Genomic DNA, 71,079 nt, shown 5'->3' with positions numbered 1-71,079 from the left:
GCTGCCCTGGGAGTCTGTTGTGGGCTGGGGACCTGATCTAACCTGCATCCCAGGTCACTCCAGGATGAGGCTGAGTGAGAACAGACTGCAAAGCCAACTGAGACTGAGACCTCTTTCCACTGCCTCACCTGCCTGATCAGAGGCCCTGCCTACCGCCGACCCTGAATGGTGTATCTGCTTCTAAGATAAGAGGCTGGAGTGTAAAGGACCCTCCGCCAGCCCCTCCATGCTGTGGATGGAGAGAAGAAATGCCCAGGCCACCAGGCCCCACTTCCTTCCAGTCTATAGCCTGTGAGCAGTGGGCCCCAGGACCCCGTGGGCCAGGTCATCACTGTGCGGACATATCTCCACCCCCCTTCTCCTCCACAAACTCCCATGAGGCCCTGCTTACTTCTCACAGCTCCACCCCACTGCACCCCTCAACCTTTTCACTTCCCTTCTGCAGCCTCGCATGAGCAGCGAAAACCCACAGTCTCATCAGGGGTGCCACCCTGAGGAGTAGGAGGAAGGAGTCAAGTGCCAGTCATTTCTGGAAAGGCAGTTTGGGCTTCATCTAAGAATGGACTGGGTAACCGTGCAATTCACCCTTCATCTAGGAAAGAACTGGGTAACCTTGAAACTCATCCTTCATCTAGGAAAGAACTGGGTAACCTTGAAACTCACCCTTCACTTAGGAAAGGACTGGGTAACCGTGCAACTCACCCTTCATCTAGGAAAGGACTGGGTCCTTGAAACTCACCCTTCATCTAGGAAAGGACTGGCTAACCTTGAAACTCGCCCTTCATCTAGGAAAGGACTGGCTAACCTTGAAACTCGCCCTTCATCTAGGAAAGGACTGGCTAACCTTGAAACTCGCCCTTCATCTAGGAAATAACTGGGTAACCTTGAAACTCGCCCTTCATCTAGGAAAGGACTGGGTAAACTTGAAACTCACCCTTCATCTAGGAAAGGACTGGGTAACCTTGCAACTCACCCTTCATCTAGGAAAGAACTGGGTAACCTTGAAACTCACCCTTCATTTAGGAAAGGACTGGGTAACCGTGCAACTCACCCTTCATCTAGGAAAGGACTGGCTAACCTTGAAACTCGCCCTTCATCTAGGAAAGGACTGGGTAACCTTGAAACTCATCCTTCATCTAGGAAAGGACTGGGTAACCTTGAAACTCATGCTTCATCTAGGAAAGGACTGGGTAACCTTGAAACTCGCCCTTCATCTAGGAAAGGACTGGGTAACAGGGCTACCCACCCTCCATGGAGCAGTTGCTCCCCGGGCACTGGGGCCAAGGTGCCCCTAAGGGAGTGTCTATGTTAACGGACCTGGAAATACAGAGCTTGAAGTCTCTCATGTCCATCCATATCATGTCTCCCTCATTCAAGGGGGCTCCCTGACACCCTTCCTCATTTTCAGGTCTCAGAACCTATGTATTTATTTCTGCATAATAAAGTGTTCCAAAACATGGCAGCATAAAGTGATAAGCATCTCTTACTTTGCTGCCTCTGTGGGGCAGGGATTCGGACACAGCTGGGTGGGTGCCTCTGGCTCCAGGGTCCTCCTCAGGCTGCAGTGGAACTGTTGGCTGGAGTCCTCCTCCATCTCCCCACCTGTGGGTCTCTCCATGGCGCAGCTCACAGCGTGGCAGCAGCTCCATTAGAATGAGCAAGTAACAGCACTAACAAGGGCAAGTGGGACAGAAGCTGGGGTCGTTAAATGTACCTTCGAAGTGACATCCCATCCCCGTGGCCAAACTGTCTTGTTAGAGGCAAGTCCCAGGTCCAGACACGTTAGGGAAGAAGGTAGGGGATGGACACCAGGAGGGGATCATCAGGGACCTTTGTCATATGGTCAACCCCTCAGACAAATGGCTCCTCCAGGTGGTAAACCCTGGCACGGGCATCGTTCCAGAGGTGTCACCACAGGGGTCCTGCATCTGGGGAGGCAGACAGAACCGGCAAATGCTTTCCCCTTGGTCCACAGTATGACTCAGTCAAGGCAGCCCCCCTGATGCCCTCCCATCTTCAGGGTTGGCACTGTTTCCAGGCCCACTGGCTACGGGGCTGTCTGAGATGTGACTTTGGGGAATTGGAGTGGAAAGATTTCCAGGGCTCCCATCCCTCACAATGGCAAGGCAGGCATGGAGATTTTCAATTTTCTTTTTAATCAAGGTGGCATCCACTGGAGAATACCTGCCCAGTTATTCTGCAGAGCACTTGCCAAGGCCAAGGTCCTGGGGAGACTTCGTTAGACCTGTGAAACCCTCCAGGGCCCACAGAGTAGCTGCTCCCTGATCAGGACTACTCAACACAGTGTCTCGGCCACCACAGCCACTTCTCCCCTCCGGCTCCCCTGTCCTCCTTCTTCGCTCTCCCTTCCCTCACACACCCTACCCTCTTACCCACCCAAGGACCCTCCATTCTAGCCCTGCCCCACCCTTCCTGACTGGGCAGTTGGCCCTCTACTTCCCAGCAGCTTCCTCCAGGTTTGGAAATTGTCTTTGCTCTGCCACCTCTGAAGGCCAAGGACACATGCTCGGGGCTCTCGTTGGTTGCACCCGGGCAGAACTTGACTTAGAATGGCCCAGGATGCAGTGAGAGAGAGGATGTGCCTGGTTTGCTCAGGGCAGAGAGGTGAACAAGAGCTGCATGGTACAGCCCCGGTGATGGGCTGGTACAAGAAGGTGGAGGGAGTGCGTGGGGAAGGTTGGCTGGGCAGGATTAGGCAGCAGAGGTGGGGTGGGCAGCCCCGGGAGAGGCTGTGGGCAGAAGTACTCACTGGAGGCACCATATGGTGGCTCATCTGGCCCATCTGGTCCAAATGCAGCCAGAGCACCGACTCTATAGTCACCCACAAAGACTTCGGTGTGGCCCTCGGGAACACTGTTTCTCTGAGGAGTTAGGAGGAGAAGAAAATCACGTTTTCCAGTGTTGGCTGAGAACCTCCCATGCTGCCATCCTGCAGAAGCCGGAGGACCTGCTGTGTCTGTGATTAAAGAGCTCAGGGCTCTCCTGGGAGGTGGCAGTAGGGACACATGGCCAGGCTTGATTACTTTCCAGGATGGCTTGGAGGCCCAGACCTTGTCCTTAGCTGGAGAGGGAGAAGTGCACCAGCACCCACAGGGCCACTGAGCAGCTGCTGCCCTCTGATTCCCTCCTGGGTCCTCAGGTTGCTTAGCATTGCTGCCCAGTAGAAGCCCAGAGTCCTGTGGGGAGGCCAGTCACAGATGATTTCCACCCAACCTCTAGCCACAGCACATGTGGGAAGCCACTGGAAATCATGCATGGTGAGAAGCACACGGTGTTCCCAGGGCAGCCCCAGATTGGAAAAGAAAACTAGAAATCTCAGCTCCACAGTGCACAGCACCCGCTCCCTCAGGGCCTCCCATGCGAGGCTATGACTTGAATCCCACTGGGCTTCAGGTCCTGCTTAGACCTGGCCCTTCCTTCTCCCGGGAGATTCCCCACCCGGCCCCAGCCAGGCCCTTCCCTCTGTGAAGTCTGTTTTCTGGAAGGAGTTGCAACTCACTGCCACCTCAGTGAGATCTGGGCCTGCAGTTTAGATGGGAGATAGGATCACGGCAGAGCTTGGGGCACTGACTGAGCCCTTGAAGTGCCCAGACACTCAGCAGTGCTGTGGCAGAGAAGCTCCAGCTGTTGATGTGTGGGGTCTTCCCAGGTGACCTGGCACTTCACAGACTGAGTCCCCTAAGCCTGTGGAGAGACCCCAGCCCAGGTCAGATGGCCAGGGAGGAATCTGATTATTCTCACATGACAGGCATGGAAACTGAGGGTCAGGGAGAAGAGCTGGCCTTCCACAGTCACAGTGATGACAGGGAGAGGAGAAGGGATGTGAGCACCAATGTTCTCAGACCCAGACCAGGCTGCTTTCTGCCGCGGCATCCCTCTTGATGTCCTTCCCTTCCAGCAGGAATTCAACCTGTACCTCCAGGGTGGGCATTGGGGTCTACCCACAAGTCACATTATCACGCCACACTTCTGCCCACTCTCAGTGAGCACAGTAGGGGAGACAGCAAAGATGAAAAAACCATAAGAGGGACAGATGCTTTCAGGGTACAGGGTTGGGGGCCCTTGAGGGAGAACACATGGGCCCTCCAGAGGCGTAGGGGATGCTAGGAGAGGCTGGCATTGGGGCCAGATGTGGAAGAAGTGCACTTTCGAACAGCAAGAATATGCAATGTGCTGGGGCCAAGCAGGCCATCTCCCCCGGGGTCAGGTCATGGGGGCACACCTGAAGGCTGGGTAATGACAGAAGATAAAGGTGGGCTGAACAGGCGCCCGGGATTGGCCCCTGAATGCTGTACTGGGTTGAATGTCCCTCAAATTCATTCTGGATCCTGTCACCGTAACGTCTTTTGGAAACAGGGTCTGATATGGTTTGGCTTTGTGTCCCCACCCAAATCTCAGTGTTGGAGGAAGGGCCCGGTGGGAGGTGATTAGAGCACGGGGGTGGATTTCTCCCTTGTTGTTCTCTTGATAGTGAGTGAGTTCTCATGAGATCTGGTTGTTTACGTATGTGGCTCTTTCCCCTTTGCTCTCTTCCTCCTGCTCCAGCCATGTAAGACGTGCCTGCTTCCCCTTCACTTTCTACCATGATTACAAGTTTCCTGAGACCTCCGTCAGCCATGCTTCATGTACCGTCTGCAGAATTGTGAGTCAGTTGAACCTCTTTCCTTTACAAATTACTGAGTTTCAGGTATTTCTTCATAGCAGTGTGAGAACAAACTAATACATGGTCATGGTCATTGCAGATATAATTAGTTAACCTGAGGTCATACTGAATTAGGGTGGCCCATTAGAGTTGTGTCCTTGGACACAGACATACAGAGGGAAGAGAGCCATGTGAAGACGGAGGCAGAGATTGGAGTGATGCTGCCACAAACCAAGGAACACTGAAAACTGCTGGAAATCACCAGAAGTTGGAAGAATCAAGGAAAGATTCTCCCCCAGAGCCGCTGGTGGTAGCATGTTAACGTTCCATTAATATCAGAAAGAAGAGGAGCAGGTGTGCAGTGGCTGCATGGTCCTCGGGGACCTTCCAGAGGAGAGTTTCAGGAGGGAAGCGGGAGGACATGGCCAGGTTGAAGGTGATCAAGGAGGGTGGATGGAGGGAAATCAAGGCAGCAAGACAGACTTCTCTGAAGTGTGAAGGAATGAAGACATATGCAAATAATTTAAAACACAGCAGAGTTAGGGAAGTTTCATTTTGTGTATTAGTTATCTATGGCTGTGTAACAAATTACTCCAAAATGTAGCGCTTAAAACTCTGTTTTTTGAGACAGGGTCTTGCACTGTTGCCAAGGCTGCAGTGCAGTGGCCTGATCTCAGCTCATTACAACCTCAGCAACCAGGGCTCAAGCCATCCTCTCACCTCAGCCTCCTGAGTAGCTGGGACCACAAGCGAACACCATCACACCTGGCTAGTTTTTGTATTTTTTGTAGAGGCGGGGTTTTGCCATGTTACCTAGGCTGGTCTCGAACTCCTGGGCTCAAGCAATCCACCCGCCTTGGTCACCCAAAGTGCTGGGATTATAGGCATGAGCCACTGTGCCAGACCCAACACATGCCTATAAGCTTACAGTTCCTGTGAGTCTGGAATCTGAATACAGCTTAGCTTGGTGTCTCTTGGTGTCTGTCAAGGCTGTAATCCAGGCATTGGCTGCTGCTGCAGTCATCACAGGGCTGGTATGGGGGCATCTGCTTCTGAGCTCACATCCATGTCTGCTGCTAGGATCTGGGTTCTTATGGGCTACGGCCAGAGGCACTTGTTCCTTTCCATGTGGACCTCTCCATAGGGCTGCTCACATTGTGGTTACTGGCTACCCTCAGAGGGAGTGAGGGAGAAAGAGGGAGAGGAGAAGGAGGAGAGAATAAGAGAGCACTTGGAGGGCCAGAAAGACAGAACCTGTCTTCTTGTAACCTAATCCAGGAAGTGACCTATTCTGCTCTTTAGAAGTGAGTCACTAGGTCCGGCTTACACCCCAGGGGTGTGGATTACACGAGGGTCTGGGATACCACAGGGCAGGGGCTTAAGACCCCATCTCAGTGGTGGGCTGAGGAGGCACTGGGGAGTTGGGTAGGTGGGGGAGGGAGGAGAAGCACAGGCCTGGACGGGAGGGGGTGCCTTTAGGGAGGAGGACACGTTCAGTTTCTTGGACAGGAATTAAAAAATGAGAACGTGCACATGGAAAAGAGAATCGATGTAAATCTGTCTGCAATCTTATTTTTTCACTCAATACTTTATGGATCCTGTTTTTATGTGGTCCTCACTGGTGGAAACAGCTTTTCATAAATCTCTGTCTGGGCTTCCCAACAGACTGTCAGCAGTTCCATCCTAGGGCTGGCACGGGTGGGGCCGAAACAAATCTTCCCTTAGACTGGAGTGCAGCAGGAGCCCGCCCAGGGCATGGGGCTGGGGAAGACCTCTCTCATCCTGCACTGGCTTCTCCTGGGCTGCAGGGGGCGTCAGAGAAAGTCAGGCGGCGTGGGGCTCCTGTGTCCATCTGTGCTTCCGTTTCCGGTGTGTGCGGCTGTTTCCAGGGCACTCCCGCCCTTGTGCTGGTCCAAGGCTCCTGGCCAGAAGGACCTCTTGCCTTGGAGCCCTAATGCGGGGTCTGGGCCTGCATCACCCAGCCAGGGGCCCTGGGGCCATGAGCCTTGGGAAGATGTCTGGGCCTCGAGACCCACCTAGATCTGGGAGTTGTTTTGTGGCCTGGTCCAAGCCTGACTCCAAGTCTAAACCTGATCTAAACATTCGCCAAGAGCTTGTGAGATGGAACATCCCAGTATTTACCCAGCCTTCTTCTAGAGCTCCATCCCGTGGCCCCATCATCATTACAGCCTCCTAACAAAGGAGGAAACACTTCCAGGGGGTCCCGCCTCCCCTCACGGCTGCCGAGTTGGCCTCGCGATTTGAAGAACGCAGTGCATTTTATTCTAAGGTTGGGTCTTGTTACCCAGGGAAGCTGCTGGACATACAGAGTTATTTTAAAGGAGCAGAAATAGAACAGAAGAAACAGTCTTCCTGCACATTTCTTGCTATTCATAATATTCCCCTCTGAGAAGCTTTGATGGTGGAAAGGTTGAAGGTGCTGGCTGGTTTGAAATACTGGACCTCCCTGGAGGGACTCTCTGACCCCGTGAGTTGATTAATCTTATTCTGGAACATCCATGGCACTGACTGCACTCCCCTCGGTGGATGTGGCCATGCAGGCTCCCGTACCCAGTTTTCTCTCAGAACATGGTTTATTTGCCCAGAGTTGCTTCTCTGTCTCCTTGAGGCTTCTGCAATGAAAATGGACATCTCCCTGGCCACTCACTCAAGTCCTACTGCAGTGGCTGAAAACACTTTCAAGGAACCAGCCAACAGCCCCAAGAGAGGAACCACTTGCAGCCATCAGCAGGAATTAGGAAGCTCACACCTGGACAAGACATGCGCTCCCCAGCGGTTGCAGAGAGACAAGATCTGTTGGGCTATTTCTGTCACAGCTAACTCACTACTCACACAGAGAGACGTGAAACCATGACCTTCCGGAAGACTCTGCCTAGTCCTCTATGGAGGCTCGGGCACTGTGAACACATCTGTTACGTATTTCCATCTGACAGCTGGTGAGAAAATGAGATATTTGTTTTATTCCAACATATAGAATCTTCCCTGGGAGGATTAGGGGTCTTCTAATCCCTGCTGATGGCTGCCAGTGGCTCCTCTCTGGGGATTGTTAGCTGGTGCCCTCATCTGTGCCCTCATCTGCTCCTGCAGGCTTCTTAATTATAAGGCCAGGTGGTCACATTGTCAGTATCTAGACCATGAGCTCCTGGGGCCCCTCTTCATGCTGCCTGCAGAGAGGGTCCCAGACACTGAGAGACACCGGGGAAGCGTTGTGAGTATAGGATGCATTGGAAGCTGAAGAAGCTGCTCTCTAAAGGGGAGAGAAGAGCTGGAGACCTTCCACATGTCTGGTTTGCTCTTCCCCCAATAAGGGGACATGAGATAAGAAGGCAGGACAGACCAAGGATGAGAATCAATGAGCCAGGAGATCATGGAAGAGCATCCATGAGGCCCAGCAGAAGCTTTATAATGGGAATGCCTCATTTCCCCTGAAGGCGCCCAGACCAGCATACTGAGCCCAGCATCTCGGCAACTCTAAAGCAGAGAGATTGCCGTTCAGAGACCTTACAATGTGGAGATACTGGAAAGGTGGAGAATAAAGAGGGGCCCAGAATAGAGATTGTTCCAGGAAGCACATAATACGGACAGAAAACATGAGCTTTCCTGGTGGGACGTTAAAGTGGGGAGAGGTCAGGGAGATGGCATGCTCACACACTGTTGGCAGAAACATGAAGTGAAACAAGTTTTCTGGAAGATACGCTCTGTAACAAAGTGGAAGGGCTTCTAGAAATGCACCTGAGTGAAATAGATGCCAGGCAAATATGTATGAGGATGGTCACTGCAGCATTATTCAGAATACTGATGTAAGTGAAAATGTCTAATGGGCATTTCAGTGCTCCCTTCCCATAAATAAATAAATAAATAAATACCCACAAACAAACAGAAAACCAGTAAGGACATAGAATACTTGAATCCCCTTATCGAAAAACCTGACAACTAACATTTGGAGACCCCTCCACTCAACAACAGCAGAACACATATTCTTTTCAAGTGCACATTTTAACCAATATAGGCCATATTCTGAACCGTAAGAAAATGGCTTGAATTTGAAAGCATTTAAAGAATACAGAGCATGTTCCTTAGCAAAAATGGAATTAAAATATAATTCAATAACAGGAAGATATCTGGAAATTCACAAGTATTTGGAAACTAAATAACACACCTTTTAGTACCCCATGATTCAAAGAAGAAATCAAAGGAAAACAACAAAAAAGTTTGAACTAAGTGAAAGTGAAAACACATTATGTCAAATTGTGTAGGTGCTGCTAATGTAGTATTTATATAGCACTAAATGCCTGTATTAGAAAAGAAGAAAGGTTTCAGATCAATGACCTAATCTTCCACTTTAAAAAACTAGAAAAGCAGAGTGAACTAACCCAGCGTAAAGAGAAGAAAAAGACTCACAATTAGAGTGGAAATCAATGAAATAGAAAACAGAAAAAAATAGAGAAAAATCGATGAAACCAAAAGCTAGTTCTTAGCGTAGATCAATAAAAATGATAAATCTCTGCCCAGACTTCTCAGGAAAAAAGAGAGAAGACACAAATTACCAATATCAGGAATGAGGAGATGACATCATGACAGATTCTACAGATACCAAAAGGATAATAAGGGAATTTGATGAAAAGCTTTATGCTAATAAATCTGACACCTTAGATAAAATGAACAAATTCCCGAAATTACAAAAGCTCACTTAAACAGAAATACCTTTATAACCATATATCTGTTAAACAAATTTTATTTATAGTTAAAAGCCTCCCCACCAACAGAACTCCAGGTCCAGATGTCTTCACCAAAGAATTCAACCAAATATGAAAGGAGGAAATCAAGCCTTTCCACACCCAACTCCCCAGAATACTGAAAAGGAGAGAGCATTTCCCCCCTCATCCTGTGAAACCAACATTACCCTGTGACTAAAATCTGACAAAGACAGGTGCAGTGGCTCACACCTGTAATCCCAGCACTTTGGGAGGCCAAGGCGGGCTGATCACTTGAGCCCAGGAATTCAAGACCAGCCTGGACAACGTGGCAAAATCTTGTCTCTACAAAAAAACACAGAAAAGTTATCCTGGCGTGGTGGCGCACACTTGTAGTCCCAGCTACTTGGAAGGCAGAGGTGGAAGGGTCACCTGGGCCTGGGAAGTTGAGGCTGCAGTGAACCAGAGATGGCACAGCTGCACTCCAGCCTGGGCGACAGAGTAACATCCTGTCTCAAAAAAACAAAAACAAAAAACCAAGAAAACTACAAACTGCTATCTTTCTACTATAGGTCACTACAAAAGTTACAATTCTTAGCCAAATTTTAGTCAACCAGACTCAATAATATATAAAATAATATATAAAATATAATATATAAAATAATATATTAAAAGGACTCAATAATATATAAAAAGGTAATATAAAAATATTACCAAGTATGGTTTACCCCAGACTTGCTAGTTTGGTTTAACATTGGAAAATTAATATTAAACTAAAAAAGTGAAAAAAACAAACCATATGACTACCTTGATAGATGCTGAAAATGCATTTGACAAAATCCAATATTCATCTCTGATTAAAAAAAAAAAACCTCTGAGCAAGTTAATAATGAAATAGAATGCTCACAACCTGTAAAGCACATCTATGAAAAACCATAGCTAACACCACACTTAAACAGGGAATAACAATATTTTCTCCCTAAAATCAGAAATAGGATACCTGCTCTCATCCTGTCTATTCAACATTACACTGGAGGTTCTTGTCTGTCTAATAAGTCAAGAAAGAGAAATTAAAGGGATCTAGATTGGAAAAGAAATTAAACTGTCTTTCTTTGTAGACAACCTGATCATCTCTGTAGAAAATCCAATGGAGGCTAAGAAAAAGTCACTATAACAAGTAATTAAGCCATCAAAGTGGCAGGATAGAAAATCGACATATCAAAATCAACTGGATTTCTATATCCTGGAAACAAATAATTGGAACTTGAAATTTTAAAATTTCATTTTCAATAGTATCAAAATATGAAATGTTTAGGGACAAATCTGACAATGTGTAAAATCTGTACTCTGAAACCACAAAACATTGCTGAGAGATATTTAAAAACTAAAAAATGGAGTGAGACCCCATGTTTATGGGCCAGAAGACTCAGTGTTGTCAAGATGCTGATCCTTCTCATTTAGATCTGTATTGTTGGTGCAATCTTAATCAGAGGTCCCATCGGGATCATTTGAAGAAGTTGACAAGCTGAATCATTTGGACGCATAAAGGGACGAGAATGGCCAAAACAACGTAGAAAAAGAAGAATGAAATCAGAAGACCAACACTACCTGGCTTCGAGACTTATTATAAAGCCATCGTAACCAAGACTGTGATATTACTGTAAACACAGACGATCAAAACAAGACTGTGATATTACAGAATAGTGTAAAAAATAAACCCACATATATATGATCAACTGACTTATGACAAAGATGCAGAGGTCATTTGGCACATAGGGTTAATCAGTTTATCAGAATTTAGTTATTCAGTTTTGAAAGAAAAGCTTAAAATGATGTTGGAATTAATGCTTCTTGGCCATCCCTAAAGATGTACCTTGACACAGGGGGATATTATACAACTGTTAAGAAAGGATGAAATGGGTTTATTTATATTGACCTTCCTGTCAGCATGAATGAGGCTCAAGGTTGTCTTTATTTCAACATCTGCTGGACTCCATGCATGGGTTCCCATGGCCCCATCCTAGGGAGGCCTCATGAAGGCAGGGCATCCTGCCGAAAGCTCGAGGTGTCTGCATCTGCAGCAGCCCCAGTCTGTCCCGGGGCCCTGAGCAGACAGGAGGCAGAACACCAGCAGTGCCTCCCCGTGTGTGAGCCTGAAGCAGAGCCCACCCTTTATCCCACTGTCTCTTCCTTTAAAGCTCCTAAAGTGTTAGGTCAGAAACGGAGGTGGCAAGTGAAGCGTGGGAAGAGACCCATTTATTATTATATTAGTTTCTATTAGTGTTTTAATTTTAATCAGAAAAGTTTAATATATCAGAAATTTTTCTGGCTCACTTGTGATGCATTTTTAGTAAAACTGTACTCTTTCTCTCCAAACCTGAACATTAGTAAGAGGGAAAACAAATCTAAAGGAAAAAATTTACTCAATCAGGTTAAAAATCCACTTTCCTAAATTTATTTCAACTCCAAGTTTAGCTGAGGCCCAAACAACCCCTAAAATGCTATCTCTACACATATGAAGATATCCAAGGTATACTAAGTAAATTAGACAGGTTAGAGAGCAAATACAGAAAGCAGGTTTCAGGTACATAAAATAAATTCTACAAGCACAAAAGAACATGTTGATAATTGTAATAGTGATTAACTAGATGAGAGTGGAAATTGTGAAGGACTTTCTTTTTTATGGTATGCACCTCTGTAAAGTTTGAATATTTAACTTCAAACATGTATTACATTTATAATCGCTGAATAGTAACAGTATTTCCATCTTGGGGGAAAACCCCACACACCAAGTTGGGGAAGGAAATATTTGCAGTTATTCTGGGCCTTCTGAATATTCCAGGTAGGCAACTGATATGGTTTGGCTGTGTCCCCACCCAAATGTCATCCCAAATCTCATCTTGATTATAGCTCCTGTAATTCCCATGTGTGGTGGGGGGACCTGGTGGGACATACTTGAATCATGGGGGCAGTTTCCCCCACACTGTCCTCATGGAAGTGAATAAGTCTCAAGAGACCTGATTTTTTTTTTTTTTTTTTTTTTTTTGAGACGGAGTCTCGCTCTGTCGCCCGGGCTGGAGTGCAGTGGCCGGATCTCAGCTCACTGCAAGCTCCACCTCCCGGGTTTACGCCATTCTCCTGCCTCAGCCTCCCGAATAGCTGGGACTACAGGCGCCCGCCACCTCGCCCGGCTAGTTTTTTGTATTTTTTTTTTTTAGTAGAGACGGGGTTTCACGGTGTTAGCCAGGATGGTCTCGATCTCCTGACCTCGTGATCCGCCCGCCTCGGCCTCCCAGAGTGCTGGGATTACAGGCTTGAGCCACCACGCCCGGCCGAGACCTGATGTTTTTATAACAGGTTTCCTCTTTCACTTGTCTCTCATTCTCTCTTGCCTGCCATCATGTAAGACATGCCTTTCACCTTCTGCCATGATTGTGAGGCCTCCCCAGCCACGTGGAACTGTGAGTTCAGTAAACTTCTTTTTCCTTATAAATTACCCAATCTTGGATATGTCTTTATCAGCAGCATGAAAACGGACGAATACAGCAACTTATTTGAATAAACTAAGAACTAGAAGATTACTTTGTTGTTGTTTCTCAGACCTCTGTTATTTTAAGAATGCTTGAAAACTAAGTGCTGAAATCATCTCAGTCCCCCCGAACATCTCATTTGGCAGGTATTCTCTCCCTCTTGGCAAGCACTAGTTTACATGGTGCTAGCCAGGACAGGACAAACACGTGTGCCAAAGATGAGTTCAGAATCAGGAAGAATGCCTGTTCTTCCACGGGGCACCCAGGGGAGAAGTGTGAAAATTCCAGAGCTCTCCTCCCAGCATGGCCTCGTACCACAGAATGCTTTGGTTAACAGAAGTTGTCCTTGCAGGTGAGGCCAGCCCAGGGGGAGCCAGGAGTCCAAGGCAGCTGACCGTGGTATGATGGGAATTTCTGGAAGCCCCATTCACCTAAACACTTCCACAGCAGGGATGCTTGAAATTCTGTGACAGAAGCCTCACTTGGGCAAATGAGAAGGGTCTATGCCAGAAGGGCTAGGACGTGCAGCTGCCACAGCCTGCTCAGTTTATTCTCCCTAAGGTTTGGACCACCTGGAAACTTTGAAGCCATGTGCACTGCCACAGTGTGATTACCCAAGGAGGTGACCAGGCCAGGACACTGGTGAGAACTGCCCAGTGGGTGTCAGGACACTGCACAGGCCTGACTGGAGGTGGGGCAGGGGTGGGGACCACTCTTTGGAGGTTCTATAAGCTGAGGAAAGTCAAGGGGTCAGCCCAATCCCATTTTCCACCTACCTACATATCAATATTCAAAGAAAAAACGCAACTTCAGAAACAATGATTGTCTCCCACTGTATAGAACATGACATCAAAATTCCTCTACCTTGAGCTTTCAGTTCTGCTCGCCACTGCCCTCCAGACCCCTCTCTCTCCACCTCCCAGCCACCTTTCACATGGCTGGTGTCAAATCCTGCCTGTCCTTCCTGGTTAAAAATGCCCCTTTATTTTAATCACCGCATGTCACACAGCCTAAAGTGACCCCCAGTGAGTGACACCTTGTGTAATCTGCTCCTCTTGAGACTTGCTTCTAGGTCACACAATATGACATGGGTGATGGGCGTCACTCTGCAATTGTGTTATGTAAGACTCCAGAGTCTTAGCAGAGTAGAGTGAGAGATTCTCCAGTGGCTTTAAAAGAGCAGATGCCATGAAGTCTGCAAGGCAAAGGAAGTGAATCCTGCCGACAACCTGCAGGAGTTGGAAGCATGTCCTTCCTGAGTTGAGCCTGCAGATGAGAACACAGCCCAGGTGACCCCGGATTGCATCCTGTGAGACCCTCAGCAGAGGACCTTGCTAAGCCATGCTTTGAATGTTTACTTAGTGGTGGTATTATACGTGCCATGTTTGTGGTCATTTGTTTACAGCATGGGAAGCTGACCCCTCTTGTCTCCCACGGGGGCTCTTAAGGGCACAGCCCAACTCAATTAAGTCCAGGGTGCAGCAGAGCCAGGGACTCAGTCCCCAGTAGTCTCCCACAGCGCTGGAACCTCAGCCAAAGCTTGGTCAGCTGATGCGTCCTACAGAACAGACTCTCCTACAAGAGGACATCACAGGAAGGGATGGAAGAAATATATTTAAGATGCAAGGAGATTGGTAGGTAAAGACTGAAATGGTCAATGCCTGTGTTAGGGGAGCAGCGCTTATCATCCTATCATGAAAGTTTGTTCTCTGAAATAGACATCTATTCCATGGCAGCCTGGCTCCTAGAAAACACACAGAGGTCTCCACAAATTCAACCTTGGATCAAGGAGCCAGTCTGTTCTCTGCACAGGAAAGAGGGCCCTGGCAGCCACCCTTTGCTAAGTCCAAGAGGGCTTATTATTTCCTGCACAATCCAATTAATAGCATAGTTTTCTTTTAATAATCCAATTGAGGCACCAGTATTTGAAATAATGTGGCATGATTCAAGGAACTACCAGCAAAAACCAAGCCAGCAACGAGAAAGTAATTTGATCATAGTGGTGTCTTTAATCTTTTAACCAAAGCTAAGTTAAAATATATTAACCACTGATTCATTTTTTCGTGATTGTCTTGTATAAACAAGCTTCTGCACCAGCCCTGAAAATCAAATTCTCAATGGACTCAATCATGTTGACTTAATAAAGTGGTAAAATAAATCTCAACTTAATAAACAACCTTGTAATCACATCTTTAACCACTGGCCACTTGAGACTAAAGGAAACAAAGCACTGCCTCCCCGAAGATCTCTCTAATCTCCCTGCATTTCTGTGACAGCAGGAGAGAGAAGACAGACACGCGGGCCCCTGGCTGACACGCCCACCGGCAGAGCTTGTCCAAAAGGCAGAACGTCCCCATGCCTGCCCACTTGGGGCCTGACGGATCCTTTCAGAAACTGGAGCCTGCTTGCCAGGACGATGGAGTCTGGAACTCTGCACTGAGGAAGGGGAGTGAAGGGACAGATGGCGGTGGCTGTGTTGAGCTTCCTGGCCTCTCCTCCAGCCAACAGGCCTAAATTCCACATCCCACCCGCTAGGGACACCTTTAACTGATCACCTGTCCCCACACCTCCGAAAGTGAAAAGGACTGTCAGTAAACGTGCTGCAGGCCTGCAGGTGCTGCCTCACACAGCGGGATCACACCCACCCTTCCCTGCCGGCCAAGGGATCCCTGTCCCCGTGGGGCCTCCCACCTTTGTTCCTGTGTCCCCTGACCCCTGTTCCCTGACTCCTGGGCTCCTGACCCTGGACCACTTTTGTTCCTGTGTCCCCTGACCCCTGTTCCCTGACTCCTGGGCTCCTGACCCTGGACCACTTTTGTTCCTGTGTCCTCTGACCCCTGTTCCCTGATCCCTGGGCTCCTGACCCTGGACCAGGACCCAAGCACCGAGTCAGCTGAGTGTCTGCACTAGTGAGGGTGCGGGGGGTGGTACTGTGGGTATGCACAGGCTCAAAGACTGCAGATTTTTTCTTTCTTTCTTTAAACTTGACTCCATCTTTGACCCACAACTCACTTCTTCCTCTGTCCAGGGAACCCTAGGTAATTTGTCTGTTCATGAAACCAGAGCGGAGTGAGCCACCCTGCTCTGTGCCCTGTGCCCAGCCCTGTGCTGGGGAGGTCCTGCAGGCCGGAGTGGGCTGTGCTCACACTGGGGGCTGTAGCCGAGACTGTGCCTGGCTCCCACTGCATGGAAAAGCAGAGCCTTTGTTTTGTTCTTTGCTTAAAAAGAGGGCCAGGCACATTGTGGGTGATGGATGAACCTTTCAGAGTCACCCAATAAATGAATCAACAGATGCAGGAAAATGGTCAGCTCACCTTGAGGGACATGTGGGATGAGGGCGTGTGTGTATGTGTGTGTGTGTGTGCATGTGTATGCATGTATGTGTGTGTATGTGTGTGTGTGTGCATGTGTATGCATGTATGTGTATGTGTGTGTGCACGTGTATGCATGTATGTGTGTGCATATGTGTGCGTGTATATATGTGTATATGTGTGTATGCATGTATATGTGTGCATGTGTATGCATGCATGCGTGTGCATGTGTAAGTGTATGTGTGTGCATGTGTGTGCATGTATATGTGTGTGCATGTGTAAGTATATCTGTGTGCATGTTTGTGCATGTATATGTATACATGTGTATGTGTGTATGTGTGTGCATCTGTATGCATGCATGTGTGTGCATTGTGTGTTCATGTGCATGTGTGTATATGTGTGCAGCATATGCATGTACGTGTGTTTATGTGTGCATGTGTGTATACGTATGTGTGTATGTGTGTGCATTTGTGTGCATGTATGTGTGTGCATTTGTGTGCATGTATGTGTGTGCGTGTGTATGTGTGCTTGTTTACATGTGTGTTGTATGTATGCCTGCATGCATACATGCACGTGTGTGCTAATGTGCACATGTGCACAAATGTGTAGGTGTGCAAATGTGTATATGTGTGTGTGGTTGTGTATGTGTGTATGCATGTGTGTGTGTGCATGCAGGCACATGAATGTGTATGTGTGTAGGTATGTGCATGTGTGCCTGTACAAATCTCTGCTTGCATGTGTGTGACTGTGCACATGTATATACGTATGTATGCACCCCAGGCAAGGCCTGTGGGGGGCAGGCCAATTCCCTGCAGAAGAGCTCTCCAGCCATGGCCACCGAGGACTTCTCTTTTCCTTGCCCTGTGTGAGCCCCTTCTCTGAAAGAGTCCATCATCTGAGAACACACCAGCTAGTGATGACCGAAGTGTTCTCCCTTTACTTCTCAAAGGCCTGCCCAAGTGCTCATCCCATCAGCATGGCTGCCAGGAGTTCATCTTTTCCCTCCAAAGATTAAGAAATGGCCCCTTGGGTTGGCCTGCATGGCCATAGCTCATGCATGTAGCATTTCTCGAACATTTGGCCGCATGGGCGTTACTGACCAGAGGAGCATAGAGAGAGCCTGTGGTGCAGAAGGCAGTAGCGTTTCTTTCCTTATCTGTGAACACTGGGTTCCTACCCCAGTTACCCTGGGGATATGGGATGGGAGGAGGTGAGAGAGAGAGGTGCTGGCTTTCACTAAGGCACAGGAAACTCTGTCCTCACAACAGTAACAAGATGAAGAGTTAAAGCCGTCCATCCTGCAGAGTACTGGCTCGGGAATGTGCCTGGCGGTTTTCTGTTGCTTCCTTGCTAACCTTGTCATTTTCTGTGACCTGCACTTGCTTTCCCCACCCCCAAGGGGAGGCAAAAATGATGTGTCTGAGAAGTAAACGGTCATTACCCAGATGTCCCATTTAGAATGCGACAGAAGGCTGGCGACCCCTGCGTGGCACAGCCCTATGCTGGGGCTCTGGGGATGCGGGTGAGAGACAAGTCTGGCTCCCTCACTGAGACGCCCTCCCACAACTGTGCCAGCCCCTACCCCACCCACTGGGGGGCACACCCTCAAGGAAGGGATGACAAGGGAGGGGGAAGTGAGGAATGCCTGGCAGAGGAAGGATTTCTCTGGGCCTGGAACGATGGATGTGGTGTGAATGGACAGGAGGGTGGAGAGGGTGATTCTTGGGAGAGAAGCAGCCGATTCTGGAGCTGAGGCAGGCACCAGCCCAGCACAGGAGGGGAGCAGGGAGGGGAGGAGGTGGCTGGAGAAGGAGGCGGCTGGGTCTCATCATGGTGAGGCCCTGGAGTGTGGGAGGAGGTCCATCGGTCCAGCAGGAGCCTGGGGACATTGAGAGACGGGCAGCACCATTCACAGACACCTCCATGTGAGTCCAGAGTGGTTCCGGAAGCCAGGGCTGGCACAGAGCAGGTGCTCGGGGAGTATTGGCTGGGAGGCCCTTCTGGGAAGGAGCCGCAGGCAGAGGACTCCGGGTGCTGCTGCCCGCCTCCCTCCACCTGCCCTGAGACACTGCCTGTCCCCGCTAAGTCGTGAGTTCATCTTGGTATTTCCAATTCAAATGGTTGATGTCATGTATGTCCTTCTATGCCAGCATCTCTTTCATCCTTTGTGGAAAGTCTTGGTTCCTAACAACGTTAACATAATTTTAAAATTGCATTGTCCCACAACATACATATAATAATGCCAAAATAGTAATGCCAATATTATCACTAACGTTACTAATAGTTACCCACGCTCTTTGTCCTCCTCCCCATGCCCTCCAGACCAGCAGGCTGAGTAAGGTGCCTGCAGGGCCATGCTCGCCCCAGAGGCTCCAGGGAGAATCCTTTCTGCTCCTCCAGGGTCAGGAGGTGGCCAGTCCTTGGCTTGTGGCCGCATCGCCCCGACCCTGGCCTCTGCAGCGTGTGGCCTCCTGTGTGTACGCTCTCCCTCTGGCTCTCTGCTACGGGAACACCCATGATGGCATCCAGAGCCCACCCAGGTAATCCAGAGTCACCTCCCGTCTCAAAATCCTTAATGCAATCACATCTGCAAAGTCCCCTTTGCCGTCGAAAGTGGCATTCACAGAGTCCAAAGATTAGGACGTGGATCTCGGGGCTGTGATCACAGGAGGCAAATCCCATGAGGCAAGGGAGATAAAGCACCGGGCCTTCAGACGTGGAGCCTGTTACTCTGCATCTCCCAAGGCAGGGTGGATGCTGTTTTCTGGGCTGACTTGTGTCCCCAAAATTCACATGCTGAAGTTCTAATCCCCAGTGCTTCACCTAGTGACCTTGTTTGGAGATGGGATCTTTACACAGGTAATGAGGTTAAGATGAGGTCATTGGGGTGAACCCTAATCCAAATGTCCCCTTTTTGGACACGAGAAAAGCACTGAGGGAAGATGATGTGAAGAGACATAGGGAGAAGACAGCCGTCTATAAGCCAAGGAGAGGGACCTGGGACAGGTCCTTCCCACAGCCGCAGAAGGAGCCAGCCCTGCCCACACCTTGATCCCAGACTTGTAGCCTCCAGAACTGTGAGGGAGTCATTCTGTTGTCTAAGCCCCCCAGCCTGCAGGCCTTTGCAGTGGCAGCCTGGGACATGAATTCAGATGCATTCCTTGGCAGCAGTAAGGTGGTTTTCAGGGGGCAAGGGTGAAGGGACCCCTCCCTCTGATGGGCACATAGGCAGCAGAGACAGCTGGCACTCAAGTTCCCACAAGGCCCATGGGTCGCAGCTCCCGTGTCCTCGTGGTGCCTGAGGGTCCAGCCTCCTAAGAAGCCTGGCAGTGGTGCCTGGGTCACGACCTTCCTCTCTCATGCAGGGATGACGTCACACCATGGGGGCCAGAGGCCCATGTCAAGGTGGCAAGGCCAAGGACGCCCCAGAGCAATGCTTCACCACACCTGCCAGGCCCATGCCAATGTTGCCTGCTGCTCCTGCATCCTGTCACCCTGGGTCCACTCAGGCCACCATCCCTGCTGCAATCCATCCACTCACTCCACCCTGCCCCCTGGTCTCTGGGGTGAGCCGGGTGCTAGGTCAAACATGGAGACACAGTGAGGGACAAGCCAGACCCAGTCCTGCTCCAGAAGCAGACACTCTAGTTGGGGGTCAGATGGTGGACAAATGTGAACATAGGGAACTAGAGACAAGCTGTGAGCTGACAGCATAGGACCACGAGGCTGCACAGGACCACGAGCTGGTACAGGGCCACAAGGCCACGCAGGACCATGAGGCCACACAGGACCACAAGGTGGTACAGGGCCATGAGGCCACACAGGACCACAAGGTGGTACAGGGCCATGAGGCCACGCAGGACCACGAGGTTGCACAGGACCACGAGGCCACACAGGACCACAAGGTGGTACAGGGCCATGAAGCCACAAAGGACCACAAGGTGGTAGAGGGCCATGAGGCCACACAGGACCACAAGGCTGCGCAGGACCACGAGGCAGTGCAGCAGGTGGCCAGAGCCTGAGTGGGAGGCAGGGCTCCTTGGTGAACACTGCACTTTCGCAGCTGTCCATGGTCTCTGCACAGTGGAAGGGTCAGTGGTCTCACCTGACTTGAACTGAACAGGAGCTGGCCCACGTTCCTGAAAAACAGCAGAAGCAACCGTTACCATGGTGCCCGATGAAATTTATTTCTAAAGTGGCCAATGAAGGGTGAGTTTCAGTGCCCAGTGGTGTGACCTTCAACTACTGTGGCCTTCAGATTTATGGAAAAGGGAAGAAAAAAACAAAACAAAACAAAATCCAGTGACAAAAAGCAAGCAGAGGCTGGGCATGGTGGCTCACGCCTATAATCCCAGCACTTTGGGAGGCCAAGGGAAGTGGATCACCTGAGGTCAGGAGTTCGAGACCAGCCTGTCCAATATGACGAAATCCCATCTGTACTAAAAAATACAAAAATCAACTGGGTGCGATGGTGCATGCCTGTAACCCCAGCTGCTGGGGAGGCTGAGGCAGGAGAATCGCTTGAACCTGGGAGGCAGAGGTTGCAGTGAGTCAAGACTGCACCACTGCACTCCATCCTGGGCAATAGAATGAGACTCTATCTAAAAATACTACTACTAATAATAAATATAAATAAAAGTAAAACACCAAGCAGAGCCAGCAGATCTGATGAAATTACCCCTAGGTTTCTGATGCTTCCGCTGAGATATCGGGCAGGCAGGCATCAGGCAGGGGCAGGCAGAGGAGTGTCTGGCAGAGGGAACTGCTGGACAAAGCCTGGGGACCCTGATGCTGAGGGACCGAGGGAAGACGAGGAAGGCCCTAGAGGCTGGCAGGGCTGAGGTTTGGGGTTTCATCCCGGGCCATCAGAAGCCCCATAAGAAGCCCCGCAGGGATTTGGGAAGGGCAGGAGTGTCTAAGTGTCACTCAGCAGCTGATGGGTAAATTGATCTGGGGTGTTCCCAGGGTGGGCATGGGATGGGGTGGCAGCAGGAGGGCCATGAGCCGACCAGGTTGGGGAATATCCCAGAGGTAGAAGTGCGGGGCTCGGCTGAATGCCTCTTCAAGAAGCCTCAGAGATTCTCTGATGGGCTATGCCTCATGTGGCTGATCAGCGACCTCACATCACTCTAGGAACTTTGCTTCTCTTGTGTCTGGAAGCCCCAGACCTATTCAGGCCAAGATGTGTCAGGATGTGGTACTGTGGGGGGTGCCGTGTGTGACACATGCCCCACATTCAGGTGTCCTGAACTTTGCCATGTTGCTGCAGGTTTCTCTTCTACAAACACAGGGATTCTATTTTTCCCATTTCTCATTTTTTGAAAAGGTGGGGAAAAGCGTGTGGTGAGTTTCTAATTGTGCAACTGGCCTGAGGCAGAAGACGACTGCCTTTCGCTAATGCACTGATAAGAACTGCACCCTCCCTCCACTGCAGACCCTTTTCCGGAGTCACTTCCGGCTCCCTGTGTGCACGGCCTGCCCTCCTTACACGCACACTTCTGGTACCGTGAGCTGCGGAACACCTTCATTGGTGATGTGACCTCAGGCCCGCTCCTTCATGTCACCGTCCCCAGCCAACCGGCAGGGTAGGCGGGACCTGGGACAGCTTACAGTGGCTTGGCTCTGCCCAGAGGTGGTTGCAAACCTCATAAAGATGTTTCACCAAACCCTCAGTAAAGAGCCCCACACAGCCAGCCCACCACACAGCCATGCCAGGGCAGGCAGAGCAAAGACAATGGGCTTAACTGGCTGCCTGAAAACATCAAGGTTTGGTTTTATTTGATTTGTTTTGCAAAAATCTATCAAACCACGTGACTGTGAACACACTGCTGGGCTTTCCAGATCACGGGGACAGCTTTGCACAAGTCCTGCAGCTTAGGCATGGTGAAAAGGTAAGTCTGCCTTTCCACAGCAGGTTCACTGGGAGGGATCAACTGTATGAAAGTCAAATCATGAATGTCAGGTATATTTCAAGATGTTTCCAGCATCGTCGCTTAGAGCTGCTAGGTCCTGGAAGTAACCTGGGCACGCATCACAGAGATTCACCCAATGCATGTGGGTGTGTGCACACAATTGAGCGGGGCCCCACGGGGATGCGACGGTGTCTGGAGACCGTTTGGGTTGTCTAGACTGGAGATTGCTCCTGAACATCGTGGGCGGAGATGGGAGATGCTGCCGAACGCCCCGCAGGGCACAGGACGGCCCCACCACAGAGACTTGTTTCACCCCAAGTGTCTACAGTGCTGAGGCCGAGAAACCCTGTACTAAGGTTTATCAGCTGTCAGAAATGTCAGAAGACAAAATGACAACGCATCTGCTTATAGATCGAATTGGCTTTTGTTCACTGTTCATGAATCGGGGCAGCCTTGCTTCTATAAAACAGAATGAGAGCTCCCACGGGGCAATGGCAGAACAGCAGGTTTTGTAAGGTGGGAACAAAGAATCAGAGCAAGAGGCAGACGGCGACGGCTTTTTGTGTAACGGGTAGAGCAGAGGAGACGTACGTATCACGCTGACTCAGGTAGACCGGACTCTCCCGTTTTCAGGAAGTACTGGTCTGCTTGGGACCTGTCTGCTTCTTTAAAGTTTCGGTTTCATTATGTGGCATTGAGCATGAGTGCCTTCATTTTGGTTTGATCCAGTCTGTTGGGGCCTCACACGGGAGCTCTGTCCACAATGATGACCAAACCCATCCCAATTTTTTTCCTAAGAAAGAGTGGATGAGTCTAATAGATATTGACCTGGCAGATGTCCAGAATGTATCCTTGAATGAGAAAATGCAGCCGTGGATGAATGTGTGTGGTCTGATCTGCCTGCAGTGCTCAGCCCGGCCCAGGGGGGAAGGGGACAGGATCTGTGGATCTGTCCACATTGAGCCATTAGCACTGAGCATTTGCTCAGAGAGGGGACCTGGAGGGGAAATGAGAGGCAATTGTCTTTTTTTCATTAAAAAAAAAAAAATATATATATATATATACATATATTTATATATATATATCTCCTTTTGCAGCGTGTACAATCATTTGACCTGGCTGTGAGGTGAGTGGCTGGCATCTCCCTGGGAGCAGAGCAGGGGTCAAGGTTCTGCCTTCAAGGCCAGTGGGCTGGAGAGCTGCCTCCCAGCCATCCAGAGTGATTCAGCACACATTTCAAAGGCATCTCCATCCCTTTAATTCCGAGATGTGGTTATTGGCCCAGCAAGCGTCTCTGACTCCCCACCCTGTGGGCTCACAATACCTGCTTCTGGGATGAATCAACGAATCTAGGACAAGCAGCCAGGAGTGAAACAGGCAACCTGCTCTTTTATCTCCCCGTTTCCAACAACATCAGGGAGGGGAGAGCCAAAAAGTTAGAGGGAGGAGGGCGATGGGCTGGTGCCCGACTCCCAGCAGAGACCCTCAAAGGCTGCAGAGCCCGGGGGGCCCCCAACGGCAGCATGACGGGGCCACACCGCCCGGATGCCTCAGCCAGGCTGAGAAACACACTGAGCCCTGGTTCCCATAAATTCGGCTTTTATGTGGCTGTGAATAGGGGTGAACAATGGATCTATTGCAGGCTGCACAGAATTGGCCCAGCCTGGGTCTCCCTCCTGCAATTAGGAGCCTTGGCATGGCAGGGTTCTGGAGCCCCTGGCCTGCCTGTAAGCCTCATAAACACCACCGGCGGCTTGAATTTGTGGGAGGAGATGCCACCATCCCATGGGGTCTGTTGCTGGCCAGACCCCTTCCCTGGCACAGGAGGAAGTTCTCTGGCCTCCCCAGCTGCCCTGCAACCTAGACGGTGGTTACTGCACCGTTCGCATTGCTGTGGGCTCATGCTTGGCCCGTGGCTTTGGGTCATGTCTTCCGGTTTCCCTCAGGATGGGACCCCCTTCTCCCCTTCCACACAGTGACTCCCGCTGTTCAAACACTTTTCCTCCTGCTGGTATCTGGGGCATCACATCCAGTGGGGGCTGGGCGTACAGAGGAATCTCAGCCTCACCCTGCACTTCCTGAGCCCAGGGCCTCACCGGCTCATCTGTGCCCACTCAGCCCCCAGCCCTCTGCACCTACAGCACGGGATCTGTGTTGCGGTCCCACCCTCCACAATGCCCACCCACCTCCGGGAAGCACCCACTCCCACCTCTGCCAGCTGTTCTCCTAGTCTTCACCTACATGCAGTATTTCCAAAGAGCAGCTTTACTGGCATTAATTTTATGTGTCAACTGGGCAAGTCTGTGGTACCCAGTTGTTTGGCCAAACCCCAGTCTAGATGTCAATGCAAAGGCATTTTAAAAATGAGATTGGGCCGGGCGCGGTGGCTCAAGCCTGTAATCCCAGCACTTTGGGAGGCCGAGACGGGCGGATCACAAGGTCAGGAGATCGAGACCATCCTGGCTAACACGGCGAAACCCCGTCTCTACTAAAAACACAAAAAATTAGCCGGGCGAGGTGGCGGCGCCTGTGGTCCCAGCTACTCGGGAGGCTGAGGCAGGAGAATGGCGGGAACCCGGGAGGCGGAGCTTGCAGTGAGCTGAGATCTGGCCACTGCACTCCAGCCTGGGCCACAGAGCGAGACTCCGTCTCAAAAAAAAAAAAAAAAAAAAAAAATGAGATTGGCCAGGTGTGGTGGCTTACGCTTGTAATCCCAGCACTTTGGGAGGCTGAGGTGGTCAGATCATGAGGTCAGGAGATGGAAACCAGCCTGGCCAACATGGTCAAACTCCATCTCTACTAAAAATACAAAAATTAACTGGGCATGGTGGCACATGCCTGTAATCCCAGCTACTCAGGAGGCTGAGGCAGGAGAATCTCTTGAATCAGGGAGTCAGAGGTTGCAGCGAGCTGAGATCACACCACTGCACTCCAGCCTGGGCGACAGAGCAAGATTCTGTCTTAAAAAAAAAAAAAAAGAAGAAAAGAGATTAACATTTACATCAGTTGACTGATTAAAACAGATCTCTCTTTATAATGGGAGTGGCCCTCATCCAATTACTTGAAGGCTTTCAGAGAAAAGACTGAATTTCCCCAGAGAAGGAATTCTGCCTCCAAACAGTCTTTAGACCCAAGATGGCAACATCAACTCATCTCTGGGTCTCCAGTCTGCTGCTGCTCTATGGACTTTGAGTTTGCCAGCCTCCATGATTGCATGGATTAGTTCCTTAAATAAGTCTCTCTCTCTCCACACACACACATATCCTATTGATATTCTGTTGGTTCTGTTTCTCTGGAAAACCCTGACGAACACACATCTCCAGTGAAGGGAGCCTCTGCAATGGTCCCCACTGACCTCTGGCTCCTGGTGTTCACACCCTTGTGTAATTCTCTCCCCTTGAGTGAGGGCAGGGCCTCATGATGGCTCAATTGTGTGGAGTATGGCAAATGTAATGGGTTACAAAAATACTTCCATCTTGCTCTCCCTCTCTTGTCTCTGTCTGAAGTCAGAACCCTCACTCTGGAGAGGTAGTGGACCCCACAGGGGCTTCCCTATGGAGAGACCATGTGGCAAGGAGGCCACCAGGCATTAGGGATCTGAATCCTGGTAACAGGCATGTGAGTGAAGTGGATTTTTCCCCAGTTGGGCCTTCAGGTGACTGTCTCCAGTCGATAACTTGCACCAAGTCAGAAGACCCAGTGGTCCTGTGCCTGGATTCCTGACCCACTCATGAAATAATAAGCATTTGTGATTTGGGGTCTGTTACCTTGAGCCAATGTATTTTGGGAGTAATTTGTTACTCTGAAACAGGTAAATAATGTACCGCTCTCTCTTTGTCATCTTAGACCTTATCTGTTGAATTGTTGCTGTCTCACACTAATTTTCCTTTCCTCTTCTTCCCAATATGGCCATATCATGGTTTGGGTTAAATCAATATTCAGGCCTCATGGGATCATGATCATGTAAGTAAAATGTAACACTGAGCTAGGTAGTGCATTCTAATGGTATTTCTTTCTCTGCACATTTTTATTTTCCTGGAGTTAGTTATTGCCTTGCTTTTATTTAAAAACAAAAAGTTAGCTTTCAATGTGTCTATTTATATTCCAAATGTTCTAACACAAGTCTCAAATGCCAGCAATACATTTTCAAATGCTGAAATACACCAGACAATCCATTGTTTCCATTTTCCTTTTCTTCTGGCAGTTTCCTTCTTTGGACCTTTGCCCCCTCCTCTGGAGTCTTGATTTTCTGGACCTGAGTTGCACCTGCCAGTCTGAGAGACTTCCTTCACTTCTCTTCTAAGTTGTGCAAACTGTTTTCTGTATCCCATAGTTTCTCTGTACACTATGTCACCCAAATACAGTTCTAGTAGAGTCTTAAGAAAGAGAACATGGGAAATAAAATGTTGAGTCCTGGTAGGTCTGAAAATACCCTTTTCAATCCACTTTTTAGGTGTGATATTCTAGATTTTTCCTGAAGTACTCGACTCAGGACATCTTGCCATATGTTCCAACTTCCAGTGTGACCATAAAGGGATCCGATGCCTTTTGAGTTCCTGCCCTTTTTATGCGAACTGTCCTTGCAGGTTGGACACCTGTAAGTTTTATTTGGTTTCCAGTGTCCTGAAATGTCCAAAGCTGTGCCTTCTTGTGGGTTTTTTCCTCTGCTGGCCTCTCCCAGCGTGAGGGCTCTGACTTCAGAGACAGAACAAGAGAAAAAGGAGGAGAGGAAAAGGGCAGAGAGTGAGTCTGGTCATCAGAGATGCTCTTCTCCTTCACCGGGAGGAGTCTTGCTGTATTTCCATGATTGCTGTGGACATTGGTTCTGCTGAGTTGAGCCTCTAATGTTTCTACTTGTCTCAGCAATTTTCCATATTTTTGTCTTTTTGTTCTATTTTACAAGAAACTTTTATCTTCTTACCTTTCTGCTAACTTTTAAAATTTAGATTATTGCATTTTCAATTGCCAGTAATGTTCCTGGTTTCGGAATGCAGCTTTCATTGTGGCCTCCTGCTTTGTTTCATGAACAGAACGCCTGTCTAACCCCAATGCTGTCTCAGCTGATGCTGTCTAACGCCAGTGCTTTCTAACCCCGATCCTGCCACCGTGTTCCCCCGTCCTCCCTAAATGCAGACTTGTGCCTTGAACCTTGTGGATATCACTGAGAGCTGATGCCACATGCCAGGAGCTTCCTGGACACAATCCTATCATTTTACTCTTCTCAGATACAGAAGCTGAAGTACAGAGATGGTGAGTTCCTGCCCAGTCACACAGCCTGTCACAGCCGGGGCCAGACTCACCGGCGGGGATCCCTTCCAAGCCTGGGGTGTGAGCCAGCCTAGGAGGCTCAGCCCCTACCTCCCTGCACATCTGCCTGATGCCTCTCACGCGTCTTCTTGGTGGGGTGGAAGAACCGTTGCAATTCTCCCTGCAAGGATCCTTCTGAGCCCCCCCTCCTCGAGGCTCACACCCCTCCCCACCAGAGCACAAGTCCTTCTACCCACCCCAGCTAGGGGCAGGCCCTGAGCTGTGACCCATGGAAGTGTCCCAGGCCTCTGAGAGGTGGCAGTGATTCCTCTCAGAAGCATCACAGGGCTGGGAAGAACCCCTGAGTCCCAGTCTCCATTGGCCACTGCAGGGCCTCGTGTGTCACTGCCTGGGAGGTGGTGATATGAGCTGCAGATGGTGAGCTCTGACAACAACAAGGCTAATCTTTGTTGAGGGCTTCCTGTGTGCCAGGGACCCCTCCTCTTCAGTTTCCTTCACAACCCAGAGTCACCAACATTTAACAGACGGGGAAACTGAGGCACAGAAGTGTTAAGTAACTTGCCCAGGGTCCCACAGCTAGTAAGAGGCAGAGCCAGAAGCCAAGATGCTCTCACATGAGACACTTGTGGCCTAAGCACAACTCAGGGACTGAAGCGGCAGTAGCTGGGAAGGATCTGGCCAGAGGGGGAGACAGATGTGGTTTTTCAGAATGTGGGCTCTGGGTGGGCAGGAGTGATGCAGCCTGGGTGGAGTGAGCCTGGCCATTTGTCACCTGCTTGCCAGACCCCAGGAGCTGGCCTGAGATCTCACAAGAAATCAGGGCACTCCAAGATCCTGAACTGGAAATGGTTTAGAGCACTTCTTTGGGTCTGGCTGAGTTACCCCAGTGGGAAAATGGCCTGGGAGGGCTGGGTTTGAGGGGCTGGGGTCAAAGTTGGAGAGTGCCTCTCCCAGAGGAGGGACCTAGCTGGGGGTGGGGGGGACCTCCAGAGCTCTCGTCCATCAGGTTTTCACCCCTCTGAGCCTCCATTCTCATCTGCAAGGTGGGACCAGTCAGTGCACGGCCCCAGGAGCTGGGCAACAGACCTGGATAGGGACGCCTGGATCCCCACCCCTTACCTGCAGGCAGCGCAGCACCACAAGTGCCCCAGGGAGCTTGCCGCAGCCCCGCCTCCCCACCTCACCCGCCCACCCACTGGGATCTGTGGCCTTGGGCAGAGGCTGCCTGCCCAGGGCTGCCCCCTCCTGGTTCTGGTGTGCTGGTGCACTTCCGTCCCTGTTCCGGACTTTCTGTTTCCTGAAAGCCCAGATAATCAGAACCTGGAAACACCTTACCAAGAGTCTCCCAGGGGAGACAGGGAGGGGAGGAGGTCTCAATCGGCCCAGGTGTCAGCTGACTGCGAGTCCACTGAGCTCTCTCCAAAGGTCGAGATGTCTGTCACCAGGCGGGGGCCACCTCCCCTGTACACCCTGGTTTCCTGTGTCTCCAAGCATCCTGCCCTGGACTGAGACCCATATCGGCAGGTTCAGGAGGGGATGGCAAGAGCCAGTGGGCACACAGGGCGACTGTGGGGATGGGCAGGGGACACGTGTCCAGTGACAGAGGATGACGGTGTCCTTCCGGGCTGGGTCTGGAACTAGCCCTTCCTCACCTGTGTTCCTCGGGAATCTTTTTCCAGGCGGTAAACTAACTCAGGGAGAAAAGTTTGTCTCGGACAAATGCATATGGGTTGTGCGATAAGAATTTCTTCTTTTTTGGAGAACCCAAATGCCCACTTGCTAAATGTCCAGGGTGGATGGTCTCACCCCAAGGGCTGCCCATGAGCCTCGGCCTTGTGCTTGGCCAGCTGTGAAGGAGGCAAGCAGCTGGGACGAGAGCACCTCCCTTCCCTTCCAACCGAGTCCTTACGGGCTCCTCTGCCTTCTCCTCTTCCTGGAAGCAGGCATCCTGGCCCCGTGGTCAAGGACCCAGAGTGTGAGCAAATTTAGAATCAAGTACCCCTGATAAGCTGCTGCAGTTGTCTTGCTACTGTTCATCTTCGAGAACCATGACTTAGAGAGCCCCCTGGGCATTCTTATGGACAGACACCTGGACGAATGGAGCCCCAGACCCCTGCACCCAGTGAGGAAGCAGCAGCACTCGCAGGGTTGGCCTTACAGCACAGGCCGCACAGTTCCATCCGGGAGGCCTCTGGAGACATCAGCGACCCTCAGTCCCAGGACTCTCGGAGGACCAGGGCACCTGTGCAGAAGCTCGGGCCCCGCCCAGGCCTTCTCAGTGGGCCTCTGTACAGGTAACAGAGGGGCACACCTGGAGTGTCTTGGAAGAGCCAGGGAGGGTGATCTGACCCTTACCTGCTGGGGCCGCCCTGAGACTGGGCTCATTATCCCTCTCCAGCCTTTGCTGTGCACTCTGGGCAGGTGCCTTCCCTTGCAGAGCCTGTTTCCTCTCCAGGGAGATGCGGACGATAAGAACAGCGCTGACCCTTCTGGGAGCCGAGGACCTCAGGGGACAGTCTTTGAAGGGGTGTGGCACAGAGCAGCTGCTGGGGACATGAGCTGGAATGGTGCAGACTTTTCTCACCAAGAGATGATGCTGTGGTGGGAAGAGATCACCCTCTAGGGACGGGTCACCTAAAGCAAGTATCTGCCTATTTGATCAAACACAGAGGTAACTCATGGCCTTCTGAGGGTCATGCTGTGCCTTCTGGCAGGCAGATCTCTTGTGTTCTATCTTTGGCTTGGCTCTGGGTCCCCCTTGGAGCTGGCCCGTGTGTCCCCAGAGACCTGTATGTCAGGAAGACTGAGGGATGCACGGATAGGGGTAACTCCTCGTCCACCTCACTCCTCATGGTCCTTCTGACTCCAGCCTCAGCTGCAGCAACACACTCCGCCCAGGCCTCACCTGCCCTGTGGCACAGTCCTCACCTCACCTGCAGCCCCTGCTCCTACTTCCTGCTTCCTCCCTGACTTCTATGAGATCACTGCTCTGGAAGCCTGCAGGAGCCCAGTGAGCACCCCAAACCTGAAGTGGGGCAGTTTATCCCACGGGGCAACCCCCAGCCAATGGAGATGGGAGACAGTGGAGTGGATACACGTGCCTCCTTCTAGGCTGACGATCAGAAGCCCCGGGACATGCTCCTGCTGCCCGCGGCAGCACCAAGACCGCGACTCGCCCTGTTTCTCCTTCTCTGCCGTCTTGCTCCCAGTACTGCATTCCCACTGCCTGAGTCACTTCCCGGATAGAGCACATGCTCATGCAACAAACCACACATGCCACACACATGCACACGGACACACATATGCACATGCCACACACCCCCACATACATGCACACACCACACACATGCACACGGACACACACATGCACATGCCACACACCCCCACATACATGCACACACCACACACATGCACACGGACACATACATGCACACACCACACACATGCACACGGACACACACATGCACATGTCACACACCCCCACATACATGCACACACCACACACATGCACACGGACACATACATGCACACACCACACACATGCACATGCCACACACCCCATACACATGCACACGGACACATCCCACATACATAGCATACACCACACACATGCACACAGACACACACATGCACACACCACACACATGCTGTACACCCCCACATACATGCATACATCACACACATGCACACGGACACACACCCCACACACGCCACACACATGCACGCACACACCCCACACACATAGCACACACCACACACATGCACATGCCACACAATACACATGCCACACACACCCCACATGCATGCACATGCCACACACGTGTACGCACCATACACATACACATGCCACACACATGTACACACCACACACATACACATGCCACACACCCCACACATGCCACACACATGCACACACACACCCCACACACATAGCACACACCACATGCATGCACACAGACACACACAAACATAGCATGCACCACACACATGCACACAAACACAGTACACACACATACCCCACCCCCCCACATCCCACACCCATCTGCATAGCACACACCACACACACGCACACAGACACAGTGCACACACACCCCACACACACCCCCACCACACAGAACCTACACTCCACCCACAGAGCACACAGCACACACATGCAGCCCTCCACACACACAATACACAGACATGCACACATACAAGTACACACCCCACACCCCACCCACACAGCACACAGCCCACTCACGCAGGCCCACACACACACACACAATACACAGACATACACCCATGCACATGCCACACCCACACATTCCACACATGCATCCAAGCACACAAACACAAATACACATGCACACACGCATGCACAGACATACACACACCAAACCACACGTGGACATGCACACACACACACACGCACACACACATTCTTCAGGATAAGACAACACTGGCTAAATGTTGATGCAGTGTTCGGGTGTGGCTGTTGGAGGCTCTGGGTCCTCTGGAAAGAGGAAGATGAGCGCACACCTCCCGCCTTCTGTTGCTCCAAGGCTGTGGGGGCTGTGGGCCCTTCTCTTTCCCGGGTCCCCTTCCTCCCACGCAGTCAGGCCAGGCCACCCCAGCCCAGCCTGGTGCCCATGAAGATCCTTCCTGCTTCAAGGCACTGGGGCCCCGGCTGCCTCTCAGGTGATGTTTCCACTGAGAAGCGCCAGGCCCTCAGGTGCCGTGTCATGGCACGTGGAGGGTGGGTCCTGTCATGGGATTCAGGCACTTGTTACAGCCCACCTGGAGGGCTGGTGCTTCTCTCCCTGAGTCATGGGAGGCTCCCTCTGCCCTGTGTCCCCATCCCTGGCTCCAAGCTTGAGAGAAGGAGGCTCTGCCCTGCCTGCCTCTCTGGCTCTATCAGCTTCTCTCTGTGATGAGCCCAGCCCAGGTGAGTTCCAGACAGCCATGAGTCCCTGGACCATGAGTCCCTCAGCTGACAGGGAGGTTCAGGGCTGCAGCCCATCTGCTCACATTGTGTAATGACCATGACCCTAAGTTCCAGGAGGAAGCATCTCAGAAAAGACCCTCGTGGGCATGGGGAGCTGCCTGCCTTGCCCCCAGGGCTGGGGCCACGTGGGTGGTCAGGAGCCTGGAGCCCCTTCTCCCTGCCAGCCTGTGCTCAAAGCCTTGGCTTTTGGCCAGACCTGGGCACGACGCCAGAGGCCAGGAGGGTCCACATGCTTCTGTCCTGCACAGGGTTGCCAGATATGGCAAAAAAAAAAAAAAAAAGAAAGAAAGAAAGAAAGAAAGAAAGAAAGAAAGAAAGAAAGAAAGACAGACAAACAGGTAAAATTGGAATTTCAGTTAAACAAGGATACTTACCAGTATAAATATGTCCCTGGCAATATTTGGGACACACTTATACTTTAAAAAGTATTCATTGATTATTTGAAATTTGCATCTAACATGGCATCCCATATTTTTTTCAGGACAACTAGGGTCCCAAAGGACCCCCACAACCCCAGCCCCACTTGACCCCAGGCCAGGTTCCCCTTTGTTTGAGAAGAAGCCCCTCAGGCCCTGAACTGGAGCCTAGTCAGGAATTCTGAGTTGGTTAAAGGAAGGAATTATATCTTTTTTAAAAAGAAGAACCAAATGGGCCTTAAACAATTTAGCTTTCAAATCTGCCATCTTTACAGGACAGTCTTGTGACACGGTGGGGGGCTTTTCTCTGACCATCTCCTGCCCTGCATGGTACCCCAGGAGGCCCAGCCGTGCAGAATCTGGTAAGAACAGCGCCCCTGGAGTGCACCTCCGCCATGCCTCCTCCTCATTCCCAGCTTGGGTTCCTGAGAATGAAGCCTTCGGATGTCCGTGATCTGCAATCTGAAGTCAGGTCTGGCTGGATTTTCACTACTTTGGTTCTCATTTTTTAAAGCCCTCACACTCACATCTAATTGGACAGTTTTTAGTGACTTTCACCGTAAGTAGGCCTCTCCAAGTCAACTTAGTTTTAATCCAAAAAGCTCTTTCTTTTCATGTTCATTAGAATTCTAGACATTTAGTTATTTTATTAAAATAACAAGGACAATCGGCACCGGTGGGGTTGGGAACTCACGTAGGTGACTGTCAGAGGGCGCCGTTATCCTCACTCCTTGGGTATTTGGGCTCGGTCCTCGGGTTTATGGAGGGGGCAGAAGACAGCAGCTGAGAAGCAAGTGGGCAGTGAGGGTGGGGAGGGCCATGTTCCCTGTGGCTCAGCGAGGACAGCAGGGTGGCCGGCCTGCAGGCACGGTGTACTCTGACACTGACTGGTTGGGTGGACCTGGACTAGGCACTAACATAGGCTCAGAGAGGAGGCAGGCAGGACACAGCCAGGCAGGAGGCCACATCTTTGCTGAGATCGAGGACACCAAGGACACCAGCTGGGGGATGGGGGGGCTGGGTGGGCTGTGAGGAGGAGGCCACGTCCCCCACTGAGACCGAGGATGCCAAGGACACAGGACAGGGTGACAGGGGCTGGGATGGGCTGCGAGGAGGCTGTGTCACCTGCTGGGATTGAGGACAATGAGGACACAAGACAGAGGGACGGGGGCTGGGGTGGGCTGCCGAGGAGGCTGTCTGAGGGTCCTGGGCTCTGGGAGCGGTGGACAGGCTCCAGGCAGCGAGCAGAGCCCCAGTGCCGAAGCAGGGGGCACGTTCCTAGGGCCCTGATGGCGGGCTGGCGAGAGAGGACCTGGGAAGCGAGTCACCAGCAGGAGCCTGGGCTCTGAGGCCACATGTGGGAGCAGCGTGGACTTTCCAGAAGCTTCCCTGGCAGCCGAGGGGAGGTTGGTTTGAACATAGTCTGTCTGCTCCAGAACACGGCCCAAGTCTGGTCACCGTGATGGCAGTGTCGTGATGGGGCCTTTGAGACGGGTCTGTCTGTGAAGACGGGCTGGTGCTTCCTGTCGGGAGCGGGTTGACCCTCTCGGGAGCACGGCTGTTATAAAGGCAAGCTCAGCTTCCTCTCGCCGCAGGGCCCCTCTGATTCCCAGCCATGCTGTGGAGCAGCACGAGGCCCTCCCGCGAGGTGGCTGCCCAGGCTTGGACTCTCCAGCCTCCGGAAGCGTGAGCTGAACAAACCCCTGTCCTTTATAAATGCCCAGTCTGTGGCATTCAGTGAAGACCCAGACAAGGGGACAGGGAGGAACACGGAGGAGGCACAGCCGTCCGGAGCCCATGTCCAGGTGAACTGTGTCTTTAGGACTTTAAATCATGAACAAGAGTCTGTGCTTGGCCTGTTCCTCCAGGAAACAGGTGGGCTGGGCACAGGCCTGGGCAACCCTGGCTCAGTGACACCTGCAATAGCCCAGGCTTGGTGTTCCCAAGCTGGACAGCAGGGGGCACCAGAGACCGCCCGATCTCTGCACTGCCAGCGGCACCCGCAGCCCAGCTCTGCCTGGTTGTCTTAGGACCCACCAGTGTCCCCCAAGACCGTCTTGTGCGTGTGAGCATGTTCTTGCCCCAGGCAGACGAGACTTCCAGAGGCCTCCGATGCATCTTCGATGGGTGGGGACTGTGCGGAGCAGGGGCAGGAGCTGGGGCCGGGGAGCAGGGATCCTGCAGAGTCACCTGGAGAAATTTCAAAACTACGGAGACCTGGACCCATTAAATCAGAATCTCACGTTAGGAGGCTGGAAATCCTGACTATTCAAAAGCTCCCAGGTGGTCCCAATGTGCCGCCAGGGTTAAGAGCCACTGCTTGAGATGGTGGCCCTGGACCTGCCCAGCACCACCTAGAGACGTGTTGGAAATGCAGATTCTCAGCTCCCCGAAGCACTTGAATCAGAACTCTGAGTGGGAGGGGCCAGAAAGAGACCTGCATTTTAACACGCACTACAGGAATCTGATGTCAGGCCCCCAGGGACTCACCCCCTCAGGCTGAGAACCGCTGCCCGTGCCTCGCTGCCCAAAGTGTGCTGGGGGACCAGTAGTATCCTCAGCTCTTGGGAGCTGGTTAGGGATACAGAGTCCAAGGCCCTCCACCTGTTGAATTAAACCTGCATTTTAACAGGACCCCTGGGGGATTCTTACAGTTTGAGAACCATTGCTCTAGGGGATGTCACTGAACAAGAACAATACACGCCTTGGTGTGTAAACCCCTACAGAGGCCATTCCGGGTGGGCTGCAAGAGAGCAGGTGAGAAAGGAATGATGGGTGAGTGGCCAGGGTGACGCCCTCCAGGGTGCAGGGGAGCCGGGGATCTCCGGGTAGAGCCAGGAAAGGCTGTGTCCAGGCCAACGGGGGACAGTGGCCCTGCAGGACCCAGGAAGCATCTTCTCAAGAGAGCGTTCCTGCAGGACCCGGGAAGCGGGACAGTGCGTGGCGGTGGGGCAGTGGGAGTGGCAAGATGGACCAGGACGGCCCGAGTGATCAGCAGCCCACAGCTATTGGTGGTACTGGGTGGTTTCTTTTTAAGATATTTTTTCCTTACATAAAAATAATAAATTAAGGAATATACATATACCCAGAATGAAGAAAAACCACATATATATGCCCATAGGTCCACCGTCCAACACCATCACTGCTTACTACTTCCAGACTTTTTCCACATATAGTCTTTTATTCAGTCATTATAAAGATACGGTACATGCTATCATATCATCTTTCCTAACGTCGTAGGCATATTTTCACATCATCTTCAGACATGTGGTTATTAACAGAAGGATGATGGGCTCTCTGGCAGCCCCATCACGGTCAGAGGCTGCAGCAGGGCCCGGCTCACCCTCACGTCCTGCCCTCTGCATCTGGCTCCCACCTTCCCTGCTGGACACGGAGGTCCTGGGCCCACCGCCAATGCTGGGCTGTGCATTTTCAGACAGAGCCTCCCAGACTGTTTCCTGGCTCGCCCTCCCAGACCCTCCCTTCCTCGGCGCCGCCCACAGTCGTGGAAGGTCCATTCCTGTAGCAAGCTCACTCCGTGTCCGGCCACACTCCCCGTAACCCGGCTGGACACAGTATTGGTGCTGGGAGAGGGGCCCAGGGATGGGAATGCTCAGGGTGGAATCTGGAATTGGATCTCTGACTTGAGTAGATCGAAGACTTCAGTGGCTCCATTTCCCACGGAACTGCTGCCCACCCAGTGCAAAACAGACCGATAGGGGGCAGGACTCTGGGTGACCAAGCAGCTGATGCCACCGTGGAAATAAGGACCGTGGGCTTGGTTGGTGGCTGGAAAAGTGTGCTGTCGAATCTGGGAAAAGAAAATGATGAGCTCAGAGCTTAAATTCCCAGCTCAGGGGGCAGATAAGGAAGCAGAGAGCTTCTGTGCTGGGCAGGGAAGGGCGACAGGCAGGCCTGGGTGCTCGCCTCAGCACCCAGATTTCAGAGGGGCCACTGCCCCTAAGCCCTATGTGCAAACAATCGGTTATGCTGAGCACCTGCTTCCTCCTGGGGGTCGGAGATCTGCACACGCACCAGGCAGAGGGGGCTGCACGACCAGCCCTGGGCACTGAGGTTCTGAAGGGCTCCCCTCGTGGGGAGATTTCACATGTGTCGACACAGCGTGGTGCTGGGGAACGGCGTGAGTCCTCCTAGGGCATCTTCCTAGTGAATCATTGACCTGGGTGCTCTTGGGGGCCCCCAATACAACTGCCCTGTAAGAATCCATTGCCTCCTATAGCCACAGGCTCCAGATTTCTGAAAAGGAAACCCAAAATCAAATCCGTGGGTGGCTGCCTTACAATCTGAATTAAATTAACCTTTGGGTATCTTTGGTTAAATGTATGGCATTGTGTGGGAAAAAATAAGTCCTTAATCATTTGGATGGGGGCATGTGGGCAGACTGTGATGAAGTTGGGGACCCTGAACTCCAGAACCGTGGGACACATGGGTGAGGAGTTTCCCAGAATCCTTGCAGAGCCCCCAGGGTGACCAGGAATGACAGGGGAGACTGCCACACCAAATTCGGCCCTGAATTCAGTGGGGTGGTGGGACCCCAAGGGGCAGTACCAGGAGGAGGCTGTACTTACTGGAGAGACAGGTGAACACAGGAACTGATGTGGTCAGTGGGACTGCTGTGTAGTCAGAATGGCCTGACCCGCAGAGACCCTTGGTGCCAGCTGCTGGTGTCCCAGGGTGGGGACAGCCTCCTGCCCACCTGCAGACTGACACTTCGGATCACAGGGAAGCTCCCGCCTGGAGACAGAAGTCCATCTTGACCCCACACTTCCTGCTGTGACTCTGCTCAATGGACGTCCTGCAGGCAGGTCCTGCTGACCTGGGGCTCCTCCTGCCGGCTGGTTTAAGTGGAAGCAGCGCTGGAATTATTCAGCTCTATCTCACGGGGGAGGAAATCTCAGCCAGCCCCAGTATTGGACGTAGGATCTCTCCTTGTGGAGAGGAAACTGGGTTTGTTTCAAGTACCAATGCTGAATTCAGTCCTAACAATTTCAGAAATGGCCTAGCCAAGATGTTTTTCTCTCAGTTCGATCTTCGGATCAGATTTCCAGAAGCTGACACTCTGATTCTGCCTGCCAGCAGGGCGACAGGAGCCCACATCCTCTGGTGGGGATGAAATATTCAGTTTGACTGTTGAGGCAGGTGACGTGTCCTTCCTCATCCACAGCCCTTCTATAAAGAGGACCCTTGAGCTGGCAGCAGAGCCCATCCAGGCAGCACGGCCGGCTGAGCAGAGACAAGGTAAGCTCTGGAGAGGCCAGGCAGGGTTGGGGGGTGGGTGGGTGAGCAATTTCTTAAGTCGTGCAAATTAAGGCCAATTGAGGCAGGGATTTCACCTCCAAATAGTGGTTTGAAACCACTGAAATGGAAATTGCTAGGAAAACCGTAAGAATTTTTTTTTTTTTTAAATCCATGCCATTTTCCCCAGGGCTGCCCCACTGGGGCTGGTAGAGGAAGCCGGCCCTGACAGATGGGTGGTCTCGCCCTTCCTGGGTTCGTCCTGCTGCAGGTGAGCCTGAGTCGCAGATCAGGAAGCACCGGGAAGATGCAGGCCTGCATGGTGCTGGGGCTGGCCCTCTGCCTCCTGCTGGGGCCTCTTGCAGGTGAGGGGCCGCTCTGGAGGGAGGCAGCCACCAGGACCCCCGACAACCCTCCTGTTCTCTCCCCTTCCATACACATCTCCAGACTGCTGGGAAACCTCAGAGCCCTGCGGCTGGTGTGGGGTGGGCCCAACTGGCACCTGGGTGGTCCTTCTGGGTGACAGCTCTTCTCTTCCTTTGCAGGGGCCATGCCTGTGCAGGAGGAAGGAGGTACCATTCTCCGATTTCTTTCCTTTCATTTGCATAAGTAACTGGTGTGCAGCGGGGAGAAACTGCTGGGGAGGGCAGTGGCTTCCTATCTCAAGCAGATGCATCAGGGGCCCTGGCTCAGCTCAGGCCTGAGCACGGAAAACATGGCCCTCAAGAGCCAGCTTGGAGCTGTGCAAGCAGAGGGTCTCTGAGCTCCTTCCAGCTGCGACCCTGCCCTCCAGCCACCAGGGAACACACTGGGCAGGGGGAGCCAGGGCCCCATGACCCCTGACATTCCCACCCTCCTACCTGGGCTCCAGCCCCTAGGCCCTCCCAACTCTGAGCCCTAACTCAGTCCAGTATCTTCAGGGCCACCCTTGCCCAAGCTTTAGGACAGGTTATGTTGGGGGGTAGTGGACGGGGGTGTCTGTGCTCCCTTCAGAAATCCCAGCAGGAGACTGCCGGTGCCCCACACCATCCCCATACAACTCCCTCCTCAAACAGGACAGGCCTCCCCCCTCCGGCTCTTCCCCTTTTTCCTCTGTCTCCCAGACCAGGCATCCCCAAGGACCTAGGTCATCACCCCACTGATGAGAGGGGACAGGCTCAGGCCCCCACTCTGGGAAGGCTGAATCACTGTGGGCACAACTGGGAACCATCCACTTGCCTTGAAGCCTCCGAGGACGGTGTCTCCGGGCAGGACCAAGGCAGGTGTCATGTGTCTTTCAGACCCTTACGCGGAGCTGCCAGCCATGCCCTACTGGCCTTTCTCCACCTCTGACTTCTGGAACTACGTGCAGCACTTCCAGGCCCTGGGGGCCTACCCCCAGATCGAGGACATGGCCCGCACCTTCTTTGCACACTTCCCCCTGGGGAGCACCCTGGGCTTCCATGTTCCCTATCAGGAGGACTGAATGGTGTCCAGCCTGGTGCCCGCCCGCCCCGCCAGGCTGCACCAGGTCAGGCCTCTGCAGGCATGGAGTCCCGGCAAAAACTTGGCCCCTGCCGGGAGTCAGGCCTGGTCTCATGCTCAATAAACTCCGGACTGAAGATGTACAACCAGCGTTGTGGGTGGTCTTTCAAGGACGACTGCGCTCAGGCCCCATTTACTTTATTTCACAAATGAAGCGGGTTTTATTTTGATTCCTGGGGAGCACTTTCATACACTCTTTCATAAATGTGCACCATTTCCATCCACACTGGCATCAACAAGGGACCTTATATCCTGGGCGGACTCAGGACTGGCTTTCTGTGTCTCCCTCTCATCCATTTCCCACAATGATCCCGGGGGTGCTGCAGTTCCCCCAGATTACAGGTGAGGAAACTGAGGCAGAGACAAGAGGCCACTGCCTGATTTGTTAAGGTCACACAGCTGGTTAAGGGGGAGCTAGACTCCAGTCCAGGCACCCTCGCTCTGGGCCACTAAGCTGGGCAACAGGCAAACCCACAGTCAGGGCTCGGCTGACTCCACACCACGACACTCCCCTGGGAGGAGGACCCAGGAGGCAGCAGGACATGGAAGTGAGAAACCCCGTCTGTATCTGTCATCAGTCAGGGACAGCGGGGCCTGGGCAGGCTCCGTCTTCCAGGGACGGCTCTAGGTTTTGAGGATGCTGGGAGGAAGGGGGCTTCACCTGGGCACCCTGGGGCACCGGAAGGCTGGGCAGGCAGCATGATGGCATCTCAGGGGTGGGCCTCCAGCAATGGGATGGCCTCTGCACAGGTGGTGAGCTCCCCATCCCTGTAGGGTATACAAACAGACCGTGGAGACCCACGGCTCCAACCCTTAGCTAGGAAAGACCTTGACTTAATGGGCCACTCCTCTTGGTCACTGCCAAGCCCCTGTTCCATCGGACTGACTTTCACTTGGGTCTTTCAGAGTGACGCACTTTGGCATGGCATGAGGCTCACGGGATGCCCACTGCCTGCTTCTCCCTGCATCCCACACTGTCCACTCAGGCCAGGCGGACCCTTTTCAGGCCACACCCTCACCCCTCACATTTCAGCTCAATTCCTGTCCCTGGAACTATCCTCCTCCATGCCGCCCCCCCTTCTCTGCAGCCTAACCCCCAAACCCACCTCCTTTAAGGCCTGTTGAGGAAAACTTACTAGAAATTTTCAGAAGTTGTGCTGAACCCTGGAGACAGGTGTGGGGACCACTGCAACGGGATCTTGCAGTGGGGGAGGGAGACCAGGCTCAGCTCCGAACAGCACAGGCAGTGCTGTTTGCGGCTGAGGAGCAGGTGGGGTTGGGGGTGGAAAATGACTAGGAGGAACACAGTGCGGGAAGGGGACGCTGGCTCCGCAGACCCCACAGGGCTCTCGCTGAAGACAGGCCTGGGCGATCAGACATCCTGGGGATGCTAGGGACCAGGAACCTGATCCAATATCCAGGGTGGAGGGCTCTGGCTAAACCAACTTAGCAGGGCTCTCTGCGAAAACTGAACCTGACAATGCCGTGCACAGATGGGCCTGGGAGGAGGTTAGGAGGCCACCGAAGTCTGGTTAGGCAAAGAACCTTTGGCAAAGTCTCGTTGCAGGACCTCTTGCTTCTCTCCTTCCCTTCCCTGTTCTTCCTCTCTCCCTCCCTTCCTCCAACCTTCTCCCTCCTCTTTCCCCTTTCCTTCTCCTTTCCCTCGCTTTTCTGTCACATTCCTTTCCATCTTAACCACATTTAAGGGCATTAAGCACATTCACGGGACTGTGCAGCCATCACCATCAGCCGTCTACTGACCTTTTTCATCTTTCAAGGCTGAAACTCTGTCCCCACTAAACACAAACTCCCCATTTCCCCTTCCCCGGACCCTAACAACCTCCCTTCTACTTTCTGTCTCTGTGACTTTGACTCCTCTAGGGGCCTCTGCTGAGTGGAATCACGCGGTGTTTGTCTTAGGACTGGCTTGTTTCCCTCGGCAGAGCGTCCTCAACGTTCACGCGCGTGGCAGCAGGTGTCTGCATTCCCTTCCTTTTAAAGGCTGAGTAATGTTCCACAGTGTGCGCGGACCACATTTGCTTATGCACGTATCCATCAATGGGCAGGGACAGTGGGGGACGCTCCTCTTTTTCATTTATTATAAATAATGCTGCTGTGAGCGTGGGGTACAGACGCCCCTTGGAGCCTCTGCTTTCCGTCCTCTGGGCTTGTGCCCGGAAGGGGAGTGCTGGGCCACGTGGGCGTCCGTGTTTGATTTTCTGGGACCTGCCTCCCTGTCTCCCGCCCCGGCTGCCGCGTCTCACTCCCCACCCTTCCACCCGTTTTGCTGTTTTTTGACTCTGGGCGTCCCAGGGGTGCAGCGGCCCCTCGGCGGGGCCCTGGTTTGCTTGCACCTTTTCATCTGCTCACTGGCCGCGAGTGTGTCTTCTCCAGACAAACGTCTGAAGGTCAGGCCCTGGGCTCCTGTGAACCCGGCCGTCCCTGCGGCTGAGTCTGAGGCTCCCTCTTTATTCTGGATCTGGCCCCTTGTCGGAGGCGTGCTCGGCAGGCACTGCTCCCATTGCTGGCGGCCTTTTCTCTCCGTGGCCGCCCGGCCGCCCCTCAGAGGCGTTGCAGACGCCCGCCCTCGCCAGCGCAAAGACAGACGCCGGTGGCCGCGGACGCACGAGCGGCCCCGAGCACCCCGGATGCGAGACCGCTGACCGCGGGCGGGCAGGCGGGCACCACAGAGGCGCGGTCCTCCGGCGTCTAGAGCTGCCATGTGGCGCGCGCCGGAAGCGGCCCTGCGGCCGGAAGTGGGCCTAGAGCGCCGCGGGCCCGAGATGAAGCCGGCGGTGGACGAGATGTTCCCTGAGGGCGCCGGGCCTTACGTGGACCTGGACGAGGTGACACGGGCCCGGCGGGAGTCTCCGAGCGTGGGGAGCGGGGAAGGGGGAGCGGAAGGGCGGCGTCCTGGTGCGCGGGTCCCGGGGAGGGGAGGCCGGGCGGGTGGGCAATGGGCGCGGCTCCCAGGCTCCCTGCCCCGCGGAGAGCAAATCCCGGCTTCTCCGAGCTTCTGGTGAAAGGCGGCCACCGACGGCGGCGGGAAGTGTGTGCCCTAGCCCGGGGGACCAGGAGGCGCAGCCTGAGGGTTGAGTGCCTGCTGGGTTCCCCCACGGCCCCCGGGAACACACTCGTGGTCAGAGGAGTTGCGTTTGCTGCTGTTCGATGGCGGCAGCACCCAGTGGGGGCCCGCGGTGGGTCTCCGTAGCGCGGGTGGGGACTCACTTCGTGTGGGATTTGAGCTAGTGTTCGGGGATTTGGGGAAAGAAAGTGGGCTTTGCTGTGCCTTGGAAACGAGGGTAATTTTCCGACTGGGCTTCTTAAACTGAACTAGAATGAGGGAAGACTGGAGCAGCCGTCATTCTTGTCGTAGTGGAAAAGGGGGATGTCTGGCATTTATGTGCTTTGTGTAGTGGCCTCGTTCTTCTTTTTAATTATACAGGATTATACAGTCGTCTTGGGATTTTTTTGGTCTCTGTTGTGTTCACAGAGTGACCTTGTCTGATGTGAGCTGATGTTCTGAGATGGTTTATGGTCAGCAAGAAAGCACCACAGCCTAGCTCGGAGTGGTAGGCCAGCTCCTGCATGTCAGGGCCTCATGTCCTCTTTCTCAAAGCTTAGGGGGTACAGAGGTGGTCAGAGGCAGCCCTTGTGCCTGTGGAGGTAATAACATGGCAGAGAGGCTGATTGCAAACACCAGGTGTCATAGAAAGCCGAAGACACACCAACGGATGGGCCCTCAGGGCTTTGAGGGGGCTCAGCAAAGGTGCAGCTGAGGAGTCGACTCTGTGGCTCAATGCTGGGGGACACAATGGTTTTTGCCAGGTAGGCGGGGATGAAGGCCCGGCAGGAGCAGAGTCCTGGGTTGGGGGGATGCCCACTGGCTCATGTCGTTTAACATGGTTGAGCGTGCAGTGCCAGAGAGAGGGGAGACAGTGGGCAGGGACCAGATCATGAAACCATCTGGAATCACGGTAAGAGGGTGGCTCTGTGCACCCCACTCCTGAAGCACTTCCACTAAACCCAGGCCTCTCAGTCCTGTTTTAAAGTCACAGCCCTAGGCGATGTGGAGCCACTTGAGAGCTTTACAGTGGGGAGTGAGAGGCTCTGACTTGCTCTGTAGGGTGGCGGCATTTAGGGATGAGAGGGTAGAAAAATGGTAGCAGGGAGAACAGGACAGTCGAAGAGGGTGTGAATGAGGCAGATGGAGGTAGGGACAAGCTCAGCCCAGTGTTTAAGTGGTAGAATGTGGGAGGCTTACTGTGGTGTTGGGGACAGGGAGGGAGGCTGAGAAGCCAGGGGAGGAGGCTGAGCATTCTGGCTTTTCTGAGAGTGTCTGTGAAAGGGAACAAGGGCATGCAGCTACGTGGGGATGAGGGCAAGGTTGAGCAAGTGGCCTTGTGAATGCTGGGGCCAGGGCAGCAGCAGGACCTGTGGCCAGCTGTCCAGGGTGCTGCTGTCAGAGGAATCTGCTCCCACTGTCACCAGGTGACTCTAAACAGGATCCAAAATCCTGAGGGCTTCAGATTGCCCAGCTTGGGTTGTGACATGGTTTTTCCACTGCCATGGAGTTGTGGCAGTGGACGGTCCATGATGGCAGCCGGCACCAGAACCTCAGAGGCAGAGCAGGTCAGTTTCCTCTGGGAAGTGGTTTCATTCCCAGAAGAGAGCGGGAAGGGATCCTGAGCGGAGTTGATGGGCTCAGTTTTGCGTGTTTGTGGCCTCTGTGGCAATGTCCGGGGAGGATTGGAAACCTCTCCTCGAAGGTTACAGAGAAGTAGTGGTGCTTAGAGCAGTGGTAGGTTTCTAATTTTTAACAGCAGAGAGGAATCAAGGAACAGAAGCCCTTGAGAGACCTTAAAAATCATTCCTTTGAATTTCTCCCTCCCCCTCCGCCCATACATATTCCTTTATCTGGAACTAAAATGTTGACTCAGCTTGAGCCTGTTTCCCCTCACCCATCTTCCTTTTCTGTGGGGGTGGCGGACACTGCAATGTACTTATCACCTGTTCTTTTGGAAAACGCAGCTGACATAATTTTGCCTTTCCATTCCCCAGGCGGGAGGCAGCACCGGGCTCTTGATGGACTTGGCAGCCAATGAAAAGGCCGTTCATGCAGACTTTTTTAATGGTAAGGATGCTTGGAATGGGATGCCAGATTTAATCTGAATATTTCTTCTGTAGGTTAAGGCAGTGAAGCAACTTGGTGACATGAATAATTTGGGTCATAAGGGGGTAGAGCCCCTGCGCTCCTCTCGGAATGCAGTGCAGCCTCTATGGAGCCATGACGTGGGCTGCGGCCCCTGGCAGGCAGCCTTCTTTTTCAGGAGAAAAGTAGCATAAAATTGTTCCCAGCTTGCAGCCCAGTAGTTGAGTTTGAGCTCTGGCATGTGTGTTACACGTGCCTGCAGACACCTCAGACTGTAGCTGGGTCTGGCCCCTTGCCCCAGACACGGCCATAGGAACCCTGTCTGGCTCCCTGTCTCTCTCCTCTCCGGGCAGCCGGTTTCCTTTCCTCTCCCAGCCCACCTGTGTTTGCCTGCCTGGGTTCTCGTACCCTCAGCTGCCTTTGCAGAGGGACAGCCACACTCCAGCTCTTGCCCAGCTCTGAAATCAGGACGCAGGATGCGTTTCCCTCTTGATTTAAGGGCTTCAGTGCTAGTTACCAAAAACATGGATAAACCAAATAAAACATTGGTAAACCAAATAAACAATGAAAAGCAAACTTTCTGTAAGATCTTCTGACCTGCTAGAGGGGATATTTCTCTCATTCTCTTCTGATTTCTTCAGGCCTTGTTCCTCTAGTTCATATTAACATTTACTAAGCGTTCAAATAATAAACAAGATAGGTTTCTCACCCCAGAGAGTGAGGTGGCATTTTCCATCCTGTTTTAACCCATGGTGCTGGCCTCTACAGAAAGCTCTTGTTACCAGTTAACAGCTAGGATGTGACCTTACCACATCGGTTTCTAACTTACCGGAGACCCCCTGCCATCCTGAGTCCCTGCTGCTTTATCAGGCTGACTGTCAGCCAGCCATTGCCTGAGGGGAGCAGCCAAGCTGCTGAGTTGGGGTGCAGGGTTTCCCAGGGTGCCTGGCCATGCCCCTGAGGCAGCATTCTTGCTGCTACCAACTGGAGTCAGAACTGGGGCAGGTGACATTTGAGACGAGTCTGGAGGACTGAATAGCATTTCTTTCAATTCTTTATGCCAGAGTGAGATGGGAGAAGGGTGTTGCCTTCAGAGGGAACAAATTGTGCAAAACTGCGGAGTGCTCTCCAGAGCTGCTCTGCGAAAACACCAGCTCACCAGGGCGACTTTGAAGCTTCTTCACGTGGGCAGGATTGGGCAGTGGCTAATACTGGCACCATGCACTTGCATTTTGATGATCTCCTTCAAAGTCCCATTTATCCTCTGCCAGCCCATTGGTGAGAGGCGACTGCTGTGTTCTAGTGTTTGAGTTCACATGGCTTCCAGAGTCAGTCCCTGAATCCTGACAGGAAAGCATCTCTGAGAGGGACCCAGGCCTGACCCGTCAGGTGAGTGCCCAGCAGCCTGAGCATTGTGGGCGTGTGTCTACCTTTGAGCCACGGCTGGTCAGGGAGGGAACACGGGAGAGCTCTGTGTCCCCTGCCTGCCCACCCACTGAGTTCACAAAGCACTCACTGTCCCGTCAGGTTGTGACAACCCCATGTGTTCAAGGAGCCATTTACTTTGAGAGACCTGTAGGCTGTGGATGGGGCTTCTGCTGAGTCCTTTTTACTCATCAAACAGATGGGTTTTGCTGGGCAGTTATCCCCTGGGCACCGGGGTTCTAGCCATGAACGAGACTCCCTTCCCTCGCCGTGTCTTACAAAATTGTGGGTTCAGACAAGTCAGCAGGCAGGGGCTGGACTGTGACGAGAGCCCTGGCAAAGCGTGGACGGTATTATTTCCGGGAGCACAGCAGAGGGAGGTTTCTCCAGAGCGGGCAGCAGAGCAGAGGTTGGAAGGTGTGGAGTCAGCTGGGCCTGGGACTGCGCAAAAGTGCTCTGAGTGGCAGAACCACAAACAGCAGTTGGGAGGCAGTGAGGATGTGGGGGTGCATCAGTGTGGCTGGGGAGAGCTGGGACCCTCTAAGTGGCCAGAGATGCCTCAGGGACGCCACCCTCCCTAGGAAGGCTGGATGCCGTGGTGCCAGCAGGCACCCTCCAGCAGTGGAACCTCCTCTTTCTAGTTCATAATTCATCCTGCACATTTTCAGTGCACAGTACGTGTGGGTGGGCTCTTAGTTTTACTTTCTTCTCCTGTTGTGAAAGTAATGATTGCCTGTAGTAGGGAATGTAGAAAACTAAACAGAAGGACAAAATCTTTTCTGGGGGGCCGGATTTTGATCACCCAAAGCAGTGCACTAGGCGTTTGCTGTGTTTTTTCCAGCGGGAACGGGCCTTAACGGGTGTTTCTCAGGCTTGAGTGTCATTCACACTGCCTTACTGGAGGCTTCACCTTTCTGCAGCTCAGTCCAGCTTTCTCATTCTCACGGCGGCAGCCGGCCTGTTTCCCTCTGCTCTCAAGGACCCAGCACGGGCCTCCCAGCTTCGTCTCTGCCTGGCCCTGGCAGCGAGGGCAGCATCTTGGGCGCCGTGCACTCATGGGTGCAGACATGGCACTGACGTGTCCTGAGTGCTGAGTTATGGCTGTGCAGTGGTGTCCGTGGGACCCAGAACAGCCCTGCAAGCATTTTCTTAGGATTGTCTTTTAAATGAAAGCAAGAAAGCACTCTGGCCAGCACTCTCCCCTTGGACTGTGTGTTTGAGTCCGGGTTGGCTGAGACTGAAAGTCTGTTACGGGAAAAGTCTTTTATTTCATTAGATCATTGACGATCATGTCTGTATTTTGGACGACCATATAATTCATTTTGAAGTGATTTCTTCAGCTCTTACCCTTGTATGTGTAAATACGTGGTTTTGCTTATTTCTCTAGATTTTGAAGATCTTTTCGATGATGATGACATCCAGTGAGATGACCTCTGGCTGCAGGCGGGGCCAGGCCCTTGGTACAGAGTCGCAGTGTGAGCCTGCGCAGGACAGTTTCAGGTGGTTTTAAAGAACACGTGGAAATCCCTTGAATTTAGGACCTGGTTAACCAAGAAAGATAAAAATGTTCTTCACCACCTAGATGAGGCTGTTCGTCTCTGAACATGACCACGTTGTGTCCTCACTCCAATTAAAAGAAAGCAACGTCACGTGCAGAGTGATCTCTTCTTGCACTTTTGAGTGAGTGTTGCAGTCCCTAAAAGTCTGTGTGTGTGTCACGCATGTGTCAGCTGAGAGAACCATGTTTGTCTGCTAGCAAATACCGGGTGTTACGGTGCTGTATGTGCTAGACCAGGAGGCAGTGCGGGCCGAGCACAGCTGGGCCTGCTGACGGCACTGGGAGGACCTTGCCCCGGGGCCGCCCCTCCGCTGCGTGGGCAGGTTCGCACCGTGTGTGTCTGTCAGCACAGCGGGCCCTATGCTGTCCTCCGGCCGCCACGTCAGGGCCGCTGCCCCACAAACTCGAGGCTTAAGGATGACGGGAGGCGCCTTCTACGCGAGGAATGCACGTTGGTCCGTTTCGAAGGAGAGTGTAACACCCGTGTGGGGGAGGGGTTTTGTTTCCTGTAGGCCCAGCTCGGTGATTGATAATGGTTGTAGAACAGTGAAGTTGCTGTTTCATATCCGTCTCGCAGTGAAGAGTGTTCCTCAGACCAGGGGATGTCCAGTCCCAGGACTTCAGCAGTTCCCCTTTTCAGTTAAAGCCCCTCAGTGGACGAGGGACCTGCTGCCCCCGCTACTGAGAACCCGCTGAAGGGTGTCGCCTTGTCATGTTTACGGAAGAGGCATTTGTACTGGAGGCCAGGTGAGATTTTAAGCAGAACTGAATGTCAGCCCTGCCTCATTTTCTTGTGAGTGGTGAGTAGATTTCCACCCTGTCATCCTGATGGAGCTCCTATCCTTTGTTGGGGCTCAGCAGCTGGGGACTGCCCGGGACAAGTTAGCAGTCCTCCGTGGTTCCCGTGCTGCAGCGAGGGCAGCCAGAGCACAGGGCGCATGGGAAGGCAGGAGAGTGGACTGCGGTGTCAGAACACCCTCAGTTGGAAGCTCTGCACTGGGCTGCACGTTGAGACTGCCGCTTTGTGTCTGAGATCCACGTGGCTTATCTGCAGGCCGGGAGCAGGGTTTCCAGCAGCCAGGCTGCATACCATCTGCACTTTGAGAGGGCGGAGTTTCTCAGTGCTGTGTTCTTGTGGTTCATTCATGAGAGTCGTGTTCACACTTTCCTAAGTGGATTCCTCAAAGCAGGCATAGAAGGCTCTGTGGGGAACAACTAGGTATTTTGGTGAATTCTGTCGTATCAGGTGGTTACCCTGCAGATCCCCTTAGTTGAGGTTTATCACAGTCCCACAGGGCCTACAATACACAGTGATAAGGGCTGTGGCTACAGCTCAGGCTGGCCAGTGGCAAACACCACTGCCAACGAGTTGTAGGCTCCTGCTGAATCAGTTCCTTTCTTTGGAGGGCTGGGCACAGTGGTTCACTCTGGTAATTTGGGAGCCTCTTTGGGAGGGTGTGGTGGGAGGATCACTTGAGGCCAAGAGTTTGAGACCAGCGTGGGCAATAGAATAAGACCCCCCTTTCTATAAAAAAATAAAAAAATTAGCTGAGCGTGGTGGCACGTGCCCATAGTCCTAGCTATTTGGGAGGCTGGGGCAAGAGGATCACTTCAGCGAGCTGTGATCGCACCACTGCACTCCAGCCTGGGCCAGGGAAACCCTGTCTCTAAACAAAACTAAAAATGTTTATTTGGGCCTCTGTTTCCTCATTGGTGAATGGGGATATCAGCCTGTGGCCTTCAGCAGGAAGGAACGATCCCAGATGAAGAAGACAGCTGCTGCACAGGAACTCGGGCAGAGTGGAGATTGGCACACCCCTTCTAGACCAAGGCCTGTGAGCCCCAGGCGCTCCTGTGTGGGCTGTAGAATTTCAGGCTCGTCTGGTCCAAGCCGCTTTGTGAACACCAGTCTGCACGTGTGTGCATGTCAGTGTCTTCTGCTCGTGTTTAGACCTGTGTGGGCTCTAGGAGGCCTCCCTTTGTCTTCACAGAATCCTTGCAGCTTCCTCAGTACCATGAGGCCACAAGCATTGCCACGTTTTTCTTCCTCATCTCCCCGTGACTCGGCTGTCACTGTGAGGCTGTCAGGAAGGGTGATCACCCGAGTGATCGGACTGCAGCTGACTGGCCCAGCCATGCCCACTCCCGTGCAAAACTCCAGCCATTGTCAGTGACGTGTCGTCACCTACACTGACAAAGACGTGTATTTTCTGTTTTTACACCTGATCGCCTTAATCACAGAGACCTCTATACTGATCTCTGCCGCACTGAGAAAGCTGCTGGGGGACCATAGGCTGAACTGCCAGCCAGATATCGCACTTCAGCAAGGCAGCACAGCTCTGCGGGGAATGCCTGCCTGCTCCTTGGAGCAGAATCAGCCGAGGGTGAGGGCGTCTTCTGGGGTCTTGGAGAAGACTGTTCCGTGAGAAAAGAAGGAAGCGCTGTCCATTAAAATCCATACAAGAGAGGAATTTGTTGGAAGGCTCACAGAAGGACAGCTGGCCCCAGGGCTCAGAGATCCCTGGAGTCAACCACTTCCTGTTTCTGCCTGCCTACTGGCTTCATGGGCCTAGAAAATCTTTCTCCACAGCAGTTTCTTTCTCCACCGTGGTTCCAGCAGTTTCCTTATTACGTCTCCGGTAACACGCCTCCTGGGGTGGCGAAGGGGACTGTGTCCCAAGGGAAAGGTTTGAGGAAGGGCTGTGATTGGCCCACCTTCTGGAAGCCATGTGCTTTGCTGCATCCAGCCCTGGATCAGCATCCGGGCTCTCAGTACGTCTTTGAGGTGTTGGCCACACAGTGCAGGTTTTGTGTGAATAATCGTTACCTCCAATTAGTCCCAAAATACTACCCTCAAGTATGTCTTGAATGGTTTTTAATGGTTCCTGGGTGATTTTTGAGGAGGTGTGAGTGGCCTGCCATCAGAGCTGGCTGTCACTTGGGGGCAGTGAATCCAGGGAGGGTTGGTCAGCTGACTGGGCGACTGTGCTCAAGGGATGCCTGGTCCCTTTGTCAAGGTGCTCAGCAGACGTTTGTTACATGTAAACAAGTAACAACAGAGGGACTTCGAAATGACCGAATCCTGGGCTCCTTTGGAGAGGAGAGAAAGCCGCCCAGGGAGCGCTGAGCCTGCGTGGCTCGTAGGTGGTGCCTCACTGTGGAAGAGGCGTGGGGTCTCAGATCTCTCGTGTACGGATGCTGGTCCCACTCATGAAGGCTCCACCACCATGACCTAATCACCCTCCAGAGGTCCCACCTCCTAACACCATCACCTGTGGGTGGGGGGTGAGGATTCAACGTGAATTTGGGGGAGTACAAATTTCTGGACAGTAGCACCTCAGAATTGGAGGGTGAGCAGACGTGGCCCGATGTGGGCAGTGCCACATCACCAAGAGGCAGGCGCCTGAACACATCTGGGATGCACTGCCTGGTCAGCAAAGTGTGTGAGAGACTGCTTAACAGGGGCCCTGGGGAGCGACCTAAGCCCAACTGCCTCTGGGTGGTCTGGAATTTCCCTGTGCCTGAGCTTGTGAAGTGGGGTCACAATGACACTGGGTGGGGGTCGGCGAGCTCCTATGGGAAATGCTCTGAAATGCTCCGGCAGCACCCTGCATGGTAGCCCAAGCGCTGCCTGAGTATTCACTGTTAATTATTATTAGCAAGTCTGTGCGTCACAGGAACCCTGTGTCCTTGTACTTGGCCTTCCCCTGTCTGTCCTAAGTTCCTATACCTTGTAGAAATGCTTGTCTTCTCATTGGACAGAGTGACTTGTCCCAGGTGACTCGGAATTCCAGAGGCAAACGTACCAGACCTCATTCTAGTGTCACGAGCTTCCTTCTGTTCCTCCAGAGATGGTGAACTAAACGGGAGACAAGTAGCAGCTTTGGACAGAGTGTTTGAGAGCACAGGCCGTGAGCAAGGGGCAGAAGCGCTTATGTTTACCAGATGCATAGAACTTTCCCTACGTGGCATAAACAAAGCAGCAAGTTAGGGAAAAATGGACACAGGACACTTAAGAAACACAGTTTACAGAAGCACCAATCCAAGTGGCTGGGAAGTTAGCTAGAGGTGCTCAGACCCACAAGAAGCAGGCGAGAGGTCAACTAAGACAGCACAATATCCGTTTCCACTCACTGGAGTGATAGACGTTTTAAGAGTGATGAATAACCATCCATTGCTGATGGAGAAGGGAAGAAGACAACACAGCCGTGTATAGATGTCAGGTAGGATGCAGAGAGGTGTGTCTGACATCTATTTACATAAACATCACATAACCATTGTGTTCGTGTGTGTGCAGAGATACATGCTTTTTAGATGAGTGTAAATGTGGCGTATGCCCCTATCTATATGCACCCAGCATCGGAACACCTACCTAGAGTCCTGTGTCGCTTAGCGACGGTGGTCCCTTCTGAGAAATGCCTCATTCAGTGATCCCGTCATTGTTCCAGCATCACGGAGTGACTGACACAAACCTAGATGGTTTAGCCTGCCACACACGTAGGCTGGGTGGTGGAGCCTGTTGTTCTAGTACACACCGCACAGCTCGTGACTGTGCTAAATCCTGTAGACAACAGGAACACAACGCTGACCATTTGTGTGTTGTGAGACAAAGTGTCAAACCTAAGGAGCCCTCTTTGCTCGTTTCTGCTTGCCAGCACCGCTTCCCAGAGCCCCTGCGCGCAGTGCTCCAAAGATGCTTTGAAGGCAAAACAGGGCAGAGCACACGCCACCCCCACATCTCCCGCCTGAGTCACTACGTTCCTTGTCTTTCCTGCACGAGATAACGCCTGTGAGTTAGTGATTGTGCCTGTGTAATCTACAACCTGATGTCCTCCTGCACAAACCTTGATGTGATTCTGCTCTCAGGTAACTTCTGAGTGGGTTCGACGTGACTGTCCTGAACCCCACCACCTGCATCTCTGCAGTGCGCTGGCACCCTGTGCGGGGCAGGCGAAGAGGACCTCGCGAAGGGGCCACTCCCAGGCTGGAGGACTCAGTCTGGAGTCCTCAGAAAGACTTCCGAATAACACTAGTTTAAATGCCTTCAAAGCTTGACTTCTTTTCTTCCATCAACAGTATCTAAACATACCTAAGCATAGAAAAGGAATGGTTAAAATGTGCTGTTATAATCTGATGAAGCCACTGGTGCATATGCCGTCTATTTTTGCCCAAAGTGGCATTATGGGGGGCATGACTGTAAAGCAAACATGGACAGATCCAGGGGGAGAAATAGCAACACTACAATATGGGAGACTCCAGAACCCCACTACAGTCACAGGCAGACCATCCGGACAGAAAGTCAATGAGGAAACAGCCGACTTACACACCGCTACAGACCCAGCGGACCTGACAAACATTCTCCCCCCGACCTGTGTGCTCTGCCACCAGCTCGTTTAGGCAATATGGTAACGGCGATGAAACTGAAGATACACAAGGAAGTGGGGTTTGCAGCATGTTTTCCATACGACAAAAAACATGGAAACAAAATGAATGCTCATTCATGAAAGAGGAAATTATGGTGCATCCTTACCACGGGGTCCTGTACCCACCGGGCAGAGTGTCCCTTCCACAGGGTCCCATACCCACTGGGCAGAGCATCCCTGCCATGGGGTCCCGCACCCACTGGGCAAAGCGTCCTTGCCATGGGGTCCTGCAGCCACCGGGCAGAGCGTCCCTACCACGGGGTCCTACACCCACCGGGCAGAGCGTCCCCACCATGGGGTCCCACACCCTCTGGCGGAGTGTCTCTACCGTGGAGTCCTGCACCCACTGGGCAGAAGGGCTGGAGTTTCAACCATTGATGTAGAGGGGATTCCACAAGGCCATGTGGCTGGGAAATGTGGGATACAAAGACGTAGGTGTTAGGTATTCATACCTATTTACATACACCTAAAATCGACATTTTGTGTGTGTGCATAGACACTTTTTAGATGACTGTAAATGTGGCGTGTGCATCAGTCTGTATGAAACGCCACACACTTGTACTGTGCGGCTCACCTAGGCTCACAGACCCTGATCACACCCCGTGCATATGATCATACAGGTATGTATGTGTATGTGAATGTTTCATGAAAGACTGTGCCTACAGCCCTGTGGGGAAGGCCGAACACTAAGGCTGCTGTGAGAACCCATTGTAAAGCACGAGGGCAGGGCAGGTGCTCGGGGTGGGTGCAGGCCCCGGCCCCACTCTGGAGGGGTCTGGGGGAGTGTGGATGGAGAACCCTGGGAGACCACACATCCTTGTGCATCCTGCACAGTCCCGATGGAGGGGAGGGGCCGTCTGGGGTGGGCAAGGGACCCGAGCATCAGTGAGGGCCTGGGTGGAGGCTGCCGCTTAGATGGCTTTTCTCCCCAGACCTGGGGACTGCCCCCAGTGGGGATCCCTCTCCATTTCCTTAGGCTCCCTGTTTGCAGCTGAAGCAGAGAAGGAAAGCCTGGCCTTCAAGGCCCAGGGCTGTTCATCAGCACAGGCCTGAAAAGAGGGGCCGACTGCAGGGTCAGTCCTCTGAGCTGGAGGAAGCCTTGCTGGTGTCAGGGCCCCAGTGGGGCCTGCAGAGGGGCAGTTTGCCTAGAGAATGAGTGCGGCTGCTAGCCTGGAAACAGGCCGGTCTCGGCTGGAATCTGCCCCGGACATCAGTGCTTTCTGCTCAGCTGAGCATTGCATAAGAATTGCATACATCATGGCAATATAGATATGAATGTATACAATTTGGAGGTCTCTGGTGGATCTGCAGATTGAGGCTTCCTGCAGGGCAGGAGGCCTGGATGATTTGTTCCAGTCAGCAGTCCTTGGGTGGTGTGGTGGTGGTTGTGTTTTGTTTTTTATTTTTTTCCCCTTTGGCCATTTTAACTTTATCCTGTCACTTGGCAGGCTCACCTCTGTGTCCCCAACTGTGCCCAGTACAGCTAAGGAAATGTTGAAGGCAGTGCTGACCCTCTTGCTGAGGCAGGAAAACCACCAACCCTGCCATGAAAATAACATTTGGAACGGTTAGTTCTGTTTTTTATTTATTTAGTATCCTGCCAGTGATCATAACAATCTCAAAAGATGCCATTCATTGCAAGCCAGCGTTGAGCCCAGCATTCAGATTCTATCATTTCAGCCTCAGAAAGTTCCCAAGACGTGCCTGGTGCGCTGGCTTTGCCGATAAACAAACTGAAGCTCCCTGCAGCGCAGTGACTCCTGCAGCCTGGCCTGGCTATGTGAGGAAGGACAGGGTGAGGCTGAGAGCAGCAGTGCAGTGCGGGCCCTGTGCAGGAAGCACAAGCTCAGCTCCCAGCCCTGCCCTCTCGAGGTGTGACCTGGAGCAAGTTATCACACTTTTTTTTTGCCTGGGTTTTCCATTTGCATAAATGAGAATTATGACAATACCTACCTCAAAACATTAAAAATGCCTGCTCGGCCAAAAATGCAGCAGTGAAGGAACAGACTGTGGTGGGATCTGCACAGTACAGGAATCTGACAGAGGACTCACTTTGTCCAGAACATGTTGCCTATAACAGGAATTCCCATACGTCAACAATAAAAACATGCAGAGACTAATGAAAAGGTGGGCAAAATGTATTTGATTGATAACTCGTTTAGAAATGAATGTATGCAAATGATCAGTAAGCACCTTAAAAGGATGGCAATACCCTCACTTATCAGAGAAATGCAAATCAAAACTGCAGTGAGGCATCGCTTCACATTTCTGTCCGCAGCGAAAGTCTAAGATGAAGATGACAGCACTGAATGTCATCAGGGATGTGGAGTCTCTCCTGGAACGGTGGCCGTGGGTGGGGATGTAAAAGGATCTGACCACACCAGGGAAAAGTTTGGCAGTTTCCTAAGTGAAACCTGTATCTACCCTATGGAACACCCCTCCCCAGTGAAACCCGTATCTACCCTGTGGAACACCCCTCCCCAGTGAAACCCGTATCTACCCTGTGGAACACCCCTCCCCAGTGAAACCCGTATCTACCCTGTGGAACACCCCTCCCCAGTGAAACCCGTATCTACCCTGTGGAACACCCCTCCCCAGTGAAACCCGTATCTACCCTGTGGAACACCCCTCCCCAGTGAAACCCGTATCTATCCTGTGGAACACCCCTCCCCAGTGAAACCCGTATCTATCCTGTGGAACACCCCTCCCCAGTGAAACCCGTATCTATCCTGTGGAACACCCCTCCCCAGTGAAACCCGTATCTATCCTGTGGAACACCCCTCCCCAGTGAAACCCGTATCTATCCTGTGGAACACCCCTCCCCAGTGAAACCCGTACCTATCCTGTGGAACACCCCTCCCCAGTGAAACCCGTATCTATCCTGTGGAACACCCTTCCCCAGTGAAACCCGTATCTATCCTGTGGAACACCCCTCCCCAGTGAAACCCGTATCTATCCTGTGGAACACCCCTCCCCAGTGAAACCCGTATCTATCCTGTGGAACACCCCTCCCCAGTGAAACCCGTATCTATCCTGTGGAACACCCCTCCCCAGTGAAACCCGTATCTATCCTGTGGAACACCCCTCCCCAGTGAAACCCGTATCTATCCTGTGGTACACCCCTCCCCAGTGAAACCCGTATCTATCCTGTGGAACACCCCTCCCCAGTGAAACCTGTGTCTACCCTATGGAAAACCCCTCCCCAGTGAAACCCGTGTCTAGCCTGTGGAACACCCCTCCCCAGTGAAACCCGTGTCTATCCTGTGGAACACCCCTCCCCAGTGAAACCCGTATCTATCCTGAGGAACACCCTTCCCCAGTGAAACCCGTATCTACCCTGTAGAACACCCTTCCCCAGTGAAACCCGTATCTACCCTGTGGAAAACCCTTCCCCAGTGAAACCCGTATCTATCCTGTGGAACACCCCTCCCCAGTGAAACCCGTATCTACCCTGTGGAACACCCTTCCCCAGTGAAACCCGTATCTACCCTGTGGAACACCCCTCCCCAGTGAAACCCGTATCTACCCTGTGGAACACCCTTCCCCAGTGAAACCCGTATCTACCCTGTGGAACACCCTTCCCCAGTGAAACCCGTATCTATCCTGTGGAACACCCCTCCCCAGTGAAACCCGTATCTACCCTGTGGAACACCCCTCCCCAGTGAAACCCGTATCTATCCTGTGGAACACCCCTCCCCAGTGAAACCCGTATCTACCCTGTGGAACACCCCTCCCCAGTGAAACCCGTATGTACCCTGTGGAACACCTTCCCCAGTGAAACCCATATCTACCCTGTGGAACACCCCTCCCCAGTGAAACCTGTGTCTACCCTATGGAACACCCCTCCCCAGTGAAACCCGTATCTATCCTGTGGAACACCCCTCCCCAGTGAAACCCGTATCTACCCTGTGGAACACCCCTCCCCAGTGAAACCCGTATGTACCCTGTGGAACACCTTCCCCAGTGAAACCCATATCTACCCTGTGGAACACCCCTCCCCAGTGAAACCTGTGTCTACCCTATGGAACACCCCTCCCCAGTGAAACCCGTATCTATCCTGTGGAACACCCCTCCCCAGTGAAACCTGTATCTATCCTGTGGAACACCCTTCCCCAGTGAAACCCGTATCTACCCTGTGGAACACCCTTCCCCAGTGAAACCCGTATCTACCCTGTGGAAAACCCTTCCCCAGTGAAACCCGTATCTATCCTGTGGAACACCCCTCCCCAGTGAAACCCGTATCTACCCTGTGGAACACCCTTCCCCAGTGAAACCCGTATCTATCCTGTGGAACACCCCTCCCCAGTGAAACCCGTATCTACCCTGTGGAACACCCTTCCCCAGTGAAACCCGTATCTACCCTGTGGAACACCCCTCCCCAGTGAAACCTGTGTCTACCCTATGGAACACCCCTCCCCAGTGAAACCTGTGTCTACCCTGTGGAACACCCCTCCCCAGTGAAACCTGTATCTATCCTGTGGAACACCCCTCCCCAGTGAAACCCGTATCTATCCTGTGGAACACACCTCCCCAGTGAAACCCGTATCTACCCTGTGGAACACCCTTCCCCAGTGAAACCCGTATCTACCCTGTGGAACACCCTTCCCCAGTGAAACCCGTATCTATCCTGTGGAACACCCCTCCCCAGTGAAACCCGTATCTACCCTGTGGAACACCCCTCCCCAGTGAAACCCGTATGTGCCCTGTGGAACACCTTCCCCAGTGAAACCCATATCTACCCTGTGGAACACCCCTCCCCAGTGAAATCTGTGTCTACCCTATGGAACACCCTTCCCCAGTGAAACCCGTATCTACCCTGTGGAACACCCTTCCCCAGTGAAACCCTTATCTACCCTGTGGAACACCCTTCCCCAGTGAAACCCGTATCTACCCTGTGGAACACCCTTCCCCAGTGAAACCCGTATCTATCCTGTGGAACACCCCTCCCCAGTGAAACCCGTATCTACCCTGTGGAACACCCCTCCCCAGTGAAACCCGTATCTACCCTGTGGAACACCCCTCCCCAGTGAAACCCGTATGTACCCTGTGGAACACCTTCCCCAGTGAAACCCATATCTACCGTATGGAACACCCCTCCCCAGTGAAACCCGTATCTATCCTGTGGAACACCCCTCCCCAGTGAAACCCGTATCTATCCTGTGGAACACCCCTCCCCAGTGAAACCCGTATCTATCCTGTGGAACACCCCTCCCCAGTGAAACCCGTATCTACCCTGTGGAACACCCCTCCCCAGTGAAACCTGTGTCTACCCTATGGAACACCCCTCCCCAGTGAAACCCGTATCTATCCTGTGGAACACCCCTCCCCAGTGAAACCCGTATCTACCCTGTGGAACACCCCTCCCCAGTGAAACCCGTATGTACCCTGTGGAACACCTTCCCCAGTGAAACCCATATCTACCCTGTGGAACACCCCTCCCCAGTGAAACCTGTGTCTACCCTATGGAACACCCCTCCCCAGTGAAACCCGTATCTATCCTGTGGAACACCCCTCCCCAGTGAAACCTGTATCTATCCTGTGGAACACCCTTCCCCAGTGAAACCCGTATCTACCCTGTGGAACACCCTTCCCCAGTGAAACCCGTATCTACCCTGTGGAAAACCCTTCCCCAGTGAAACCCGTATCTATCCTGTGGAACACCCCTCCCCAGTGAAACCCGTATCTACCCTGTGGAACACCCTTCCCCAGTGAAACCCGTATCTATCCTGTGGAACACCCCTCCCCAGTGAAACCCGTATCTACCCTGTGGAACACCCTTCCCCAGTGAAACCCGTATCTACCCTGTGGAACACCCCTCCCCAGTGAAACCTGTGTCTACCCTATGGAACACCCCTCCCCAGTGAAACCTGTGTCTACCCTGTGGAACACCCCTCCCCAGTGAAACCCGTATCTATCCTGTGGAACACCCCTCCCCAGTGAAACCCGTATCTATCCTGTGGAACACACCTCCCCAGTGAAACCCGTATCTACCCTGTGGAACACCCTTCCCCAGTGAAACCCGTATCTACCCTGTGGAACACCCTTCCCCAGTGAAACCCGTATCTATCCTGTGGAACACCCCTCCCCAGTGAAACCCGTATCTACCCTGTGGAACACCCCTCCCCAGTGAAACCCGTATGTGCCCTGTGGAACACCTTCCCCAGTGAAACCCATATCTACCCTGTGGAACACCCCTCCCCAGTGAAATCTGTGTCTACCCTATGGAACACCCTTCCCCAGTGAAACCCTTATCTACCCTGTGGAACACCCTTCCCCAGTGAAACCCGTATCTACCCTGTGGAACACCCTTCCCCAGTGAAACCCGTATCTATCCTGTGGAACACCCCTCCCCAGTGAAACCCGTATCTACCCTGTGGAACACCCCTCCCCAGTGAAACCCGTATCTACCCTGTGGAACACCCCTCCCCAGTGAAACCCGTATGTACCCTGTGGAACACCTTCCCCAGTGAAACCCATATCTACCGTATGGAACACCCCTCCCCAGTGAAACCCGTATCTATCCTGTGGAACACCCCTCCCCAGTGAAACCTGTATCTATCCTGTGGAACACCCCTCCCCAGTGAAACCTGTATCTATCCTGTGGAACACCCCTCCCCAGTGAAACCTGTATCTATCCTGTGGAACACACCTCCCCAGTGAAACCCGTATCTACCCTGTGGAACACCCTTCCCCAGTGAAACCCATATCTACCCCGTGGAACACCCTTCCCCAGTGAAACCCGTATCTACCCGGTGGAACACCCTTCCCCAGTGAAACCCGTATCTACCCTGTGGAACACCCCTCCCCAGTGAAACCCGTATCTACCCTGTGGAACACCCCTCCCCAGTGAAACCCGTATCTATCCTGTGGAACACCCCTCCCCAGTGAAACCCGTATCTACCCTGTGGAACACCCCTCCCCAGTGAAACCCGTATGTACCCTGTGGAACACCTTCCCCAGTGAAACCCATATCTACCCTGTGGAACACCCCTCCCCAGTGAAACCCGTATCTATCCTATGGAACACCCCTCCCCAGTGAAACCCGTATCTATCCTGTGGAACACCCCTCCCCAGTGAAACCCGTGTGTACCCTGTGAAACACCTTCCCCAGTGAAACCCATATCTACCCTGTGGAACACCCCTCCCCAGTGAAACCTGTGTCTACCCTATGGAACACCCCTCCCCAGTGAAACCCGTATCTATCCTGTGGAACACCCCTCCCCAGTGAAACCCGTATCTACCCTGTGGAACACCCTTCCCCAGTGAAACCCGTATCTACCGTATGGAACACCCCTCCCCAGTGAAACCCGTATCTATCCTGTGGAACACCCTTCCCCAGTGAAACCCGTATCTATCCTGTGGAACACCCCTCCCCAGTGAAACCCGTATCTATCCTGTGGAACACCCCTCCCCAGTGAAACCCGTGTCTACCCTATGGAACACCCCTCCCCAGTGAAACCCGTATCTATCCTGTGGAACACCCCTCCCCAGTGAAACCCGTCTCTATCCTGTGGAACACCCTTCCCCAGTGAAACCCGTATCTACCCTGTGGAACACCCTTCCCCAGTGAAACCCGTATCTATCCTGTGGAACACCCCTCTCCAGTGAAACCTGTATCTATCCTGTGGAACACCCCTCCCCAGCTTCCACTTTTAGGTACCTGCCTAAGAAAAATGGATACATATGTGCACGCGCGTGCACACACACACACACACACACACACACACACAAACACAGATGTGTCCGATAAAGCCCAGCAGCCTTATTCATTATAGCTCCACACTGGACACCAAAACAGAATATTAGAGTCCAGAAATAAACTCACGCACTCTTGGTCAGATGAATTGTGACAAAGGGGCTAAGGAAATTCAATCGGAAGAACTAGATATCCATGTGGAAATATAAAATGATCCCCAGTGCTTACCTTACACTGTACATACATGTTAATTTGAAATGGATCATAGATGTAAAGCTACGTAACTTCTAGAAAAAAAATCGTAGGAGCAAATCTTTAGAGCCTTGCAGAAAGCAAAGGCTTTGGGAATCAACAATGTGAACATCGAAAACAAAGGGAGAAAACAAAGGAAGATTCCATCAAAATTAAAAACTCTTTAAAAAGCACTTAGTAAAATGAAAAGGCAAACCACAGATTGGGAGAATATATTTTAATACATATATGTGACCATATAAAGAACTCTCAAGACTCTGTCAGAAGACAAGCATCTCCCCTTCAGATTGGTCAAACGTTGAATAGATACTACCAAAGAAGATGTACAGATGGCCAATCAACACATAACAAGATACTCCACGTCAAAACTCCACAGAAACGCCAAAGCAACACTGCAGTGCGACACCTACTATTATACACCCGCCAGGCTCGCTAAAATTCAGAAAGTCCAGCAATCCTAAATGCTGAGGAGTACATGCAGCTGTTGTAACTGATACACTACTGGTGGAAGTGTATATTGTACAGCCGCTTTGGAAAAGCATTTACCAGGTTCTTACAAGTCAAACATACACTTCCAGTATGACCAGCAATTTCACTTCGTGGCATTTATTTAAGAGAAATAAAAACATATGTCACAAAAAATCTTATACACAATGTTCATAGCAACTTTATCCATAATATACAGAAACTGAAAAAAAAACTGGTGGTCAAATGTCCGTCAGCAGATAGAATGTATAAAAAAAAGTGTAGTGTATCCATCCAATGGAATAGTACACAGCAATAAATAAGTCAGCTGCTGATGCAAATATCAACATGGATGATTCTCAGAAATGTGATCTCAGCAAAATATACCAGACACAGTGGGCCCAGAGGTAAGGGAATGGAGTCAATGACAATTATTCTTGAGTCTTAAAAGTCTAATGATTTTTTTTTTTCTTTGGCTAGGCTTCACACTTGGTTGAGACCTGTCCCTTCCTTCTTCTTTCTGATTTGTCCCTTTTGGAATGGGGATGTTTTTCCTATGCTTATCCAGCCACGGTATTTTGGAAGCAGGTAATGCATTTGGTTTTATAGCAGGAGAGGAATTTAGCTTCATAGTAAATCATACTTTGATTCTTACGTATACCTGACATAGACTATATTTATGTAAACTTTTGGACTTAGGGTGTATGTTAGAATTGGTTAAGCTTTTGAGACTGTTTGGATGGGGTTCATATATTTTGAATATAAGAAGGACATCATTTTCAGAGTGGCAAGAGTACAGTGTTATGGACTGAATTGTCTTCCCCCCAAATTTATATTTTGAAGTCTTAATCCCCACTACCTCAGAGAGGACTGTATTTGGAGTTACGACCTTAAAGAAGCAGCTAAGGTAAAATGAGCTCGGGCACAGTGACTCACGCCTGTAATCCCAGCACTTTGGGAGGCCAAGGCGGGTGGATTACCTGAGGTCAGGAGTTCAAGGCCAGCCTGGCCAACATGGTGAAACCCTGTCTCTACTAAAAATACAAAAAATAAGCTGGACGTGGTGGCGTACACTTGCAATCCCAGCTACTCAGGAGGCTGAGGCAGGAGAATCGCTTGAACCTGGGAGGCAGAGGTTGCAGACAGCTGAGATTGCTCCACTGCACTCCAGCCTGGGCAACAAGAGTGAAACTCCATCTCAAAAAAAAAAAAAAGTAAAATGAGGTTATATGGATGTATGGATGGGCTGGTGTTCTTATGTGAGGAGGCGATTGGACACAAACAACACACAAACTCGGGGGTAGCCATCTGCAAGCCAAGGAGAGAAGCCTCAGAAGAAACCAACTCCACTGACCCCTTGATCTTAGACTTCTAGCCTGCAGAACTGTGAGAAAAAAAATGTGTTTCGTGTAAGCCAGCCAGACCCTGCACTTACTTTGTTCTTATGGCAGCCCTAGCAAATGAATGCAGGTTCTAGGGCTTTGGCTGCTGCCAGTTTGGGGCTATTACAATTACGGATGCTGTGACCATTCATGTACAAGTCTTTGTATGGACATACACTCTCATTTCTCTTGGGAAAATATCCAGGAATGGATTGGCTGGGTCACATGGTAGATTTGTAACTTTTTAAATAGGCTGTTTCCCAAAGAAGCTGCACCACTTTACATTCTCATCAGCAGTCTATGAGAGTTCCAGTTGCTCTCTGTGATTAGACTCTTTTAGCCACTTCACTTAGTATTTTATGGTATCTTATTATGGTTTTAATTTGTATTTCCTAATTACTAACAATGTTAATACTATTGTTATGTGCTTATTTGCTATCGATATTCCTTCTTCGATTAAGTAAATGTATGTTAAAATTATTTGTTCATTTGTTTATTTGGTTGGTTGTTTTCTTATTTCAAATTATGTGTGTGTGTGTGTGTGTGTGTGTATATATATAGATGTAAGTCCTTCATCAAATATATAATTTACAAATTTACAAATATTTTCTTCCAATCTGTGCCTTGTGCGATAGGTGGACAGCTTCCAGTAAAGCCCCCAAAGATCCCTGCCTCCTGGTATTCCCACTGTTGTTTAGCCCACTCTCCTCAAAGGTGGGCTGGAGTCGGTTATTTTTCTGTAATAAATAGAATATGGCAAAGGTGATGATATGTCTCTCCCAGGATTAGGGTGGTTTTGTGAAGACTGAGGCTTCTAATTTGAGTACTCTTTCAAAATTACATCTCGAGGCCTTGAGACATAAGGAATGTCCAACTTTTTCTAGCTGGATTTTGAAATTACTGTGGTCCGATGGCCCCTCTGTGCCTCCCCTTCTCCCTGCCATCTACACTTTCTGAACAGGAATACCTATAGATGTTATCCTGTGCCTGTCCAACCATTGTTGTATCGGATGTTGGGATCAGATAACTCGTCTCTTGAGTTTCACAGTTCTACAGATTGAGAAAAACTGTACTCAAGAAGCTGTAATTAGGAAATTACACCTGAGAAGCCTCATCCACACCTGGACCTAATATATATAATAAACTTTTAGACTTTGAGTTGGTGTAATAATGAGATAAAATTTTGGAGAATCTTAGTGTGGAGTGAATGCATTCTTTATGGGGAAGAGAAATAAATCAAATGAATAAAATACAGCAGAAATTATGTTATGTACTGTTACTTCTGTTTTTGGACAATTAAAAGGACTGTAACTTCCGTCTTGAGGTTCTCTGTCTCTCTCTCTCTTTTTCTCTCTCTCATTGCTTATTCTGGAACAAGTTAACTTCAATTTCATGGGTCAGTCCTTATATGCTGCATAAGTGACCGTGGAAGTAGATTTTCTGAGGCCCGACCACGGCCAATGTGTGAGTTTGGAAGTGGATTCTCCACAATTGAAACTTGAGATGACTGCATTCTGCACTGACACTCCAATCAAGAAAGACCTTGAGTCAGAACAAAGCTGCTAAGTTTCTCCTATGTTCTTGACACAGAAATTATAAGGCAATAGATGTTTTATTCTGTTCATCCCCTAAGTTTTGGAGGTAATTTGTTAAGCAGCAATAGATAACTAATAGCACTATTCTAGTTCCTTTTTCTTTCCATGTAAATGTAATAATTAGCTCATCAATATCCACAAAAAATGCCTGCTAGGACTTTGATTAGGATTACACTAAATCTGTAGATCAAATTTGAAATAATTGATATCATAATGTAGAATATTCCAATTTATGAACACAATTTATCTCTCCATTTATGTAGGCCTTCTTTAATTTTTTTTATTGTTTTATAATTTTCCATAAACTAAATATCCTTTGTTAAGTTTATTCTGAGGCATTCCATTTCTTTGATTCTATTGTAATTAGTACTTTTAAAACATTCAAATTGCAATTGTTTATTGCTAGTATATGGAAATATTATTGATTTTGCTTGCTGATTTTTCTATCCTGAGATTCTGTTAAATTACTTATTTTTCTAGGAGTTTTTTTTTTTTAGATTTTTAAGAGATTTTCTATGCAAAAAATTATGCAGTCATCCTGGCCTACAGTGGCCAATTAGTTGAGACTCTGCCTCTGCTGAGCACCAGGACTCCGGGTTCTCCAGGGTCCTCTGTTACCACCCTGTCTGATCCTCCTTACCCACAGGACAGGACCAAAGCCCAGAAGTCCCTCAGGGGGCCCAGTGGGGCAAACAGGAGACAAGCAGAGGATCTAGGAGCAGACCCAGTGGCCTCAGCAAACTGTCCTCCAGGCGCGGATGTAAACTCCTGGGTGCAGAGCTCCTCTCTTGGACCAACCCCTCCTGACGCAGCCCCAACATTCTGGCTGAGGAAAAGCTCCACCCCAAGTTCTCCATCCAAAAGGCCCATGACCTTGGGCAAGTCACTCTTTCATTGTCATATATCCAGTAATTAAATAAGGTCATCTCTAAATTCTTCTCTGCATTTTTTATGGCCAGCAAACATGCTTAAAATTCTCTATTTTTTTTTTTGAGACAGAGTTTCGCTCGTCATCCAGGCTGGAGTGCAATGGCACATCTCAGCTCACTGCAACCTCTGCCGCCCGGGTTCCAGGGATGCTCCTGCCTTAGCCTCCCGAGGAGCTGGGATTACAGGTGTGCACCACCACACCTGGCTAATTTTTGTATTTTTAGTAGAGACAGGGTTTCACCATGTTGGCCAGGCTGGTCTCGAACTCCTGACCTCAGGTGATCCACCTGCCTCGGCCTCCCAAAGTGCTGGGATTATAGGCGTGAGCCACTGTGCCCGGCCAAGTTCTCTATTTCTAAAAAATTCAAAACAAGCACCTGCTTGAAAAAATCCAAGCTATAAAGAAGTGACTAAGTGAAAAGAGACCTTCCCACCTTTCCCTACAAAAAGTTAGCCCTCTTAACAATTAGGCTGACTCTGCAGGGGGGTGTGTGTGTGCGCACGTGAGTTTTACTTTTGTCTTTTTAAAAAACTGATGATGATATTCATTATATCTTCAGTTTGATTCTTTTTTCACTTAACTCGATGCCATGCACATCTTAGTTTTTTCTGCCTTTGAATGGTCTATTGTAATTTATTTGTGTATCATATTTATGGACCTTGGGGTGATTTTTTTCCCTGTCGTAAATGATATTGCAAAGCGTGTTCATGATGTTCTCATGGTAACATTCCCATAGGCCAGCAATTGACTTTCATGCCAATTCTCTACTGCACTCCAAATAATTAGTGCAACTTCTGCCATTGACACATAAAAACATGGATTTGTCTCGCCTCACTAGTACGTAATATCACCAGTTTAAGAAATTTGTATGTATTGGGAGGCCGGGGTGGGAGGATCAATTGAGCCAGAAGTTTTAGGCCATCTCTACAAAATTTTAAAAACTTAACCAGGTGTGGTGGCATATGCCTTGTAGTCCCAGATACTTGGGAGGCTGAGGCAGGAGGATTGCTTGAGCCTTGGAGTTCAAGGCTGCAATGCACTGTGATTGTGCCACTGCACTCCATCCAGCTGGCACAACAGCAAGACCCCAACTCTCAGGAGAAAAATGTATGCATCTAACATAGTGTGATGGTTAATTTTGTGTATCAACATGACTGGGCTACTGGGTGCCCAGATACTTGGTCAAGAATTATTCTGAGTGTTTCTGTGAAGGGGCATCAGATGTGTTTAACAATTAAATCCATAGCTAAGTAAAGTAGACTGACCTCCATAATGTGGGTGGAGGTCATTCAATTAATGACCTCATTCAATTAATTGAAGGTCTAAATAGAACAAAAAAGCTGACCCTTCTCCATGTAGGAGGGAATTTCTCCTGCCCAGCTACCTTTGAGCAGGGACATCTGGTTTTTTTACTGCCTTCAAACGCAAATGGAAACATCAGCTCTTCCTGGATCATCAGCTTGCTGACTGCCTGTCTGCAGACTTGTCAGCTCCAAAACTCTGAGTCAATTTCTGACAATAAATCTCTGTGTGTGTGTGTGTGTGTGTACATAAATATATGGACATATACACTGTAAGATATACCCATAGATATATAAGACACATATATTCTCTTTCTCTGGGGAACCTTAATATGCATGGTACCTCATTTTTAATGAACGTAACTGTATTCGTTAGTGTGGCTGGTTGTCTTTTCTATACTTCTGGGCCATTCGTGTTTCTACTTCTGTCATTTGCTCCTGTACATTCACACATTCTGTCTGATGGTGATGCAGTCCTGCTTGGGGACCATGACTGGAATCAGATGGGGACGGGAGGCTACGCCCAGGGAGTGCCTCCTTCCCTGCAGACCCTAGCCCCAGGCCCAGGCACACCAGCCATGTCACTGGGGTCAACAGCTTTGCAGAGTTGCTTTCTCACCCTGGGGCAGAGCTGTTTCCTTTTGTTTTAGTTTGGGGCTTTAAAAGTTCTACCCGACCTTATGCAGGAGTAAATCCTGGACTCCACACTGGGTCCAGTTCCCAGCTGGGCAAGAAAATTTTCCATGTAGTGCTCCATCATTGCCGTTCCATTGTCTACTTTTTCTTTTGCGATAATGTTTCACTTTCCCACTGGATTGCTGAGTTTCTTCTTATTGAATTGTATGAGCTCTTTACATAAAAGAGCCTTATGGGCCCTTTATACTCCTCAGAGTAAATATGTAAGGATATTTTTCACTTTCACAAATAAAAATGGAGGCTCCCATTTTTCTTGAACCAGGGTTAAGAGAAATATGGCATTTCACTTAACCACATGAAACACGTCAATACCACTTTAATGGTAAGTGTCAATTGACATGAGTTTAGAGTTGAAAGACGAGAGAGGTGTAGACTGGGATAAACGTCAAATAAAGGCTGTAACTACAGCTTGCCTCCAGCCAACTATTGCTGGCTATCAACACAGGCTCTGTGTTACTAGCTCTTCTGAATTTCCAAACAAAACAGAAGTCTTGATTTTATATTTTTTAGATACTGGAAACCAATCAAAGATTTTATTTTATTTTTATTTCAATAGCATTTGGGGTACAAGTGGTTTTTGGTTACATGGATGAGTTATATATTGGTGAATTCTGAGATTTTAGTGCACCCATCACCTGAGTAGTGTATGATGTACCTCATGTGTAGTTTTTTCCCTGGCTCCTCTCCCACCCTCCCCCTTCTGAGTCTCTAAAGTCCATTATGTCAGTATGTATGACTTTGCATACTCATAGCTTAGCTCCAATTGATAAGTGAGAAAATATGGTTTCGGTTTTCCACTACTGTGTTACTTCTGCCTGCAACTCCACCCAAGTTTCTGCAAAAGACATTATTTTATTCCTTTTAGTGGCTGAGTAGTATTCCATGGTGTACATATACTGCATTTTCTTTATCATAAGTCAGTGGACATTTAGGTTGGTTTCACATCTTTGCAACTGAGAATTGTGCTGTTATAAACATGTGTGCACAAGTGTCTTTTTCATATAATGGCTTCTTTTTCTTTGGGTAGATACCCAGTAATGGAATTGCTGGATCGAATGGTAGATCTACTTTTAGCTCTTTAAGGAATCTCAATACTGTTTTCCATAGAGGTTGTACTAATTTACATTCCCACCAGCAATGTATAAGCATTCCCTTTCTCCTACATCTGCGCCAGCATCTATTGTCTTTTGACTTTTTAATAAAGGCCATCCTCGCAGGAGTAAGGTGGTATCTCATAGGGGTTTTAATTTGCATTTCCCTGATGATTAGTAATGTTGAGTATTTTTCCATATGTTTTTGGCCATTTGTATATCTTCTTTTGAGAAATGTCTATCCATATCCTTTGCCCACTTTTTAATGGAATTATTTGTTCTTTCTTGCTGATTTGTTTGAGTTATAGTTTCTGGATAGTTCTTTATTGGATGTATAGTTTGCTAATATTTTCTCCCATTCTGTGGGTTGTCCGTTTCCTCTGATGATTATTATAATTTTTTTTTTTTTTTTTTTGCTGTGCAGAAATTTTTTAGTTTAATTAGATCCCATTTATTTATTTTTGTTTTTATTGCATTTGCTTTTGGGGTCTTAGTCATGAATTCTTTGCCCAGGATAATGTCAGGAAGAGTTTTTCCAACATTGTCTTCTAGAATTTTTATGGTTTCAGGCCTTATATTTAACTCTTTGTTCCATATTGAGTTGATTTTTGTGTGTGGTGAGAGAGAGATAGGGATCCAGTTTCATTCTTCTACATGTGGCAAGCCAGTTTTCCCAGTTCCATTTATTAAATAGAGTATCCATTCCCCAATTTATGTTTTTGGGTGCTTTGTTGAGGATCAGTTGACTGTAGGTATTTGGCTTTATTTCTGGCTTCTCTATTCTGTTAAATTAATATATGTACCTACTTACCTACTTTTATACCAGTACCATGCTGTTTTAGTAACTATAGCCTTGTAGTGTAATTTGAAGTCTGATAATGTGATGCCTCCAGATTTGTTCTTTTTGCTTAGGATTGCTTTGGCTATTCAGGCTCTCTTCTGGTTCCATATGAATTTTTGGATTTTTTTTTCTAATTCTGTAAAGAATGATGATGGTATTTTGATGAGCATTGCATTGAATCTGTGGATTGAGTTGGGCAATTTGGTCCCTTTCACAATACTCATTCTTCCAATCTATGAGTATGGGATGCATTTCCATTTGTTTGTGTGATCTATGATTTCTTTCAGCAGTGTTTTGTAGTTCTCCTTGTAGAGATCTTTCACCTCTGGTTAGGATATTCCTATGTATTTTATTTTATTTTTTGCAGCTGTTGTAAAGGGGATTATGTTCTTGATTTGATTCTCAGCTTGGTCACAGTTAGTGTATAGCAGTGCTACTGATTTGTGTACGTTGATTTTGTAACCTGAGACTTTACTGAATTTGTTCATCAAATCTACATGTCTTTTGGAGGAGTCTTCAGGATTTTCTAGATATACAATCATATCGTATACAGTGATAGTTTGACTTCTGCTTTTCTAATTTAAATTCCCTCTGTTTTTTTCTCTTGTCTGACTGCTGTGGTTAGTACTTCCAGAACTATGTTGAATAGAAGTGGTGAAAGTGGGCGTCCTTGTGCCTGTTCTCAGGCAGGGGGATGCTTTAAACTTTTCCCCATTCAGTATGATGTCAATTGTGGGTTTGCTTTCCATTATTTTGAGGTAGGTCCCTTTTACACCTAGTTTGCTGAGACTTTTTATCATAAAGGGGTGCTGGATTTTGCCAAATGCTTTTTCCACATATATTTAGATGATCATATAGTTTTTAATTCTGTTTATGCGATGTATCACATTTATAGACTTGCATATGTTAAAGCGTCCCTGCATTCTGGGGATGAAACCCACTCAATCATGATGAGTTATCTTTTTGACGTGCTATTGGATTCAGTTAGCTAATATTTTGTTGAGGATTTTTGTATTTATGTACATTAGGGTCTATAGTTTTCTTTTTTTTGTTGTTGTTATGTCCTTTCCTGGTTTGGGCATCGGCGTGATGCTAGCATCATAGAATGATTTAGGGAGGATTCCTTCTTTCTCAGTCTTTTGGAATAATTTTGGTAGGATTGGTACTTTTTCTTTGAATGTCTGCTAGAAAGCTGTGAATCCATGTGGTCCTGGGCTTTTTTGTTGTTGTTGTTGGCAAAGTCTTAAATTACTGATTCATTCTTGCTGCTTGTTTTTGGTCTGTTTAAGGTTTCTATTCCTTCCTTATTTAATCTAGGAGGGTTATATGTTTTCAGGAACTTGTTGAATCCCTCTGGGTTTTCTCATTTATGTGCATAAGGATCTTCATAGTTGTCTCAAGTGATCTTTTGAATTTCTGTTGTGTTGGTTGTAATGTCTCTAGTTTCATTTTAATTGAGCTTATTTGGGTCTTCTCTCTTCTTTTCTTGATTAATCTAGCTAATGGTCTATCAATTTTGTTTATTGTTTCAAAGAAACCAGATTTTTGTTTCATTGATCTTTTGTATTTTTTTTTGTTTGAATTTCATTTAGTTCTGCTCTGATATTTGTTATTTCTTTTCTTCTTCTAGCTTTAGGTTTCGTTTGTTCTTTTTTCTCCAGTTCCTTGAGGTGTGACATTTGGTTGTCAATT

General features: G+C 50.6%; 2 protein-coding genes across 3 annotated transcripts; both read left to right on the top strand.

Moving 5' to 3' along the window:
• The first annotated feature begins 37,680 nt into the window (after nucleotides 1-37,680).
• On the top strand, nucleotides 37,681-39,662 carry OTOS (otospiralin). 2 transcript variants are annotated; one of them, XM_015111494.3, is made up of 4 exons: nucleotides 37,681-38,058; nucleotides 38,327-38,420; nucleotides 38,601-38,627; nucleotides 39,336-39,662. In XM_015111494.3, the coding sequence occupies exons 2-4, from the start codon at nucleotides 38,363-38,365 to the stop codon at nucleotides 39,518-39,520; spliced, it is 270 nt and encodes an 89-aa protein (XP_014966980.1). In that variant the 5' UTR covers nucleotides 37,681-38,058; nucleotides 38,327-38,362; the 3' UTR covers nucleotides 39,521-39,662.
• Nucleotides 39,663-42,284: 2,622 nt separating this feature from the next.
• On the top strand, nucleotides 42,285-47,805 carry COPS9 (COP9 signalosome subunit 9). The gene is made up of 3 exons (XM_001088471.5): nucleotides 42,285-42,425; nucleotides 44,641-44,713; nucleotides 47,544-47,805. The coding sequence occupies exons 1-3, from the start codon at nucleotides 42,300-42,302 to the stop codon at nucleotides 47,579-47,581; spliced, it is 237 nt and encodes a 78-aa protein (XP_001088471.2). The 5' UTR covers nucleotides 42,285-42,299; the 3' UTR covers nucleotides 47,582-47,805.
• Nucleotides 47,806-71,079: the final 23,274 nt, after the last annotated feature.

The sequence above is a fragment of the Macaca mulatta genome, chromosome 12, assembly GCF_049350105.2.
Source record: "Macaca mulatta isolate MMU2019108-1 chromosome 12, T2T-MMU8v2.0, whole genome shotgun sequence".
In the NCBI taxonomy this organism is placed as follows: domain Eukaryota; kingdom Metazoa; phylum Chordata; class Mammalia; order Primates; family Cercopithecidae; genus Macaca; species Macaca mulatta.
This window is presented reverse-complemented; position numbering and strand designations above follow the sequence as displayed.

What these genes read in the sequence shown, in the direction of transcription:
- OTOS (XM_015111494.3), top strand. Translation starts at nt 38,363, where the DNA reads ATGCAGGCCTGCATGGTGCTGGGGCTGGCCCTCTGCCTCCTGCTGGGG. An exon ending in CCTGCTGGGGCCTCTTGCAG is followed by an intron (nt 38,421 to 38,600) that starts GTGAGGGGCCGC and finishes CTTCCTTTGCAG; the next exon opens with GGGCCATGCCTGTGCAGGAG. An exon ending in GCCTGTGCAGGAGGAAGGAG is followed by an intron (nt 38,628 to 39,335) that starts GTACCATTCTCC and finishes TGTGTCTTTCAG; the next exon opens with ACCCTTACGCGGAGCTGCCA.
- COPS9 (XM_001088471.5), top strand. Translation starts at nt 42,300, where the DNA reads ATGTGGCGCGCGCCGGAAGCGGCCCTGCGGCCGGAAGTGGGCCTAGAG. An exon ending in CTTACGTGGACCTGGACGAG is followed by an intron (nt 42,426 to 44,640) that starts GTGACACGGGCC and finishes TCCATTCCCCAG; the next exon opens with GCGGGAGGCAGCACCGGGCT. An exon ending in TCATGCAGACTTTTTTAATG is followed by an intron (nt 44,714 to 47,543) that starts GTAAGGATGCTT and finishes TTATTTCTCTAG; the next exon opens with ATTTTGAAGATCTTTTCGAT.